The sequence below is a fragment of the Patiria miniata genome, unplaced genomic scaffold, assembly GCF_015706575.1.
Source record: "Patiria miniata isolate m_02_andy unplaced genomic scaffold, ASM1570657v1 HiC_scaffold_8, whole genome shotgun sequence".
Lineage (NCBI taxonomy): Eukaryota > Metazoa > Echinodermata > Asteroidea > Valvatida > Asterinidae > Patiria > Patiria miniata.
Window position 1 is genome coordinate 13,621,990 of NW_024037075.1, and position 72,089 is coordinate 13,694,078.

At 40.3% G+C, this 72,089-nt stretch overlaps 3 protein-coding genes across 4 annotated transcripts; all 3 read left to right on the plus strand.

The window, feature by feature from the left end:
* The first annotated feature begins 17,943 nt into the window (after positions 1-17,943).
* Positions 17,944-19,930, plus strand: LOC119719763 (bifunctional coenzyme A synthase-like). Its single transcript, XM_038189252.1, has 3 exons — positions 17,944-18,014; positions 18,157-18,377; positions 19,718-19,930. The coding sequence occupies exons 1-3, from the start codon at positions 18,005-18,007 to the stop codon at positions 19,928-19,930; spliced, it is 444 nt and encodes a 147-aa protein (XP_038045180.1). The 5' UTR covers positions 17,944-18,004.
* Positions 19,931-28,548: 8,618 nt separating this feature from the next.
* Positions 28,549-52,846, plus strand: LOC119719562 (piwi-like protein 1). Of its 2 annotated transcripts, XM_038189035.1 has the most exons (17): positions 28,549-28,772; positions 29,378-29,592; positions 30,515-30,639; positions 31,682-31,762; positions 33,338-33,532; positions 39,188-39,362; positions 40,145-40,323; positions 41,580-41,700; positions 42,525-42,709; positions 43,523-43,598; positions 44,158-44,358; positions 48,025-48,131; positions 49,235-49,305; positions 49,686-49,839; positions 50,673-50,798; positions 51,687-51,834; positions 52,487-52,846. In XM_038189035.1, exons 2-17 carry the CDS (start codon positions 29,422-29,424, stop codon positions 52,601-52,603), a joined length of 2,232 nt encoding a protein of 743 aa, XP_038044963.1. In that variant the 5' UTR covers positions 28,549-28,772; positions 29,378-29,421; the 3' UTR covers positions 52,604-52,846. The 2 variants fall into 2 exon arrangements, with proteins under 2 accessions (XP_038044963.1, XP_038044964.1); XM_038189036.1 differs by lacking the exon at positions 33,338-33,532 and having other exon boundaries at positions 52,487-52,845.
* Positions 52,847-66,259: 13,413 nt separating this feature from the next.
* On the plus strand, positions 66,260-70,359 carry LOC119719097 (NLR family CARD domain-containing protein 4-like). Its single transcript, XM_038188412.1, has 4 exons — positions 66,260-66,381; positions 66,848-66,972; positions 67,711-67,827; positions 68,790-70,359. The coding sequence occupies exons 2-4, from the start codon at positions 66,882-66,884 to the stop codon at positions 69,722-69,724; spliced, it is 1,143 nt and encodes a 380-aa protein (XP_038044340.1). The 5' UTR covers positions 66,260-66,381; positions 66,848-66,881; the 3' UTR covers positions 69,725-70,359.
* Positions 70,360-72,089: the final 1,730 nt, after the last annotated feature.

Sequence of the window (72,089 nt, forward strand, 5' to 3'; positions counted from 1 at the left end):
TACTTAATGTTGTCATTGATTCTTGCTTGTGTTTATCTTATTGTTTTGTGTGCATATTTGAAGTTTTACCATTTATAATCTTGTGATATTTTCTTTGCCTACTATTAATTAATAAACTAAGTTCTGTGCATGCAAAATCTTTAAATGTAAATCAGTGTATTCTTTCAGAGGGAGTCGATACTTGAAATTGGTTCCTGCTTGATGAAGGTGAACCACGGGTTACATTTTGGGGGCTTGTCCGGGAAACTTTAATTAACGACACTGATTCTGATGAGTCAATTTTGTATTGACTGGTAGGGAATTTGTATGCATGAAACTTTGTTTATTATCGATTTGGCATTATTTTTGTTGTATTTGTGTATGATGTGTCTCTCCCCATGTATTGGCTATTTGCTTTGACATGACTGATTTTCCAGGAATTGACACAAACCTGCAACAGAGAGCCAACATTCATACTAGTCCAACCCTTTAATTGCGATATTGTATATTTCTGGCAAACTGACGTGTTGTCAACATGGAGGAATCACTGAAGAAAATTGCTTTGGACTGGTGCAAAAAGGAAGAGACTAGGCCGAGTCACTCTATACTTTTGTCCATGAAGTTGGTTGCAACCCCTACCCAAACCATTGCGCTTGCACTGACAGATTGTCTCCCCAATATTGTAGGCATTTCTAGATGAGAGGACGTTCTTTCCCTCTGCCCCTCATTTCTTCCAGCACTCGGCTCCCCCAGTGCCTGCTCCCCGTCACTCAATGACGTATCCTAGACCACATGGTGAACGACGTGGGTCTGGCCAGAGGAGCTATAACGTGGGTGCTGAAGACAGGGGCACTCTTGTAAATTTCTGCTTTGGATGTGGTGAACAGGGACACATCCGTCGAAGGTGTCCAAACCCACCCAACACTGAAGTCGTCAATCAGAAGTTGATTAAGTTTATCCTTGGAGAGCGTCAGTCGGGGAAACGGTTCGGGACGGCTGCCATCGGGGAACCAGGCGTCCAACAACCAGTAAGCCCCAACCCAAGTTATGAGCTAGGAACCGACATCCCTCATGGACTAGTCGGCGATGTTATAACGACGCGGTGTTGGGTGGATGGCACTGAGACTCATTGTCTGCTAGACAGTGGGTCTCAGGTCACTTTGATTTGCCAGAGTTTGTTCACTCGCTTAAACCGTGAGCTTCACCCTTTGAAGGACCTTGTGGTCTTTCATGGGGGTGGTGGCCAAATCCCATATCTGGGGTGGAGCTATGTGTCTATGGGTTTGGACAACTCATTTGCGGGGACCGCCAATCAGTTTGAAACATTTGTCCTTGTTGTTTCAGACAGTCCCCAGTCAACTGCCCAGCCGGTGGTAGTGGGGACAAACTCTGGCTTATTTCGGAGTTGTTTCGACTCATGTCGGCAGCAAGCTGGCAAGGGTTTTGCAAACCATATCAATATCAGTGCTACCTGCCAGCAGATCTACAAGGACATTGCTGAGGAAAGGAAAATCTCCAAGGATGGCAAACTGGGTGTTGTGAGGACCAGGGCCAAGCGCACTGTCTGTCTCAGACCAGGTGAGCAAAGAAGCGTATCTGGGACCTTCAGGTGCACATTACGGAAGCCCACGCCTGCTCTCGTGGAAGCCCGTATGAGGCACCCGGTTCCATCAGGGTTGGAGGTGATGCCTTTCATCACCCAACTCTCTGGTAATTCCACCTGTACAGTCAAGCTGATGGTTACCAACCAGTCCAATCAGCCCATCACCATCCCAGGAAACTGCCCCTTGGCTGACGTTTTCCTACCTGAATGGTTTGTTGAGGCCCCGACTGAAGGCGTGAAGTCCACAGCTTTCTCTTCGTCGGCATCTGTCGGAAAAGGCCCGACACCCTTTGTTGGCAATGATTTAGAGGACCTCCCATTCAAATGGGGCCCAATCTCGCCAGAATGGAAACAAAGGATCCTAGACAAAGCAAAGTTGCGTTCTCAGGTGTTTTCCCGGCATGATTGGGATTTGGGTGTAACCAAAGAGGCTGAGCACCAAATTAAGGTTAGTGATAGCACCCCTTTTCGGGAAAGATCTAGGAGGGTAGCTCCATCCGATTTCCAAGATTTGCGTAAACACCTCCAGCAGCTCCTCGACCATAACATTATCCAAGAATCACGCAGTCCCTACGCATCACCCATTGTATTGGTGAGGAAAAAGAATGGCTCTTTGAGGATGTGCGTGGACTATAGGACCCTGAACTCCCGAACGATTCCTGACCAGTATGCAGTTCCTCTTGTTCAGGAAGCTATCGACTGTCTCAATGGCAGCTGTTGGTTTTCTGTCATTGACTTGAAGTCTGGGTTTTACCAGATTCCGATGTGCAAAGAAGACAAAGAGAAGACAGCTTTTATTTGTCCTTTTGGCTTCTACCAATTTGAACGCATGCCTCAGGGGGTGAAGGGTGCGCCAGCAACCTTCCAGAGGTTAATGGAAAAGTGCATGTCCGGACTGAACATGGTCGAGACTCTTGTATATATGGACGACCTAATCATCTTTGCCAGCGACTTAGAACAAATGGAGCAGCGTCTCATGAAGGTCCTTGACAGGCTGGCAGAATTCGGGTTGAAGGTATCCCCTGAAAAGTGCCAGCTCTGTTGTCGATCTGTTAAATACCTTGGGCATGTGGTTTCTGAAGAAGGTGTTCAAACAGACCCTGAAAAGATGTCTGCCCTGGAAGAATGGCCTCGGCCTGCCAATGTAAAACAATTTAGATCTTTTCTTGGCTTTGCCGGCTACTATAGGCGGTTCATCGAAAATTACTCAAAGATTTCCCGTCCCCTAAATGACCTGACGGCGGGTGTAGTCTATCCCAAGAAGCGAGGCCGTCCATCACTCAGGCCAATTCCGATTCTGTCACTCGTAAGGCTGATGAGCCATTTGGTGATCTGTGGACTGCAGAATGTGAGCAGGCTTTCCTCACTCTAAAGGAACGGCTTGTAACAGCACCAGTACTTGCTTTTGCAGACCTCTCAAAACAATTCGTGCTCCACATTGATGCGAGTCGAGACGGCTTAGGTGGAGTATTGTACCAGGATCAAGGCGGTAAACTCCGTCCAGTTGCATATGGCAGTCGGGGATTGTCCCCAAGTGAGAAGAACTACCCCGCACACAAGTTGGAGTTCTTAGCTCTAAAATGGGCGATTACCGATAAGTTCAAAGACTACCTGTACACGGCGAAAGGGACTAAGGTTATGACGGATAATAATCCACTCACCTATGTCTTGACCTCAGCTAAGCTGGATGCAACAGGCCACCGATGGCTTGCAGCACTCTCCTCGTTTGACTTCTCCGTCCATTACAAACCAGGAAGGACCAATGTGGATGCAGATGCGCTATCGCGTAGGCCACATGGTTTAGAATTCAGCCAGAAATATGAACACGAGCAGCAAAATAGACTAGGAATGTTGGAAGCCCGCCTGAAAGGAATTGCAGATGTCAAGGATGAGATTTGTCCCAAAGAGGCCATCTGTGCCCTCTATTCCCTAACGCATGTTCAAGTTGCAGTGCATGGTGTGGCCATATCCGCTTCACTCCCCAACTCCAGATTCTGTCCCTCTTGTCCACTCTTTCCCTGCTCATGCAAATGCCGTGCCTGACTCGTATGATCCTGAGCCCAGTTCCCAAATGGTTGATTGGGCCAAGGTGCAGCGAGATGATCCATCTATCAAACAGGTTATACTGTGTGTTGAAGGTAGAAACAAACCGGATTCGCTGGCCGAATTCCAACCTGAGGCAAAGATTATCCTGCGAGAATTTGAGAAACTGAGAGTTGCCAACCATATCCTGTACAGGTGTGTCATGAACAACCTGGGCAAGAAAGTGTACCAGCTTGTGCTCCCTACACAATATCGCATCCAGGCAATCAGGGGCCTCCATAATGAGCTGGGGCACTTAGGTGTTGAACGCACAGTGGCACTCGCTCGGGACAGGTTTTACTGGCCCCGCATGGCCACAGAAATCGACGAGTGGGTGAGGCACTGCGGTCGATGCATAGCAAGAAAGACCAACTCCAAGCCCGCTGCTCCTCTAGTGAATATTAGGACAAGTGGTCCACTGGAGCTGGTGTGCATGGATTTTCTATCCCTTGAGCCAGATAGCACAAACAAGAAGTCCATACTTGTTGTGACGGACCATTACACCAGGTATGCGCAGGCTTTTCCCACCAAAGACCAAACGGCCCGTACCGTCGCCAAGGTCCTTTGGGAAAATTTCTTTGTGCACTATGGTCTGCCCAAGCGCCTACATTCTGACCAGGGACGTGACTTTGAGAGTAAGGTCGTTAAGGAATTGACTAACTTACTTGGAATAAAAAAGTCACGCACTACCCCTAATCACCCTCAGGGAGATCCCCAGCCAGAACGGTTCAACAGAACACTCTTGAGCATGCTGGGGACTCTCGAGAGTGAGAAGAAGGCAACGTGGAGCCGCTACGTCAGTGCCCTTGTACATGCCTATAATTGTACAAAACATGACAGTACAGGTTTTTCCCCATACTTCCTTATGTTTGGCCGGGAGGCAAGGCTTCCAATTGACCTGCGGTTTGGAGTAAGCCCTGATGGTCACTCTAATGCTGACCACTCCAACTATGTCAGAGGATTAAAAGAGCAATTGTCTCGAGCATATCAGCTTGCTTCAGACAAATCTGCCAAGTCAGCCAGTGCAAACAAAGTTCGTCATGACAGGCGCGTGACAGGCTATGAACTCCGGCCAGGTGACCGGGTCTTGGTAAAGAACCTTGGATTGCAAGGCAAGCAGAAACTTGCAGATCACTGGAATCCGGCTGTTCATGTAGTCTCTGAGCGTATCAACCCTGACATGCCTGTATATAGAGTTAGGCCGGAGGCTGGTGGACGAGTCCGTACCCTACATAGAAACATCTTACTTCCCATTGACAATCTCAATGAGGAACCTTCTCAACAATGTGCTGGTAAAGCAAAGCCCAAAGGCCCAGTGACTAGAATGAAAGCCAAGACAATGGTCGCTAATGAGCAGGAGGACCCAACAGAGTCAGAGAGGGATGATACCAGTGGTGATGATGAGGAAGTCATTGTGGTCTTCCCATCGACTAGCGCATTGCCCATACCGGATACCCGATCTGAAGAAAGGGGAGGTACCAATCCCACCATGGGGTCCGATCCCGTAGTAGGCGTACTTGGATTCACCCCTGAGGAGCCTCAGGAGAATTGTGCAAGTCTTGAGGAGACTCAGGAAAACATTGAGATTCCTGAGGTATCTCAGGATAACATTGAGAGTCCTGAGGAGCCTCAGGAAAGCATTGACAGTCATCAGGAACCTCAGGAAAACATTGAGGAAATTGAAGAACCTCAGCCAGACATTGAAATTAAAGAGTTACCTTCACATTCTGTGGAAGATACATGTACTGCCAGGCGATCGTCGAGACAGTCAAGGCCACCTGAGAGAATGAAGTTTGATGTTTTAGGGAAGCCGGCATTCAGCCGACAATTTCGGACTTTTTACACCGGTGGACCTCTTTGTGGGAACAAACTGCTTTCATTTCCTGACTTTGATCTACCTTTTCCTATGCTGCTTCCGGAGGCAGCAGATTAAGAAAGGGGAGGATGTAACCCCGACCTCAATTAGGTCTGAGGTTACTGAACATATATTTGACTATATGTACATTTACTCTTTCAGTTTTCATTGTGTTCCATTTAATAGCCTAGTTAATTTTTCCTGCTCCTTTCTTTTAATTTCCTTTTCTTTTCTTTTATAATTATTCGTATAAACATTCTCCAATTTTTTATTGTTAGTATATACTCAATTTATATCGATAGTCTATTTTTCTGTTGTTGGATGTGTTCTGAGGGGCAATTGACAGCCTCAGCAGAAAATCCCCTCGAACACCATTTGTGACCTTGCCATGAGCCTGCTGGCCTGGTTTTCTCTGGGGAGTGCCACGCTGGACCAACAAAACTTGGATGGTCAGAGTGACTGCATGCATGTACATGCATATTGGCCATTTCTCTCCTTGCCACATCACCATTTAACAAGCCAGTGCCGAGCAGGTTAGACTGTGCCTCTCCATCTCCTCTCATGATTTTGTTGGAAGCCGAGATATATATTTAAATCTCGCAATTGGAGAAGTTTGCATTGTTTCATTGCAATTGGAGAAGTTTGCTTTGTTTCATCGCAATTGGAGAATTTGTTTTGTTTCATCGATACGAATGTTGGCTCTCTGTTATAGGTGAGTTCACATTTTGTTTTCTTTTAATTTTTCTAAGTGCTGTGAAGTTTGATTGATTTGTCTCATTAATTTGAAAGTTCGGTAAAATTAGGATTGATCAGAAATAAGCAGACTTTCATGAAACCACTGATCCAGTGAATTAATATTTTATGATTTCTGAGAATTTCTGAGTGAGACAATACACGAGGGGAGACGAGCAGTACACGATAATTATATTTTGAGTTTTCTTTTAAGTCTAAAGTTGTTTTATTAAGATGAACTCCCAAAGATCCTGTGTGATTGAGGTCATACATGATTTAATGATATCTTCCAGGAATTTTGAGGAAGACATGATAAGTTTAAGTTAGTTGTTCTGACTGCTTTACTTTTTCAACCGTGATATAAAACATTGGATATGTTTCGCTTCGAATTTTGGTGTGTATGATAATTGACGATTGATTAGTTCTTTATAATTATATTATTGTAGAAGTAGGGTGCATTTTTTGGCTTGTTGATTATTCTGTTTGCATCAGTATGAGTATGAGATGATCCCATGAATAAGAAAGTTATCGTCCTTGGGTAATAAGTGAGAATCATGAAAATTATTCATAAGGATTCATTTCTTTACTGAAAAGTTTATGATCAACTTTGATGCTTCAATTAATTACATGTATGTCCATTGTGTTGGATATGATCAACACTTGCAAGTATTAGCTTTGGGTTGCGATAAAGATTGAGAGTACATTTACTGTAATTTTATTAAAGATTTTGTTCCATGCTTTATTGGAGAAACAAGAACAACTTTCCTCCACCTGTAGAGTTTTGGGCAGCTTGTACGTCTCAAGCCCAAATCAATTGAAAATGGCCTTGTGCAGTGGGCCAGTAGCTGAGCCTGGTTTTATTAGTCTGCAAGGGCAGATTGTTTCTGCTTATTGACAACTGATTTATTGTAAGAAAAGAGTTTCCTGTCACCCCAGTTTATGGTAGTACTGAGGATGTTTTTAACTCCATAATCTGATTATAAGGCCCGCCAGTATGTTGGTGAATATCAATTTTGATTATGGCGTGGACCACTCTCTGTTATAGGACCAGAATTTGGCAAAGTGCTAGACTGTCCTTCATCAGCCGTCTGCTAGAATGGCCTAGTCCACTCAGTGCTACAGGAACACCGCTGTGTCCCATGGTCCTACTATGCTACCAGTAAACAAGAGGAGTACAGCCTGGATGATCAGCCAATGGAGCTGAGGACCGTGAGGGTTTTCTACCATCATCATCGTCTTCCCGAGCCTTGGAGCTTCTGTGAAGAACTTTGATATTAGATTTTGGCGCCTTTTTATATTTTTTTCTGAGCTCAGTTTGTTTTAATCTTTTACTCGCATTACTTAATTTTGCCATTGATTCTTGCTTGTGTTTATCTTATTGTTTTGTGTGCATATTTGAAGTTTTACCATTGATAATCTTGTGATATTTTCTTTGCCTACTATTAATTAATAAACTAAGTTCTGTGCATGCAAAATCTTTAAATGTAAATCAGTGTATTCTTTCAGAGGGAGTCGATACTTGAAATTGGTTCCTGCTTGATGAAGGTGAACCACGGGTTACATTTTGGGGGCTTGTCCGGGAAACTTTAATTAACGACACTGATTCTGATGAGTCAATTTTGTACTGACTGGTAGGGAATTTGTATGCATGAAACTTTGTTTATTAATTGAAATTGGTTCCTGCTTGATGAAGGTGAACCACGGGTTACACAGGTTTTGCGAGAGTGTCACCAATTCGGGCGATTCACAATGCAGTGCGCCACCAAGAGTTTGCCATGTAGAGTTAATTTTTCCCAGTGCATTGTGGGAGATGGTCGACAAATTCGCAGCACGGGACATTTGAAATTGTTATTTTTTTTTCGGTCAGTAGTTTCGTAAGCGTATGATTCGAGGATCTGTTCGCCCTTATCTTTTCTTCTTTTCAAAATGGTGTTTTTTGTAAGGCGGCAGAACGCTATGCTCCAATCTATAACATACATGTTTAAGCTCAAGTTGTTTTTTGACACTCATTCAAATGGACCGTGCTTTGTCGACCGTAAACTTGAAAAGTGGACTCTCCATGGCAAACTCTTGGTGGTGCACTGCATTGTGAATCGCCCAAATTTCTTGGCTACATTGATAAACCAGTTTATAATATGATATACAGTGCACTGCAGCGAGCTCATTAGAAGGGCGCTGTTTATAGTGGGTGAAGTCTTGTAATTTGTTCTTTATGTACCCACACCAAATGGCACCCCCTATTGTGTGTGTCACATTTGGAGAAAAAAAGTGAAAAAAGGTGAATATAACGGTAGCTTTAATTAATGAAGTTATACATTAATTTTGCATTAATATTTGAATGAATGGAATAATGAAATCACCCTTTTTTGAGGCCTACACCTGCAGTTATCAGTTTTTGTGTGAATTTATTTTTGGTTGTGTGTAAAAAAAAAAAACATGTGAAAGTACTATAAACCAATAAGACAAGTTTGTGTCCAACAGAAGTACAAAAGCCAAAACATTCTCTTTTTTTGTTTGTTTTTGCTTTTGGAAAATTTGGTACACTGCCTTACTAACGAACTGTAAATCCCAAGTCTATTTCTTTGACATGTTTGCCTCCGGAGAGGAAGACTATTTAATCGTTTCAGAAACAATGTTTAACTGAAGTAATACATGTACGTTCAATATTGGGTTTCACCCTTCACCGACATATTTTACAAACACTGTATACTCGAAGTTTTCCCGAGTGATAATGAGAAAATATCACTCGTGTGGGATGCGAACCCATGACCTCCTGCTTTAACATGTACATGTTGTTTGTTTTTACCTCAATAGGAGTACCTCCACAGAGTCAAAGACCATACCAACAATCAAGTGTGGGGGATCAAGAAGTCGGTAACAAGACCAGGGACATTTTGAGGAAATGGTACAAGACCACGGGGAGTTATGTTCAGTTGAACCCTGAGGCTCCTGATGATCAAAGACCCATTGTTGGCATTTACACTAAATTGCGGGTTAGAACAAAGAAAGGTACTGTAGAAGAAGAATACTCTGAGGAAACTGTATATTCCACAGAGTATGAGAAAATATTGAAAGATTCGCCTGAGACTGAGTTCAATCGTGTTGTTTTATTTGGCATTGGTGGTGTCGGGAAGTCAACCATTTTTGACAAGATTGCATATGACTGGGCTGATGAGGCATGTGAAATCCTGAAAAGATTCAAGCTTGTCTTTCTTTTAAAAATGTATGCCCTGTTTCAAGACTCTGATCTTGTTGATTCCATTTTTGATCAACTTTTAGGTGTAAAGTCAGGAGTAGCCAAAGATAAACTTGATCAATATATTCAGGACAACTCAAATAAGGTCTTGATACTTTTGGATGGTTTTGATGAAATGAGGACCAAAACACTTGATGCAGCCTCATTCGGGTCTATCCTAAAAGTGCTTAGTAGAACAGAACACAGGGATTGTTTCGTATTGGTATCAACTCGCCCCTCTCATCTTGAGAAACTGATGTCAAAATCACTTGTCCAAAATCCTTGCACACACGTAGAGGTTCTGGGGTTTACCAAGGAGGATGTTGATGAATACATTCGCAAATTCTATTACGAAGATCCTGATAGCGGCAAAGCACTGATCCAAAAGATTGCAAAGTCCAACACACTCTGTGATTTTGCAACAATTCCTATGATGCTCCTTCTCATGTGTTTGTTGTGGAAGAAGAATGAACAACTCCCAGAAACAACTTCACTCCTCTTCAGTGATGCAGTTGATTACATGTTCATAAGAAAAGGAATTAGCTCCGAAGATGCATCAAGAACAGTGATTGCTGTAGGAAAAACTGCACTGAGTGGATTCGTAAGTGCCGACCAGAATTTCTCATTTCAAAGAGATGAGTTTGAACAAAATGCGCTGGACCTGGCACTGAAAGCAGGCATCCTAAATCAGCAGCGCGTTATCGAAGACTTCAAATGCCACAACAACATACAATTCATGCACAAGACTATTCAGGAATGCTGTGCTGGTAAATACTTGCAAAGTGTTCATATGTCAAACCAGGGATTTGTAAAGCGTACAGTGTACAAAGTTGTTCCATTCGGAGAATTTCAAAACAATTTAAGGCAACTATGTCAGACAATTGAGGGTGTTGTTTCAAATGATTTCCTTTTGCGTTTTTGTTGTGGTGACAATGAAAAGTGTATGACTGACATCGTAAACTTGCTTGTTGGTAAGTTCAAGGAGCAAGATGAGCCCGGGTACGTGTACCGAAAAGCTGTTACACTAGCGATTAGTAGACAATGTTTTTTTGAAAGCCAATCCAAAAAGATCCCACAATGTCTAACCAGCAACTCACTCATCCCATCAAATATAAATGTGAATAACAATACTGATTTCCGCATTCTCATATACCTTCTTAAAATAATCTGTACGTCAGAAGTCCAGGTGGCTCAACTGTCACGCATTGAAACCATTAAGATTCATTCTGTGTCTTCGGTCAGTGGTTTAGCCTTCGCCCTGGGTTGCATGGAAAACCTCAGGCATCTGAGGCTCACCAGGTGTCCTTTAGTGAAGGGTGAGCTTGAGAAAATCCTGTCATCACTGACATGCAACTATCTCTTGACCAGCCTTCACATAGTTGGCTGCAATACATTGGGAAGTAGAGCTGTAGAATGGGCCCCTCATATCAAACACTTGACAAGCCTTGAGACTCTTAAATTAAGGAAGTGCAAACTTACGAGCACAGACATTGAACACATTGCCTCGGCTGTACATGACATGCACAAACTGACTATTTTGGACCTTTATGGCAACAAGACATTGGGTGGATCCGCTGGCTTGTGGGCCGAGGAATTGCCCAAAATGACTCGCTTAAATAAGCTGGACCTGAACCATTGCGATTTGACACAGTCAGACATTCCATACGTTGCCTCGGCTGTAGGTATCATGCCCAGACTGACTGAGTTGAATCTTGGTGGCAGCAAGTCATTGGGTGAATGTGCTGCGTTGTGGGCCAAGGAATTGCCAAAAATGAAGCACTTAAATAATCTGTAACTGGGCTATTGCCATTTGACACAGTCAGACATTCCACACATTGCCTCGGCTGTAGGAAACATGTCAAGCCTGACTGAGTTGAATCTTGATGGCAACGAGGCATGGCATGGATGGGATGAGTTACAGTCCTTCTACCCGTCACTTAGTGTTGAATTTTAATTCTCCCTTGCCAAACCCACTCTTGAATTACATGTACTAGGCATAACAATATCAAAATGATCACATTCTCTGTAAAAGGAAATGAAATTTACAAGAAAATCAACAAAATTAGAGGGCCTAATGTTTCAATCCTAAGCAGGACAATTCTCAAAGGCAAACCATTGTAATACATTCTCCATTAAGATCGTCAGTAGGGTCACATACTGCATGTAAGACAATTACCTGTTTACCATAAAAAAAAAAAATACTATAAAATCAGAGACTTGTGCACATTCTAAAAATAACCAAAAACAGATCATTTAAATTTGTTATTCCAGGATGGCTGTTTGCAATTTAAACAAACATCATAACACTTTCTCATGTCAGGTGGTCAGTAGTGTTGCACTGCGTGTAGGACAATTAGCTGCACACCCTCTACATATGACACTGTTAGTTTGTCATCAATGCCTGGTTATAGATATAACCCTGTATCCGGTTCAGACTGAGATTGGACCTGAGACTCTTCTGGGTCAAAATGACATTTTCTTGGTCAAATGGCCAGAAAGGTGACTCAAGAGAAGCATGATTTTGACCCTAAAAAATGTCAGGTCAAATCTGACCCGGATTTGGGTCGAATCTGACCCTGGACTTTTTAGAGTCTTTATGATTTGCTGATTTGGTTAAGGAGAATGGACAAGAAACTGTAGATTCGTGCTAAGAATGGACGGGGCGAATCTGGCACAAATCTACAGTTCCAAGTCTATTCTTCGACTTAAACTATTTGTGAATAACTGGAGATTCCACGATATTGCCCCGGAAAAATGTCAGGTCAAATCTGACCTGGGACTTTTTAGAGTGTCTATGATTTGCTTATTGGGTCAATGAGAATGGACAAGGAACTGTACATTCGTGCTAAGAATGGACGGGACGAATCTGGCACAAATCTACAGTTCCAAGTCTATTCTCTGACTTAAACTATTTCATAAAACAACAGTAGTTTATGCAAATAAGATCCCTGGTTGACCACAATCTCCACGTTTGTGTATAAGTGTAGATTCCACATCTGGAACCTTTTTGAAGTGGCAAACAAAATTACTGTAGACCTCAATCTCTTCGTGTGTGCATGGAAACATCACTAAATTTGAAAACCCAGTGGATATATGGTATTTGTTGATTTCTGAGGCTGTATGGGTGGTTTGGTCCATTTCCAAGTTGAGACTTGTTGGCCTGACAACAGTTGTATCGATGTATCACATTGAAACAATAAGAAATTCAAACAGTGAGAAGTTATGTGATTATTCCAAGATAGAAAACACATGTATATTTTGTAAATAATATTTTATTTTTGGAGACTCATTGGCCCAGGTGGCTAATTAATTGTGCCTGTATAACGGTTCCAAAACTGTATTACCCCGAGTAGTTTTGGAATTATTCCAACCACCAATTAGTGACTTTTTTGTAAATATTTTTTTTGAAGAATGTTTATGTTATATTTTGTTTTTTAGGCTGCCTGAATATTATTGTACTTATGTCAGACATTTAAAAGAGTTGTTTGGGATTATTCCAACCACAAAATACTGACTTTTCTTGAAAATAATGTTTTTAAGAATTTTTTATTTTATATTTTGTTCATGTTTGTATATGGGTCATTCCACAAAGTTGAGATACAAAGTGTGACATTGGGGTCAAATTTTCAAATTACTAGTACAAGTTTTGATTATGCATTTTTTGATAGCCCATACATTGTAGTTTAAAAATTCATTCAAATTTAAGTCACATGATTTTGGAAAGTTGGTAAATTTGTACACAGTATGTATTTACATGTAATGATTATGGAGAAGTTGTGGATGTAACCAGAGGCTACCGTCCTGTTACATCCAAACCTTGTTTTGTTCATAATACTTCAAATGCTTGAAATTCACACCGAACTTGAGTTTATCATCAAATCCATACTTATATACTTTTAAAGAATGCTAAAATTGTTATTTCCAACAATAACAACAAAAAACTAGAGTTTCGCGTTTGTTGTTACAAACGCAGAGTGGTCGGGTAGACAACTATTTTATGAAACACTGTCCAGTTAACAGGAACATGTAATAGGATTTATATGACTTAAATACATTTAAAACAGCTTTCTTGCCATGTACAATGTAACTATGAAGTTTCCGCCTCCTTTGTAGCAGTAAAAGAAAGAAATTTCAACATTTAAGCTTTGATGCTAATGAAAATGTCCATATTCATGAGCCAAAGCATGATGTCATTCAAGGCAGAGCCGTAGTGTCTCCATAGCTATGTGTATACAAATATATGTCAAAGTTTTCTTTATTTTTTTGGAGTAAATTCCACTTTTTATTGTTTATCATGTAAAACAGCTTATTTGGACAATCGTAGTGGCAAATATTTCTTCCCAAAAAAGTTTTGTGGGTAATTTGGAAGGACCAATTTTTGTACTGTTCATAACGCACCTTTGGCAAGGAGTACCTTGTGTGACAAAATAGCGCCCTCTTTTGTATTGATGAAAGGATTTACTAATAATTGAAAAACTACCACTTTCTTGTCACTTCCAGAGAAAACAAGTATTAAGATCTTGTATGTATTGTTGCAACACATAGTAATGTGCATGAAAACAAGATGAGCTGAATTTCCACTGCATGTTTCCTTTAAGTTATGAATATTTTTATGTAAGAACAAAGGATTTCGAAATAAAATCATTTCCAGTAAAATCAGTTATTTTTATCTTCAAGTAAAAAAATACATCTTTAACAGTGTGGTCAATTTTAGTAAGCATTCTATGTACACATGTATGCAAGTTATTTCTTGGTTGATTACGTCATTATTCAAAAACGGAAAGAGATGTTCATTGTAAAGTAAAATAACGTATGTATTCATAACACCCACCTTCCGGTTTGATGACGACACAGTATTTGGAAGCAAAGGTGAACATTGTAATGGATATCTTTTTTGGGCTAAGATCGACATGGATCAATTGATAGAATTACATTTAAAATATAATCGTTTTCTAATTCTCATAGAAGTAACTTCTGGTCTGATGACGTCATGAATTTGAAACGTTGCCAAGTTATATGTGGTTAATCAAAGAATATCAAGGGGCAATTTGGTAAAATTTGAACGGATGGTTTTCAAATTAAAGAAAGCTCACACTATTTTATGTGCCGCTAGGGGGCACCCTTTCGAAAGATGACGTCATCACACTGTTTTATTTGTCTGACATTCCTCACTAAACACTTTCCTAATTCGATGTGTGTAGTAAAATGCTTCCGCTTTTGAGTTATGTTCGGTTTTTATTGCACTTCCGGTAACACCGGAAGTGAAGGTCATGCGGTTTTGTGTCCGGGAACACGAAATGTTTCTCACGGCATAGTCTACAACCTCATGAAAAAAACAAACACGACACTCTATTTAGTGTAAAAGATATAACGCAAACTATTTGGTCAAAAGTTGCCCTTAAATCGCTTGTAATTTGATACCTGATGACGTCATGATGACGTAACAAAATTTACAACATCTTCGTTACATGGTACAAGTTCACGCAAGGTTTTATGATCATACCGCAAACCGTTTGGAAGAATTGTTGCTTTGTTTTGATTTCAGGCTAAAGTCTTCGTTTTGAATTGACCTAACTTTGACCTTCCGGTAGACCCAGAAGTAAAGGTCAATTAAGCGAGTTAACGTACATGACAAAAAATGTTCACCTATTAATGGTCTATCTGATTACAAGGTTGGAAAACAATTGATTGTTCTGTTCAAGAGTTATAGGTGAAAGAATATCATCATTTTTTCAACGAAAATTGCTTGTAATTTGACACCCGATGACGTCATCATGACGTCAGAGTAATATGCACCACTAGGGATGAGGGCCGATATATGTTGAAAGTTACAGTACAAGTTCATACCATATACCGTTTATGAGAAAACCCGCGGAAACGTGCCGTACGGAAAAAAAATAAAGATTAATCGTAACGATAATAGAGAGTGGTCGGGTTGTGCCCGACCACTTAATAATGGTTGTGGATGTAACATGTGGGACACCACTACATCACAATGCGGTATTCTTCACCTCGATATGAATGGAACTAAATGTTGTTTGTGTTTAGAAATGTTGTTTCCAAATCTCTGTTTCAAGGGCAATTGCAGATTGCAGGTCATGATTTTCATACTTATTTTAGGCATGACCATGTCAACCGGTTGTGGATGTAACACGGACACCATGTGCCCACAGGCATAAGATTTTCTTCATATTTGGCCAAAATATTTATTTGCTTAGACTACGATCACATTATTTTACAAATACCAGTTCAATCATGAAATATTGGGGTCAATCCGACCAAAATTGCTGCAAAAAGACAACTTTGCAAAGGCCAGTTCAGTGGATGTAACATAATATGAAACACGGGACACCATACGTTACATCCACAAGCCATTTTAAATTGTGCATGCTATTTTGGCAAAACATTTTAAAATCTGATATTTGTTTTTTTCAATAGGAAGGGTACATCTCGCTATAATTTGTGTAAATCCTCAACTCCAGTCCACTTGTTTTCTTTTCAAAATGAGTTATTTTTGAACTGTAGGTTGCTTTGTCACACTTTTTCCTAATTTTTTATGTCGGACGCCATAACATTTACAGAATTCGGGTATGAAAGTTATTTTTGAATATCATCAAGCATGGTATCATTTAAAAGCTTATCTTATAGCCTTATTGTCAAATGATATTTGTTTTAGAAATAACCATTCCATAACAAAGAAAAAACTGTTTTATAATCAGACCTCAGAAAATTATGGCCTGTTCCTCTTGAACTTCATGGAATGACCCATAAACATTGGTGCAACGGTTGGTGGGCAGATCAATTTTAAAAACTGCAAAAAGATGAAGGAATAACTGGTTGGACCCAGCATTGAAGGGGGGGGGGGTGGTTACAGAAAATGTTTTCAGAATTATATTAATTGAACATTAAAACTACATAAGGAAATATGAAACCAATGGTTGTTTTTTTTTCAAATAAAGCACGAAGAGTAACTGACTAGGTGCATTGTAATTTTTTTCATATTTTTTCATATAAATAAAAAAACAACAATATTCTGACATGTTTGGATGTTAATGAAGTGTGGTGTCAAATTCACTTTTTATGCTTTGCAGTGGCTGAAAATGGTGAAATTTTCTCTTTACATACTTTTAAATAAAAGACTTGTTTCCATTTATACCGGTATAGGCCTAGTACTCTTACAATAAACTAGAAAACTCTCCTTTTTTGCAAGTAGGGCAAGTCCAAGAAAAGGTATCCTTGTGGTCCCATGCATAGCATACCATGTCTTCTTTATCACAAAGAATAACAACAAATTCATGTGGGTACGGTATTCTCCTTTCAGATGTCTAACAGTAGAATAAAATAAAACAAAACACTGATCTAATTGCTTTTTTGAGGGTTAAGCGTTCCTGGGACGTAGCGTGTGTGAATTCTTGGACTTGCCCAGTAATAGCCTGATGGAGTAGACATATGGATTGCATTCAGGTTCCATATTAAACATTCTGTTGTATTACATTTTACCTTAAGATGAGTATGTGAGGAAGAGTGTATAGTGTGTGACTTTCTGGTTTGCTCAGAATTGAATGGTTCAAACCCACCATCATCCCTATCCTCTTTGACAGATATTCAAACACAATCCAGCCCATGTGTTTATCAGATACCTGAATACCCTATTATCCGTAGTAGGTTAGCCATTGCCTTCAACAAACTTCTGTTTTCTGTCTGCCGTATGACATACTTTTTTATTTGTACATTGGACCGAAACAGTTCAAAGAAAATGCCGTTATTGTAGATTTACGCTCAGATATTTTTGTAAACATGTTGTCCCAAAAAGTTAGGCCTAAACCACATACGACAAGTGTGAGTTCCCCACAATTACGGAACAAGATTGTGTGGAGTGCTCATCAGTGTGACGTTGATGTACAGAGGGGAACGTTACAATGCTAGTACTTTTATTACAACTTTTATAAGGTACAGGCAGGCGCGAATACTTTTGGGGGGGGGGGGGGTGCCCCTGCTCCCGGTCCCCCTGCTCACACCAAAAATATTTAAACTTATACTACATAATATTTACCCATATGTCCGCCTGGCCGCAACACTCGAACATAGAGGGGTAAAGGTTTTTTTTTTTAACACTTTTGTGCGATATAGTGTGCCTGATTGTCTGAATTGAACAGCACCCCGATTGGAAGAATGGTACCAGCCCCCGGAGTGTCCGGAGAAAAAACCTGTCCACAGGCCGCCCCCCCCCCCCCCTGCACAAGTTCGTGGATCTGCCCCTGACAGGTCTGTATTTTCATGCCCAGCCGGTGAACAATGCTACTCACAATTCAGCCTTTGTAAAACAGAACCCCAGAAGAGAAATTCTAAACTACTTTTCTTGTTTTCACTTGAGCAAGTCATTCAAAAAGAGCGATTCCTCCATGGTCAACAACATTTTATTGATGTCTGATTTATTTATTTTTTTCATTTTTATTCAGTACAGGCTTGAGCTGTGGAGCAGAAGAGAAGATTACAGTCAGGTGTGACAGACAGATCCATGCTGCAACGTAAGAACGCATCAAATCAAGTATAAAACAACCTTTATTACTTTCTTTCTCTTCATTGGCTGAGAGTAGGTCATAAATGTATAAGTGTTCAGTATTTTATATTAATATAACACCTGAATATATCCCCCTCATCTGATTGCAGGGAAAACACTACCAGAGTTGATCCAGCCAATGGATGCTCGCATCGCGTCTGTCCGTGACTTCATCCACGATATCAAACCACGCATCTTACAGTCAGACTCCATCGTGCCCATCACGGATCCTTACAGCCCCAGCGTAGTGGATCCAGACATGAGAAGCATTGTGGTCAGTGAGGAGACCAAGAAAGGTGGAGATGCTGTCAATAGGGTCAGACAGCAAAAGGTATGCGCCAGCTTGTATGTGTGTATAGGGATATAGGATCATTTGCTTTTCTTGCATTTTGTCTGTTTCCAATAATAACACCAATCAAAATCCAAAGAACTTAGAAGAATGATCAAAACCAAACCTGTTGAAGTTCCAGCTAAGTGCATATTACACTTTTTTTGGAGAAAACTGACGAAAACCATGTACAACCTTTTGATCGCAAAACGTGATTTCGTCCATGGCACTCTTATTTCCAAAATCAGTCAATTGACCGATTGTTATAAATCACCTAAATCATGTACATTTCTTGATTTCTTCTAAATGGCGCCAAGCCAGGCAGAATAATTTCAAGGGGTGTTTAGTACCAGTACAATCTTTACTTCAAGTAAGCTTTTTGATAATAATTCGGTAGCGTATACTTGTAGGATAAACGCAAGTGATCCTATCCCAAAAACAATTTATTTTTTCGTAGCCAGCCTAGTGTCTCATATTTGCCATAAGTAGGAAGCTGTCGTTCGGCTTACACTTTGAAGAAGTTATCAAACACATTGGATATTCGAAGCAGCACCACAAATGACAAAAATCTTTCAAACAATTGACTGCACACGGGAGCTATCTGCTTACACCACGGGCCACGAATGGACCGTTGTCGTAAGCAGATATATAGCTCTCATGTGCACTGGGCCTTATGAATGATCTACATCTGGCCTGTACAGGCCGGATGCATGAAATGACTATAGCTGTGAATTATGACCATTCTGAAACCATTGAATGGAAGTTTGTGCACTCTGGGACCAGACTAGGCTTGCCGGGTCTTGTTTCAGGATGTGATACATACATGTATAAAGTTCATGATGTGACATGCATAATGTACAATGTATTATTAAGTTATGGCAGTAATGGCAGCTTATTGACCTGTGTACATGTACATTGTGCATTTGTTTTTGTTTTCATAAATTGTCTACAAGCTGTGCTTTTTGTGTTGGGTTTTATTCTTGTTTGCAACTCTGTGAACTGCTGCTGTGCTGCCAATGCTTATTCCTCCTAAAGTTTTATTTCGAGATGCCTTTTTGAATGGTTATAGTGCGATGTCAGTGTTAATTGTCCACAAAATTAGACAACAAAAATGTAATGTTAACATTACATTTTTTAATCCAATGTGAAGAATTCTAGTTATATTATTTGAGCAATACAAAAACGTGAAAAGAGATGAAGAAACGACCAAAACAACAAACAAAATAACAATGATGCTACCAAAGGGAAAAAAAGTCTTTTTTTGTTGTTGACTTTTTGACGTTTACTTTGTGCGTATTGAAGATTTGCGGTGTTGTTTTTCAATTTGTTCATGTTGCATTCAGGGTCTGTGTGTACTAGACGTACATGAGATATCTCTAGTAGAGGACATCAATCATGCTGCACATGAAGAAGCCAAGATAAGTTCCTCAACACAAAGGATTGGACTCCTGGGAACACTGCTCAAGCAACCCACTGTGAGTTTTGAGGCTAAAAGTGAAACCCTTTTCTGCAGAGTGTCAAGGTTTCGTTGTATGGCTATGCTAACCACAGAATAGAAGCCATTCACAAAACAGTTGCTCTGCCAGATTTCCACAAAGAGACCACTTTTTGTAGTGCATTTTATTTTCCATTCATAAATACCTCAGACAGTTTAGTCATTCCTATTGGTTGAGAGCCTGTCACGTATGGGCGGCCATTAGGGCAAAAAAGACAAAAACAAAATAAAACAAAACCACAAAATTAAACGAAAACACACAAAAATAAACGAACAACTCAGAAATAAACAAATATAACTCAGAAATAAACGAACAACTCAGAAATAAACGAACAATTCAGAAATAAACAAACAATTCAGGAATAAACAAATATAACTCAGAAACAAACGAACAACTCACAAATAAACGAACAACTCACAAATAAACGAACAACTCAAAAATAAACGTACAACTCAGAAATAAACGAACAACTCAAAAATAAACGAACAACTCAGAAATAAACGAACAACTCAAAAATAAACCATCAACGCAGAAATAAACAATCAACTCAGCGTTAAACGATCAACTCAGAAATAAACGATCAACTCAGAAATAAACGATAAACTCAGAAATATACACGAACTCAGAAATAAACGAACAACTCAGAAATGAACGAAGAACTCAGAAATAAACGAACAACATCCCCAGGGTGTCGAGCAGCAGTACGCGCCCACCATGTACCATACATTACAGAAGTGCAGACGACATAATGTTTACCGCGATGGCGGACACCTTGCATCGCTTCACGCGATAAACACGGACACATGACACATGCATGACGGGTGAAGTGGGTTTTCGTGGACGACCTCCGACGCCTAATAAAAGGAGTCTAAGCGAAAGGTAAGCCTGATTACAGTTTGATTTTTATGATGGAAAACGTCGACTTTAATCGTAAACTTTTACAATGTCAATGGCATATATCCCGCCGTCATGTCTGTACGTCATGCGTGTGGGCCGGGTTTGGCCACTGTACTGGCGCGCGGTGCGGTGGGCAGATGGTCCGTGGTAATGGACCATAAATGGTCCGTGGTACATGCATGGTCAGACCGACCATCGAGCTATATCCGAGGTGGAATGATTCCCACATCTGGCCATCACTATTTTTCCCCTTCAGTGACCTATCATGCATCAGAAAGTGATAATTTGTCCAAACAAGTAAAATTTAGCTTGGGAAAATATTGAAATATTTAGGAAACACTTGGAATAGAAATGGCCAGACCAGCTTCATACGGTTTGTGCACAGGGATGGCCAGATATGGGAATCTTCCCATCACTAATTGTTCCCTGCAGTGTTAACAGCCATCAGCTGGAGAACATATTGAAGTATTTACCGAGAAAAAAACGAGGGAGGGGAGGCAAGGGGGGGGGGGTGCCCCCCCAGAAGAGCCACACAAAAAAGGAAGAAACAAAACAAGAAAAAGGAAATTTAAGAAATAGAGGTGCAAAGTCATATTTTTGTAAATTTAATGAGTTGGGGGGGCAAAATGTCCCTGCCCCCCTCTAAAACTGATAAATTGAGAATATGTTGAAAAATACAGGATTTTGGGGGGAAAAATATGTTTTACCCCCATTAGAAAAAAATCCTGGCGACGCCTTTGTTTGTGCATAGGGTCACCATGGTCACTGTCATGGTGATTTCCAGGTATAAATCTTTTTTTCTGGATAGCTTTATGATAGGTGATTGCACTGTATTTTACTCTACACTGCCACCATCAGTCCCCTGATTACAACTTGATTAACATCTATGTAGGCCTGGTCTTAAATAGTTTGTGATGAGATTTTTGCAACTTTTCATGCTAAACCGTTTCATATATTTTGTCATTTGTCCCAACAGAGAGCAGGATATTATGAACGGTGTTCAAGCCAGCTACATCAATGATCCAGATGGAAAGCAACAGAAACTCAACTGAAAGAAAGCAACTTTAGTCTTGTCTGATAAGTGCTGCGCTCCACAGCCCATGCCAAGTATGGACTGAAATTCTGGCTTAACTACCAGATCTTAGCTCCATGATACAAGTATGTAGACAGCAGCTGGCTACTAGCTGCGGCTCACCGAGTACCTTGTAAAATGGCGAATGCACTGTTAAAGTTATAGAGATTTTTTATTATAAGACCCCCGAAAATCCACAAATACATGTATGAGAGAAAGATCACTGCAACCACTGATGCATTTATGCAGAGGATTCAATTAGTTTGGAACTTGCTGCAACCCCTGTCCAGGTTGTCATTGAGGATTCTGTCTGAAGACTTATTGAGGTGAATAGTCAGTCAAGGTTCAGAGAGGTGACACTAAAGGAAGTGATTCTAGCCAAAAAGGACTGCACAATTTTCCTCTGCAACTGAGGGAATCAAAACCCATGACGAAGGAGAAATCGAGTTTTACCAACTGCAGATGCAGATGGCAGTTGTAGTTGTGCCTTGTTGTGACCTTTGAATTTTCACCAATGCCACAGCGATGTGCTCATAGTCTTTGTACATGTTTCATTCATTGAGGCATTTTTGAAACCATTGAGGATTCTCCAATTTCATAAAGGTCAATGTTTTACCATATAGCCCAGGGTTTTCAATTTTTTTATCAAGACACCTTGCACAAATTTTATTTGGCAAAACTAGTTAATTGGTCTTGTCATAAATGTGATTGCTCTAGTTCAAAGAGTAAAAGTGCATGTACATGTACATGTTATTATTAAAATTATATTTTAGACACTATTTTTGTCAACAAATTGCAGACTTTCTAGTCATCTTTAAAAATCTATACTTTACTTTTCTATGAATAGTTAGTGCAATTTTAGGTGAAATATATATGCACCTAGGACAGTTTAAATACATTTTTCTACTAAGCAATTTGTGTTTCTACTGAGCTAAATGTGTCATTAAGAATAGGAGCAACTTAACATGTATCTGTACAAGGATTGGATGTATTTCGTCAAGATTGGTTTTGGAAACCAACTTCAGAGACTACAAGTTAACTGTTGATTTATATACGGCAGTTCACATTTTGGACAGAATTCCACATACGGACGTCACTTGAGACCCTGCATACAACTTTGAGAGTGGTCTGAACATTTCTGTTTTCTCACTAAATTCTTCAATGTTTTCCCTGCTATATTTGACTTTGTACGACATGTTATCGCTTTCTGATGGCTGGTAGGTCATTGCAAGGAAAAATTATTGACATCCGTATATGGAATTCTTTCCCACATGTTCTTGTTAATTATGTTTAGTAAAAGGATTTTTTAAACAACATTTTAAGGTTTCCTTCCACTCTTGAGCTTTAATTTATTGCATTGTACTAGACTGGGGCAAGCATTATTTGTGTGTAACTTAAAGAAACTGCCTGAAAAAAGTACAATTCACATTTCGCAAGTTAATTATTAAACCACTGCTTTAATATCTCATCCAAAAAAACCCCACATTGTAATGTTAAATTAGCAGTTATATTAATATCACTTGTGTTGTAAAAAATTTTTTTTGAGAAGTATACAATGTATACAATTGTGCTTTTCAAAATATCATGTATGTACAGTTAACCATGCTCAACCTGTAACACTATAACAGCATTTCATGAGATTACACAAACATTTGAACAAAATGAACTAAAGGTGCACCATTCTAAGTTTTGTGCAAACTATGTGGCATATGTGAACCTTGGTCACTGGTTTTCTAGTGTTTTGATGGTCCCCATGAATATCCTGATATCTGTTTGACAAAGGTGGGGGACAGGGGTGGGGTGGGGTTAGGGGTGGGATGGGGGTTGGGCTGGAGGCACTGGAGGATGGGACATTTGGTGAATTGGGTGGGGGATGGGGGGCGGAGTGTGAAGTTTAAACTTGTGATTGGCCCCTAACACAACTCTCTGTAAAATTTACATGAATCTGCCAAAGATTAAAGACGACAATGCTGTGCTGCAGATCCAGAAACTTTACTGTGTAGTACAACTTCTGCTAATACAGTTTTGTAGTGGTACATGTCAGGCACAGATTGACTACAATAAAATAGAAAATAAAATGTATGTATTTGTTACAAGAAATTACCCAGTACATGTGTATTTGTGTAACCTTATTGTAACAGAATTAGCTCATTACATATCACTTACATGTTCCAAACACATGCACACACATGTCCAAAGCAATGTTTATGTAAATACACATGTAGGCCCCTACAATGTACATGTACATGGAGTGAGTGTATCAACTATGACCTAAATCCAGTTCCAGTCCAACAATTTGCATTTATACTAGCTACTCCACATTAAAAGAATACTGATGTCTAAATGCAAGAAGGGTTTAGGTACACCCTGTATAAATCTCGACCTGCAGTACATGTGCTTTTAACAGGTTCCACAATACCGTGACTATGCAACCAACAAATGCGTTGAAAATGCAACTTATAGGCTATAAAACGGTACTAAATATCACACTAATCACTAAATAATTTATAGAAATTGTTTAACAGTAAACTGCTGTACCAACCGTTTAATAAACCTCAGCGATTATTGCTTTGGGCGAAGAATTTAACACACAAGTTGCAAACTCTGCAACGCTAAATCTATGTTGTTAAGGAGAGCTTGGTTACCATCTTTCTGGTACAGTGCCCTCACTAGGCAAAAAGAAGAAATCTGAGTTTGGCCGCTACTTTACATGTATCAAGCACTGCATGTATCTATTTAAATTTAATAATTTTTACAAATATCTGCAGAAAAAAATGTAGCACCTCTTTTAGTTTCTGTGTGCAGAAGCTGTACAGTTACAATTTACATGTACATGTAGAACTGCAAATGTGACATGGATTAGACTTTGAGTGACAACAAAGACTTAAGTAGGGCCAACATGTACATGTACATGTAGGCTACACAGAAAAAAAAAACTAGGCCTACTTCATTTAGTGAGGGCCAAATATTGTAGCATAGCAGCGCACTTTTTGAATGCTTCCTGTAGGTTAGGGGTATCTTCTCTCCAAGGAAATGTCACTGTTTTCCCATTTGCCGTTGAACGGTCGCACATGCTACTGCAACAGACTCAACCAGCTGATGAGGCTGCAATGGTCTGCTCCAATGAGAAAATGAGGCATATTAAAGTTGTACTTTCCGCTTCATGATTACTTCTCGGAAGGATCTTGTTTCATCACAGGCTTCCCTTCCATGTTACTAGAATCGTCCTGAAACCAAAATTTGAGAGTTACAAATTAATCATCATGTTGACATCCTGTTCGGATTACTACCATTACCCTTGTACCCTGTGCAACCAGTGGAACCAAAGAGAACTGATATGAACTGCTGATTTTGTTTAAGTAAATCCAATTCATTTTTTTCTTCATTTTCACTGCTTCCAAACACACAATGCATGATATTTTCTGTGGGTCACCAAAATAATGCAATATGCACACAGCAGTTCCCAGTTTATTTGGGGTTCACTGAGTATTTCAGGCTAAACAGTTAACTAACCACGTCAATGGCGTATTTGAGAAGCGGTTCGACTGGTGGCAGCGCAATCGACAGATAGCATCACGATCAACCGATCGCGGTCAACATTAATACTAGTGCTAAGGGGCCTTTTGCGTTTGTAAAAATTGTTGCGTAAAGATACTAAAGAAAATTCAACTCGAACTGAAAAATAATGGGTAAAAAGTCTCTTTTATTAGAATTATGAATACAATTTTAGAGTCGCGGAAGTCGTTTGATCTTTAAAGCGGCAAAATGCTCAAAAAATAAACAAGACATATAGACCATACCCGTCCGGGGAAAGAATCCCATAGTCTACCTCCTAGATGGAGGTTACTTCACACCCTGTTACCATGGTGTTACAAACAAGTCTAATGAGACTGGTCTGAAAAATTATGTTTTCTCACTAAATATTTCAATATTTTCCCAGTAAATATCACTTTTTAGGACATGTTACCGCTTCTGGTGGCTACTACTAGTATAGTCATTGCAGGGAAAAACTAGTGGCGTACGTGTATGGAATTCCCATTCTTTCCAGTCTGACCAACCATGGAGGAATTCCTCCATGGACCAACGTAGTCATGCATGGCGCAGTGCCGTACGCCGCGCCATCCCAGCCCAGTACATGTGGCCAAACCCGGCCGGCATTGGCATACCGTTCGTACACATGACGTACAGACTAGACATGACGGAATGCCATGGTAAACGTTTACAAAGTCAACGTTTTTCATCATAAAAATTAAACTGCATCCCAGGCTTACCTTTCGCATAGACTTCTTTCTGGCTTCGGAGGTCGTCGACGAAAAAACACTACGTTTTTACCCTCCGTTTTTTCTACGTGTTCATCGCGTGAAGCGGTGCAAGGTGTCCGCCATTTTGAATGCCGCGGTAAACATTATGTCGTCTGCACTTCTGTAATGTATGGTACATGGTGGGCGCGTACTGCTACTCGACACCCTGGGGATGTTGTTCGTTTATTTCTGAGTTCTTCGTTTATTTCTGAGTTGTTCGTTTATTTCTGAGTTCGTGTATATTTCTGAGTTGATCGTTTATTTCTGAGTTGATCGTTTATTTCTGAGTTGATCGTTTAACGCTGAGTTGATTGTTTATTTCTGCGTTGATGGTTTATTTTTGAGTTGTTCGTTTATTTCTGAGTTGTTCGTTTATTTTTGAGTTGTTCGTTTATTTCTGAGTTGTACGTTTATTTTTGAGTTGTTCGTTTATTTGTGAGTTGTTCGTTTATTTGTGAGTTGCTCGTTTGTTTCTGAGTTATATTTGTTTATTCCTGAATTGTTTGTTTATTTCTGAATTGTTCGTTTATTTCTGAGTTGCTCATTTATTTATGAGTTATATTCGTTTATTTCTGAGTTGTTCGTTTATTTCTGAATTATATTCGTTTATTTCTGAGTTGTTCGTTTATTTCTGAGTTGTTCGTTTATTTTTGTGGTGTTTGTTTAATTTTGTGGTTTTGTTTTATTTTAGTTTTTTGTCTTTTTTGCCCTAATGGCCGCCCATAGTCACGTAGCCGGTCTTAAACGGATGATAAAGACATGGCTAGCTGATCTTAAACACTTTTCCAGTGTCACATGAAATGCAGACTTCTATGAAATCCGGTGCCTTTTGCCGTTTTATTGGTTGAACGTTCACAGTCCTCATGTAGGCAGGCGCAACACTACCAGTGAGTCAGAATTTTATAGTTCTTTTTTCCTTTTAACAATTTTTGAGTAGTCTGGCTCCCTGACTCCACTAAAGATGAAATGGATCAATTTATAGATGCCGGAAAACTAGGAAACAAGACTAGCTGGCCTGCACCCGTTCATGAACATGTAACCAAGAGCACAACAAATTTGGACTGAAACATGTTTTTCCAACAGTGTTGGAAAAACCACTGTTGGAAATTTATACAAAATTACAACTTTCTTGAAAATGACTTCACATCAGGTTCCATAATTTTACAGGATGCTTCAGACTGTCATTTACCAACATCCTAGTAAGGTATTTCATAAAAAATTTGTAATTTTGTTTTACAATGTTTGCAAATGTTGTATATTCCCTTTAAGATGGACAAATACTCTTTTTTGGTCTATTGTAAACACTTTCAACCCTCTGAAAATATGAAGCCAGAACTCATTAAGTTCGCCATTCAGGCCGCTTAAATTTTTAGATTTGTATATTTCAGGTCAATCTAGTTAAAGTGTTTGCAGCAGTTTTATGCATTTTTATTTTATTCATTTTCTCTGAAAAAAATACAATGTTTGCTTTTATTTTGGTTGTTTTGTGCCCATAATGTATGAAATACATGCCTGAATTATTGTCAGCCGCAAACAATCTTAGAGTTGTAAACTAATTAACCCTCCTATGCAAGCAGCAAGTGTGCAAACATACAACCTGAAACAAGTTGTCCTTTCAGTCAAAGCCAACCAATTGACTGTTTTCAACAGTTCAGGGCTTCCAGCCTACCGGTACATAAAGCAGCATTGACTGGCTGTGACTGTTTACTTGATCCAGCTATGCTTTGACTGTAGGTGATTGATAAGCCAGCTGTGCCAGACACTTGCCTGCTTTTGTCGGTTGACTGAATTTGACTAGTCACAGTGCTTGCTTGAAATATGGTCTAACTGTTGGTGACTAGCCTGTATAAAAGGCATGACAGGGGAAGAGGATTGATTTGTTTGACTGTCTGTGACTGTTCAGATAGCAGGAGGGTTAATAAGCATGGATGGAATTTTTTTGCGCGATGTCTCATACAAAAGTGATAACTTTTGGTGATGAAAGTGATTATCTTTTGTATTGCTAAAAAAATTGCAATTTAAAAACAAAATCTATTTTTTGGAGGTTGAAACTTAACACAAAAAACTTCGAGCAAATTTACATATACATGTACATGCTCTATATTCAAATCAAGATGTCAGATGTAACAGGGACAGGAAAAAAGTGGACCCCAAATTTATAGATTGACCCTATAGATACAGTATGAGTAAAAAAAACTATACACTTTTATAATTGGCCATAGTTTCATTCTGTAGCAATATATATATTTTCATATGTTGTTTTTAGAGTAACTCTTCCTGCCTCTTTTGGTGACATTTTCACCAGATTAGTTTTCATGCATGACTGCACAGGAGACAATTAAAGGGGTCGGGTGAAATCTGACTTGCGCCAACTGGTTTATACTCGCACTGTTTAAACTACTTTCTTTGTTACACAGCTGCTATAAGCATGGAGCAAAGAGCGGCCATGGCCGAGAGTTACCATCCTCATGCCCCGAGACCAATGCCAGCTGAAGCGCCCCCTACAGCTCAGATGGCAGCGTTGAGCGTGGGCGGGGCCCAGGGTGCTGAGGGAGGGGAGTCAGTGGCCGCGGCAGACAGACAGAGCTCCGCTACGCTGAACAAAAAGCAGCCAGACCCATTGATAAGAGAGGTAGGTCTGGTGCCCTGTAATCCCTGATTGATGTGCCAATAACAAGGGTGTGAAATCTCAGCTTTAAAGCTGATTTCAGCTATTTTTATTAGTTTTGGATTCAGCCTTTTTCAGCTTTTTCCCTCACTTGCTGTGTAAAAAAGTATAGGAGATTTCCAAAGTTCAGCTTTTTTACACCTTTTTCAGATGTTTTCAGCTTTTTTTATCAGTGGTCACTCACACCCCTACAATAAATATTCCATTTTCTCATCTAAAAGCTGTCTTTAAAGGTAGGGTAGATCATTTGTCATTAGTGCAGTTTTTCCCACGGCGCCATGAAAATACGCCTTGGGCCTTAGCTCACTGTGTTGGTTGGTAGGTAAGTTTGTTTCTGCATTCAATAAGGGACAATAGCCTAGTCATGTTTTAAATTGCGCCCTAAATCAGCGTCTGGGACAAGAGAATGATTCAGTATCCAGCATTGCCTTTGCACAGGCACCTACCACACAGCAACAACAGCATTTGAGTTTGAAGTCATATCTCTCTGTCACAATTGAGTGAGAACACGTGCACAAACTCCATTGTACATTAAAAAAAAAACACTCATTTTTCTCATAATCCTCCAGGCAAGAAAGGAAAGCCAGTGGAGGTCTTGACCAACTGTTTCCGCATGAAGGCTGCTGATCAGTGGCTTCTGCACCAGTACAGCGTGGACTTCAGCCCCGTTGTGGACAACCCTAGGGCACGTCATGCCCTGCTACGGGCTCACTCTGAGATCCTAGGCACCTCCATGGCCTTTGATGGGATGATGTTGTTCCTGCTCCGAAGGCTTGATGAGCCGGTGAGTAGATGTAAAATGTCTTTTTAACCCCAACCTTCCCAAATCTTTCAAAATCCTCTCTGCAAAAAATGGAGGATTTTGCAAGGCTATATGGCAAAAGTATGTCACTGATTTTGAAAAGAAATATTCTTAATATGAGATAAATGCCATATTTCTAGGAACCTCCCTCAATCTTCTAAAATCCTCAGCTGTATAGGAAATCAAAGTTGCATTCTTTGTTCCTGCCCCATGTTGATTTTAGCTGGGCTCTATACCTTCCTCAAAACTAAGGATCTGAGAGTGACAGGGCTTTCACTACAGGGTAGTAAAACAAAAACCAAACCAAAATGTCGGGACTATTGTTTAAGTGAAGTTCTGCATGTAGCACTTTCAAAATCTAGGATATGAAAGCCCAATACATAAGCTTTCATTTAGTAAAAGAACCATTCAAATCACTCAGTGTAATTTTGAAGTTACAGAATTTTTATCACAACCACCGTTCTAAAGTTCTGTCCACAGATAACAAAAAGGTAAATGTTTTTTAAGCAAAACGAAAACAAATCACATAGGGATGTGTGTGAATTGTTTTCGTTTTACTGAAAGAACGCACACCTTTTTTTGTGATCCGTGAACAGAACTTTAAAACGGTGGTTGAGTTTAAAATTCTGTAACTTGAAAAGTACATGAGTGATTTGAATGATTCTTGTACTAAGAGAAAGCTTATGAATTGGCTTTTATATCTTAGATTTTGAAAGTGCTACATGCAGATCTTTACTGAAACAATAATCCCGACATTTGGGTTTCATTTGTTTTGTACTCACACTGTAGAGTTGTATTTTTCAGAAACAATCAATCTCCACACAAGATGCAAAGTTGTAAAGATGTTTTCATGAGATGTACATATATTTTCTATACTTATTTTTGTCTGTTTTGCAAACTCTAGGTGACCAGGTTTCAAACCAAACGCCGTGACTCTGATGACATCATCACCATTACTGTGACTCTCAAGAATGCGCTGCCTCCTACCTCACCAACCTGCATGCAGGTTTACAACATCATCTTCCGCAAGTAGGTTTGCTCTTTTTTTCATCGTTGCTAAAATTAACCCTAAACCCCCGAGGGTCTTTTTGCTGGGAACCATCCTCAATCCTCCAAAATGCTGCACTTATGTTCAAATGTAGGTTACCCTGCGCCTCAATCCTTCAAAATTGTCAGACAAAAAAATGCATTCATCCTCAATCCTCCAAAATCCTCCTCCAAACACCATTCATCCTCAATCCTCCAAAATCTTCATGTTTCTCAAACACCATTCATCCTCAAATTATAGGTTTTGCCCTTCACCGACGTTTAAACACTGTATACTCAGTGTGTAACCTCCAGAGTGAAAGATGGAAAAAATCACTTGGGTGAGACTCGAACCCACGACCTCCTGCTTTCTAGTGCAGACGTCTGAGGTCGTGGGTTCGAGTCCCACCCGAGTGATTTTTTCCAACTTTCACTCGGGAGGTAACACACTGAGTATACAGTGTTTAAACGTCGGTGAAGGGCAAAACCTATAAGTTAATTTATCACCCTGACGCAAAAATTCCACCATTCATCCTCAATCCTCCAAAAACCATCCAGAGGATTTTGGAGGATTAGGGTTAAAGAACACGTAAGACCCAGGGTTTTTATTTAATGGCATACTAAATAATGACCATCCGTGAAAAGCTGAAACAATCAGTCAGAATTGACTTAGAAATCAATCAGAAATGATTATTTGTATTCTCCTTTGTGAAAAATGACAAATTTGATTGACAAATCTCCAAAACTTTGAAGAAAGTTGAGTCTGTGTGGAAAAGTAGGAAAGTAATTAGTTTGCTGTCATTTTATTTCTGTTTTATGGAAATAATACTTTATTTTGAAAATTATCAACAAGTTGTTAACAGTGACAAAGATGCACCTTTACAATGCCTTCTAAGCTATTTGCACAAAATGTTCAAGTGTAAATTTCAGTTCATGGCCTCTTAAAAACAAAGATACAATTTTGAAGTATATTTTTTTAAGGAATTCAGTGAAGCGTAATTCGTGCTCGCAATTTTTTATCACATTGTTACTTTCACTGTTTTAGGATTCTTGGATTGGTTGGCTTTGAGCAGATTGGCCGGAACTATTTCAACCCCAACGCCAAAAGGGAAATCCAGCAACACAAGTAAGTGAAACCATTTAGCTCATGTCGTAAGTTGAACGTAGATGTGAAATATCTGTAGCCATAGGTCAGCTTGGCTTTGAGTTTCTTTAAAAATTGTTTGAAGTAGCGGAGATTGTATATAGTAATAGACAGAGCCATGAAGCAGAAATATGGATTGCCATTAAATATGAGAGCCTTTTGTGTGGATTTTGCAAAACATCTTTCATTTTTGCAGGTTTGGTAGTAAAGTGAGGAAATTTGACACTGCACATGTTGGCCTATGTAGACTTGCTATATGTCACCTGCCATATCATAATGAGGAATAAACCCCCCCCCCCCCCCTTTGACTTTTCAAGTTACATACATCATGTTAAAGCGTAAATCATTAGCGTTCAAATGATACCAAATTTGTTTCTGTAGCTTAATGTACTCCCAAGATATGCCGCAGGAACTTCATCAGTGTCCCACCAAATTTTACCAACCTCATTTCGAGAAAAACGGCTTTGAAGAAAGAAATGCACATTGCGCTGCAAACGGCAGTGGAAAACGTTCTTCAGTTTCCAACTTTTGGGGATATTTGTTCCCAACAAAAAGGCAAAGTGTGAATCTTGGATAACTTGGCTTTTCAAAAATAAAAAAAAACCAACATTGATTTCAGGAGTTGATTACATTGTTTTGGGGGACATTCCTCATTTTGCCACAGTAGGTCACATATTGTTGCTTTGCTCACGAAGTGACAAAAACTTTAAAAATCGACAAAAGTTCATCCAGAAACAATCGCATTTGAAGTTATTTATTTTTTCAAAAGACATTTTCGACTACTTCGCAGTAAAAGAATTTGGAAATGTTTGCATTGTCCCATAGCTTATGATTTGCTCTTTGCTAATTCATAGTTGTTTGTTACAAATAAATAATTAAATTAAACAGTAATTCATTAATAAAACTTGTTTACGCTTTGTGAAAACATCAATACTTTGGGTCCCATATTTTCCCCATTACTTTGCACACAGTTTTTGTCACTTCGTGGGAACATGAATCGCGGAGGCTTTACTTATTTGTACTTTAGTCGATGCAACAAACTTGCAACTTTTACGCGTCATACGACAGTTGAGTGCACGCGCGTCTGTCCTTTTTCAACAACGTTCGCGCGCACGTGTATGCTCCCATCCTGACGCGTGAAGACCAATGTGTAGTTCCTCCGGCCCTGCCCACGAGGTGACTTTCTGTCACTTCGTGAAAACATTTTACACTTTTTACACTTCGTAAAAACAAAAACACGGATTTCAGGCTTTTTGTCAAATTTTGTTTACAATAAGTAAGAAAGTAAACAATTTTTCGCTTTGAAACTTGGTCAAATTGTTCCTTGAGACAACTATAATAAAAAGGCTAGTAAAACTCAAAATCGAACAGTTATCGATTTTCGAGGTTTTTGTCACTTTGTGAGTAAAGCGACAATATGGCAGATCAAATGTTTACAATGGCAGAAACAAATTAAATTATGCTTACACAGTTTTTAAGACTGTTTTTTATTGTGTTGATTGTTCCACTTTCCTTGATGCTCCTTTCTCTCCGTCATTTCTCCCCTCATCCCTCCAGGATCCAGCTCCTGCCTGGTTTCATCACCTCCATCTTGCAGTATGAGCAGGAGGTCCTCCTGATGGCGGACGTCTCTCACAAGATCCTGAGGACGGAGACAGTCTTGGACATGCTGGCTGAGATTGAGCAGACCAAGGGAGCAGGCTGGAGGGATGTGGCCAAGAGAGTACTGGCAGGAGAAATTGTCCTGACCAAGTGAGGAAACAGCATTGTTTGGTTAAGTTTGTTTCAGATCAGGTCTGTTTGGTTGGATTGAGTTAGTTAGGTGTGGTCAATTTCAGATCCATCAGTTCAATTGGGTTAAGTTTGGTACATACAGGGTGAGTCAAAAAAAAGTAAACACCCAAATGTTGGGACTGTTGTTTTCATGAAGTTCTGCATGTAGTACTTTCTAAATCTAGGATATCAAAGCCGAATTCATAAGCTTTCTTTTAGTACAAGAATAATTCAAATTGCTCTCGTACTTTTCAAGTTGCAGATTTTTAAACACAACCAACGCTTTAAAGTTCTGTCCACGGATCACAAACAAGGTGTGCGTTCTTTCACATCCCTATATGTGATTCAGTTTCGTTTTGCTGAAAGAACGCTTACCTTTTTGTGATCCATGGACAGAACTTTAAAACAGTGGTTGTGTTTAAATTTCCCTAACTTGAAAATTGCATGAGTGATTTGAACGATTCTTGTACTCAAAAGAAAGCTTTATATGAATTGGGCTTTCATATCCTAGATTTTGAAAGTGCTACATGCAGAACTTCACTAAAACAATTATCCCGACATTTGGGTTTCTTTTTCTTTTGACTCACCTTGTATATCAGTTCAGTTCACTTGAGTTTGGTTTTTTTTAGTCCGATGTATTCGGTTCTGTTCGGTTCCGTTCTAATCACTTTGGTATGGTTGAGATCGGAATGGTTTGGTTCGGTTCAGTTCGTATCAACTCAGTTGTGTTTGATTTGGTTTGCATTGATTCAGTTCAATTTTGTTTGTTAGAGTATGACCTGGTTGACTTTAGATCATTTCGGTTTAGTTCTGTTTAGTTGAATTGGCTTTGGCTTGATTTGGTTTGGTAGGGTTGGGTCGGCCTAGGTTGGGATCAGTTGGGTTGAGATTATCAGTGAATGGATGGTGTTTGGGTTTAGATTAGTTTTGGGTGATATAAGCAATGACTAAAGGGGGGTGTGGGGGGGGGGGGGCACCCACCCCCCCCATAAAAAAAACACAGAAAATTTGGCATCCGGAGAAAGCACAGCCATATGAGTTACCACGATTAGCTGAAAGAACATAAATTCCCTTTTTTCTGTGAAACTTTCAAAAGCAAAACTTTTTTTTTTGCGAGTGGCTGTTTATTGTAAACGTCCCTTAGAAGCGAATAGCGGTAGTTATTGTCTAATGTAGCCATGATATACATTTTGAACGCCCCCCCCCCCCCCATGGGAAGATAGTGTCACTCCTCCCCCCCCCACACTATTTGGTTGTACAGAGGGCGGGTGTCCAGTGGAAAAACCTTGTCTACCTTTGTAACCTCAAGACCCACCCCACATGCCCCCCCCCCCTCCCCACCCTAGGATGAGAACCCTGGCTACGGCATTGGATATTAGTGGATTGAGATCAGTTGGGTTGTGATCAGTGGATTGAGAGAAGTTGGGTTTGGATCAAATAGGTCAAGGTCAGGTGGGTTAAGAGCAGTTTGGTTGAGATCAGTTGGGTTGTGATCGGTCAATTGAGATCAGTTGGGTTGAGATCAGTTGAGTTTGGATCAGTTGGGTTTGGATCAGTTGGGTTTGGATCAGTTGGTTTGGATCAGTTGGGTTGAGATCAGTTGGTTTGGATCAGTTGGGTTTGGATCAGTTGGGTTGGGATCAGTTGGGTTGAGATCAGTTGAGTTGAGATCAGTTGGGTTGAGAGAAGTTGGGTTTGGATCGGTTGGGTTTGGATCAGTTGGGTTTGGATCAGTTGGGTTGTGATCGGTCAATTGAGATCAGTTGGGTTGAGATCACTTGGGTTTGGATCAGTTGGGTTTGGATCAGTTGGGTTTGGATCAGTTGGTTTGGATCAGTTGGGTTGAGATCAGTTGGTTTGGATCAGTTGGGTTTGGATCAGTTGGGTTTGGATCAGTTGGGTTGAGATCAGTTGAGTTGAGATCAGTTGGGTTGAGAGAAGTTGGGTTTGGATCAGTTGGTTGAGATCAGTTGGGTTTGGATCCGTTGGTTTGGATCAGTTGGGTTGAGATCAGTTGGTTTGGATCAGTTGGGTTTGGATCAGTTGGGTTTGGATCAAATAGGTCAAGGTCAGGTGGGTTAAGAGCAGTTTGGTTGAGATCAGTTGGGTTGTGATCGGTCAATTGAGATCAGTTGGGTTGAGATCAGTTGAGTTTGGATCAGTTGGGTTTGGATCAGTTGGGTTTGGATCAGTTGGTTTGGATCAGTTGGGTTTGGATCAGTTGGTTTGGATCAGTTGGGTTTGGATCAGTTGGTTTGGATCAGTTGGGTTTGGATCAGTTGGGTTTGGATCAGTTGGGTTGAGATCAGTTGGATTTGGTTCAGTTGGTTTGGATCAGTTGGGTTTGGATCAGTTGGTTTGGATCAGTTGGGTTGAGATCAGTTGGTTTGGATCAGTTGGGTTTGGATCAGTTGGGTTTGGATCAGTTGGGTTGAGATCAGTTGAGTTGAGATCAGTTGGGTTGAGATCAGTTGGGTTTGGATCAGTTGGGTTGAGATCAGTTGGGTTTGGATCAGTTGGGTTTGGATCAGTTGGGTTTGGATCAGTTGGGTTTGGATCAGTTGGGATTGGATCAGTTGGGTTTGGATCAGTCGGTTTGGATCAGTTGGGTTTGGATCAGTTGGTTTGGATCAGTTGGGTTTGGATCAGTTGGTTTGGATCAGTTGGGTTTGGATCAGTTGGGTTGAGATCAGTTGGGTTGAGATCAGTTGGGTTTGGATAAGTTGGTTTGGATCAGTTGGGTTTGGATCAGTTGGGTTTGGATCAGTTGGGTTTGGATCAGTTGGGTTTGGATCAGTTGGGTTTGGATCAGTTGGGTTGGATCAGTTGGGTTTGGATCAGTTGGGTTTGGATCAGTTGGGTTTGGATCAGTTGGTTTGGATCAGTTGGGTTTGGATCAGTTGGGTTTGGATCAGTTGGTTTGGATTAGTTGGGTTTGGATCAGTTGGTTTGGATCAGTTGGGTTTGGATCAGTTGGGTTGGATCAGTTGGGTTTGGATCAGTTGGGTTTGGATCAGTTGGGTTGAGATCAGTTGGGTTTGGATTAGTTGGTTTGGATCAGTTGGGTTTGGATCAGTTGGGTTTGGATCAGTTGGTTTGGATCAGTTGGGTTTGGATCAGTTGGGTTTGGATCAGTTGGGTTTGGATCAGTTGGGTTTGGATCAGTTGGTTTGGATCAGTTGGGTTTGGATCAGTTGGTTTGGATCAGTTGGGTTTGGATCAGTTGGTTTGGATCAGTTGGGTTTGGATCAGTTGGGTTTCGGATCAGTTGGGTTGGATCAGTTGGGTTGAGATCAGTTGGGTTTGGACCAGTTGGGTTTGGATCAGTTGGTTTGGATCAGTTGGGTTTGGATCAGTTGGGTTTGGATCAGTTGGTTTAGATTAGTTGGGTTTGGATCAGTTGGTTTGGATCAGTTGGGTTTGGATCAGTTGGGTTGGATCAGTTGGGTTTGGATCAGTTGGGCTTGGATCAGTTGGGTTGAGATCAGTTGGGTTTGGATTAGTTGGTTTGGATCAGTTGGGTTTGGATCAGTTGGGTTTGGATCAGTTGGTTTGGATCAGTTGGGTTTGGATCAGTTGGGTTTGGATCAGTTGGGTTTGGATCAGTTGGGTTTGGATCAGTTGGGTTTGGATCAGTTGGGTTTGGATCAGTTGGGTTTGGATCAGTTGGGTTTGGATCAGTTGGGTTTGGATCAGTTGGTTTGGATCAGTTGGGTTGGATCAGTTGGTTTGGATCAGTTGGTTTGGATCAGTTGGTTTGGATCAGTTGGTTTGGATCAGTTGGTTTGGATCAGTTGGGTTTGGATCAGTTGGGTTGAGATCAATTGGGTTGAGATCAGTTGGGTTTGGATCAGTTGGTTGAGATCAGTTGGGTTTGGATCCGTTGGTTTGGATCAGTTGGGTTGAGATCAGTTGGTTTGGATCAGTTGGGTTTGGATCAGTTGGGTTTGGATCAGTTGGGTTTGGATCAGTTGGTTTGGATCAGTTGGGTTGAGATCAGTTGGGTTGAGATCAGTTGGGTTGAGATCAGTTGGGTTTGGATCAGTTGGGTTTGGATCAGTTGGGTTTGGATCAGTTGGGTTTGGATCAGTTGGGTTTGGATCAGTTGGGTTTGGATCAGTTGGGTTTGGATCAGTTGGTTTGGATCAGTTGGGTTTGGATCAGTTGGGTTTGGATCAGTTGGGTTTGGATCAGTTGGTTTGGATCAGTTGGGTGTGGATCAGTTGGTTTGGATCAGTTGGGTTTGGATCAGTTGGTTTGGATCAGTTGGGTTTGGATCAGTTGGGTTTGGATCAGTTGGGTTGAGATCAGTTGGGTTTGGATCAGTTGGTTTGGATCAGTTGGGTTTGGATCAGTTGTTTGGATCAGTTGGGTTTGGATCAGTTGGGTTGGATCAGTTGGGTTTGGATCAGTTGGGTTTGGATCAGTTGGGTTTGGATCATTTGGTTTGGATCAGTTGGGTTTGGATCAGTTGGGTTTGGATCAGTTGGTTTGGATTAGTTGGGTTTGGATCAGTTGGTTTGGATCAGTTGGGTTTGGATCAGTTAGGTTGGATCAGTTGGGTTTGGATCAGTTGGGTTTGGATCAGTTGGGTTGAGATCAGTTGGGTTTGGATTAGTTGGTTTGGATCAGTTTGGTTTGGATCAGTTGGTTTGGATCAGTTGGGTTTGGATCAGTTGGGTTTGGATCAGTTGGGTTTGGATCAGTTGGGTTTGGATCAGTTGGTTTGGATCAGTTGGGTTTGGATCAGTTGGTTTGGATCAGTTGGGTTTGGATCAGTTGGTTTGGATCAGTTGGGTTTGGATCAGTTGGGTTTCGGATCAGTTGGGTTGGATCAGTTGGGTTGAGATCAGTTGGGTTTGGATCAGTTGGGTTTGGATCAGTTGGTTTGGATCAGTTGGGTTTGGATCAGTTGGGTTTGGATCAGTTGGGTTTGGATCAGTTGGTTTAGATTAGTTGGGTTTGGATCAGTTGGTTTGGATCAGTTGGGTTTGGATCAGTTGGGTTGGATCAGTTGGGTTTGGATCAGTTGGGTTGAGATCAGTTGGGTTGAGATCAGTTGGGTTGAGATCAGTTGGGTTTGGATCAGTTGGGTTTGGATCAGTTGGGTTTGGATCAGTTGGGTTTGGATCAGTTGGGTTTGGATCAGTTGGGTTTGGATCAGTTGGGTTTGGATCAGTTGGTTTGGATCAGTTGAGTTTGGATCAGTTGGGTTTGGATCAGTTGGGTTTGGATCAGTTGGTTTGGATCAGTTGGGTTTGGATCAGTTGGTTTGGATCAGTTGGGTTTGGTTCAGTTGGTTTGGATCAGTTGGGTTTGGATCAGTTGGGTTTGGATCAGTTGGGTTGAGATCAGTTGGGTTTGGATCAGTTGGTTTGGATCAGTTGGGTTTGGATCAGTTGTTTGGATCAGTTAGGTTGAGATCAGTTGATCAGGCATGCAACTTCTCTTCGGATCAGCTGATTTCCTCTTTTTTTCACTAGAAAAACACTGTTCAAAGTCTTGGAAAGATTTCAATTTCCTCTTTTTTTGTGACTTCCCAGTTGCATGCCTGGTTGATAAGATCAGTGGACTGAGAGAGGTTGGGGTTGGATAAAAAAGTAACCAAATAAATTCTGCATGGCTGTCATTCAGGTACAACAACAAGACCTACCGAGTGGACGACATCGACTTTAATATCGATCCCATGAACACATTCGACAAGTTGGACGGCACTAAAATAACCTACGCCCAGTACTACCGGGACGCGTACGGGCTAAATATCAGTGATCTAGGACAGCCACTGCTGGTCAGCAATCCAAAGAAAAGGGTAAGTTATTTCAGATCTTATTGAAATGGCATTATATAACACCCAAGTAAATCCTTGTCATTTGATTGGAGGATTGTAGGTTAAGGGGCATTCAATAAACAAACCATTGCACGGCCTATGTCATAACCATTCATTTTTGTTTCCATTCACCCTGCATTTTTGTCCCATCCCTTTCGATCTATTGCACGCCGCGCGCACTCTACGACGCGCAGCGGCCTAACGCTATACAATCTTTGCGCTATTTAAACCATTATCATGCATAAAGGCAGTACAAAACTTGCCTTTGAAGTTGATGCAGTTGCAAAGATGGGGTTTTTTTTGCATTGGATTAAGAAATTACAGTGTTGATTTTCATTATGGTCAATGATTTGACTTTTAAACCTCTGTTAGCCTTGACCAAGCTGAAAAAAGTAGTGGATATGGTGCACTTTTGTGAGTTTTGTTTGTTCTTCAAGTCTTATCCTCCAATCAAATGACGAAGATCTAATTGGTTGTTATACAAAACAAATAATGAATATCTTGCATTCGTGCTATTGTGAGAATATTTTCATTCGTTGAAAGATGGAGTGTTCCATTCAACTCAGCTTCGCCTCGTTGAATAGAACATTAAATCTGTCACTGTCCTAATTATCTTCACTATTAGGCATGCGTAATACAACTAATGTATCTGTATTTCATAGAGTCCAAATTTCACACAACACTCGCCCGTCAACCACAAAGTAAGGACCAGGAGCCAGTCCATAATCACAGGCAGATTTATTTGTGTTTTTTTATTGTAATAGGATCAGCGCCGGGGAATGATTGATCACATCCACCTGATCCCTGAGCTGTGTACCCTGACGGGGCTCAGCGAAGCTATGCGCAGTGATTTCCACGTCATGAAGGACCTGTCTGTGTACACACGCATCACGCCCAACGTCCGCATGAAAGAGCTGACCAACTTCATCGGCAGCTTTCCCAGGTCAGTAAGGTTTATTTTTCCTTACATCCGGAAAAATTTTGTTAAATAACAATTGATGGTAATCTACATTCAGCAAAACTTTTGTGCGCCATTTTAACAGTAAGCCAGCACTTTACACAAAAATAACCTGCCCAGCGTGTGAGTGTATTTATTTTGACTCAGTGACATCCAGTGATGTAGAACTGGAGCCCAGGACTCGTATTCAAGTCTGTCTCAAGTCGCAATTTTGTTGACTCTGACTCGACTCGAGTCACATAGGCAAAAGACTTGGGCTTGGATTCAGACTCGGCCATCATGACTCCGATTTGACACTAATGACTCAGGACACGTGAGCAGTGAATCATATATTTATTTACACCAAAAACAAACCATTTAAGCATATTTCTTTTTTCCCCCAGAAGTAACATTTCAGTAACACTAAAGAACGTTAAGCACATGAAATGTACCACACCTCACTCCAGGTGGTGTTGTAAATGATGACAGTTTGTCATTAAATGCACCCCTCCCTATATCCTGCGACATCTCATATATTACATATCACTTTAAGTGAGTCCATCCTGATTCACATCCATCCATCATCCATCTGTTTATAGTCCGCCCCCCAACTCGAGGGTTGGACTCCATGGTGATCATGTCTACTTGACCCAATCGCTTTCTTCAAATCCATTGATCCATAGATATTTCATCCATTTTATATAAATGTTACTCGGACTCAAACTAGAATCAAATGACTCGTCGCTTGGACTTGGATTTGGACTCAGCCACGACCCAATGGACCGATCCAGTAAGCCCCTCCCACTGCGCACGTGGGCAAATTAACACGTGCTCCTCTCCAATGCCACACTGCATTTTCCTGCCGCGCACATCATACACGCGTGCACGCATTTCGGACTTTTGTGCACGCACGTCGGACATAAATCACGGCTGTGATTGGTCAGAATACAATGGGGCGGTGCTTACTGGATCGGTCCATTGACTTGAGACTCCGACTCGGACTCGACCCTGAAGTGACTCAACCACAATACTGGTGACATGAAATATAATAATGTGTATGCTTTACAGAGTGGACTTTTAATATTAGGTTTTGCCCTTCACAGATGTATAAACACTGTATACTCAGTGCATAGACTGGACCTTTGCTGGTAATTGAAAACATAGCTTGTCAATGGCAAAAATGAATGCCAAAATCGCAAAAATATTTGATTCGGGCCCAGAAAAATAATGATTTGTGACCTGTGTTCTTAACCTTCTTTCAGGAATCAAGAGGCGAGTACTTACCTGCAAAAGTGGCAGGTGAGCTTTGAAGCTCAGCCAGTCAGGATCAACGCTCGCATCATGGATCGGGAGAAAATCCTCACCGGTCACCAGGGAAAGAATGTGAGTCTGACAAAGAGATTGGGAAGTTGAGCTGAAGACCAGTTTATAAGTTACATGTAGTTTTTGTGAATGCGAAGTGAATTTGACAACACGAAACATTTGTGGTGAAATCGGCTAGAAAAGTTTGTTGGATACTTTCTATTTCCTTTTTTTTTTTGGAGCAACAAAAGTGTTCATATTAAAGAAGGGTGCCTAAAAACTAACCTTTTGAAGTTTCAGCTTAGCATTTGAGTTGGAATAATTTCTCAGGATAGTTGATACCAGTCCTTTCTTTACTTTGAGCAAGGTTTATACTGACATTGAATCATTAGAAACTTTTCTGGGTAATTGATAACAATCCTCAAAGTATTTGAAAAGAAAAAGAACAGGCATTGGAATAATGAGATTTGTGAAATCAGTACTATGTTTCGTTTGCTTATAAATGATCGTTGTCAGCGCTTCTTAAAGGCATAGAGGATTATTTGCATTTGTCTCAAAAGTAACCTGAATTATTATTAAGATGCTTACTTGGATTAAAGATTGTACTGGTACTAAACAATCTGTAAAATTGTTTTGTCTGGCTTGCTGTCATTTAGAAGAAATCAAGAAATGTAGGTGATATCCAACGATCAGTCAATTGACTAATTTTTCGGAAAATAAAGAGATCTGTAGACAAAATAATGTTTCATTATCAAAAGGTTGTGCATGGTTTTTCACTCTTTTCTCGCAAAGTGTAATATCCACAGCTGAAACTTCAACAGCTTAAATTTTGGATATTCTTCTCTGGAATGTTGAACAAAATGCATGGAAAGAAAATAATCCTATATGCCTGTAAACACCAACAGGAGATTTCCTTGGGTGAGAATGCAGAGTGGAGCAGAGATCTGCGGAAGGATCTGCTGAGCTGTATTGGTCTGCACAACTGGCTGCTGATCTACACAGCGCGTGATAGCAAGAACGCCATGGAATTCCTGAACGCCTTCAACACCGTGGCGCCACGTTTGGGAATGGAAACCAGACCACCCTTAATGTAAGACTGCTTACAAGATAGTTAGTTGGGTTATTTGAGTTGAGTCCAACTCCAGGTGTTGAGGCAATTGAGTTGAGTCTGAGTCTAAGTTTAAAAGCAATTGGGTCGAGTCTGAGTCCAAGTTTGGAAGCAATTGGGTCGAGTTTGAGTCCATGTGTGGAAGTAATTGGGTCGAGTCTGAGTCCAAGTTTGGAAGCAATAGGGTCGAGTATGAGTCCAAGTTTGGAAGCAATTGGGTCGAGTCTGAGTCCAAATTTGGAAGCAGTTAGGTCGAGTCCGAGTCCAAGTTTTGAAGTGATGGGGTCGAGTCTGGAGTCCAAGCTGGAAGCAACTGGGTCGAGTCTGAGTCAAGGTTTGGAAGCAGTTGGGTCGAGTCTGAGTCCAAGTTTGGAAGCAGTTGGGTCAAGACTGAGTCCAGGTTTGGAAGCAAATGGGTCGAGTCTGAGTCCAAGTTTGTAAGCAATTGGAACGAGTCTGAGTCCAAGTTTGGAAGCAATTGGGTCGAGTCTGAGTCCAGGTTTGAAAGCAATTTGGTCGAGTCCGAGTCTGAGTCTCAAGTTGCAAAAAACTGCACTGTGGAGAGCAGTGAAGCATGACTGAATCTGCCTGCTTGCCATGAGCTTAATGACACCGAAACATTGTGCAGGGATTTGAAGTGTTTCCGTACTCCACAGAAGATTGCCTCAAAATATTTTGAAGTGTGGATGCCAACTCGATTGGCTAAAGTGGTTTTGCCAATCTTGAAGGGCTTTAAAGTGCAGAATTGATTGCTATCCTTCTTCTCTCTCTCATTATTTGTTTGGTGTTCTTTAGATGTGAGTTACGTGAAGACCGAACCGAAAGCTTCATTCGTGCTATCCGACAGAACTTGAGTCCCCAGACACAGATGGTGAGTGTGATTAAAGGCTGCCTTCTCAATTTTGACTTGAAAGCCTGTACTCCCATGGCCTTGACCAAGTCTGTCTACTTGTTCCCTGAGAGAAGACTGTTTACCATAGCCCGAACTACTTATCATGGTGAGCATATACTTTGCGTCAATTAAAAGGCTGTCTTTCACCTCAACTGTTGGGGAAAGGTTAGATAATGTGTGTGGGGCGTAATTAAGCGTGCAGATAAGCAAGGGGATCGTTGAGGCTACTGTGCACGGCGCAGTGTTGTGGCAATTCACATGTACAGTGGCAATTCACATGTAGCCTGATTTGCGTACCCGTTGCAACGGGTACGCAAATCAGGCTAATATGTAGCGGCCGCTTGTTATGGGAACAAGTAGACAGACTTGGTCATGACCAAGGCTAGTATTCCCATCAAATGTCATTGGAAGCTGTTGTTTTTTTGAAGTGAACTTGCATGCTCAGTCGCCTAATTGCCTTATTTTCTCAAAGCCTAATAAGCACTTTGACCAGTAGTATTCAGAATTTTGTTTACTTTTTTGTTCCACCGTTACCCAGGTTGTGTGTATCCTACCAACTATTCGTAAGGATCGCTACGACGCCATCAAGAAGTTCTGCTGTCTAGAGGCGCCGGTACCCAGCCAGTGCATTGTGGGTCGCACTATCAACAAGAAACAGACCGTCATGTCTGTAGCTACCAAGATTGCTATGCAAATTAACTGCAAGATGGGCGGAGAGCTGTGGACAGTTTTAATTCCAGTAAGTTGTGCAATGCTATTCAATCTCATGTATATGTATGAGCAGTGCACTTGTTATTTTTTCATTTTTTTAAAATCATGTCCAGAAAATTGATAGTTTTTAACTTGAAATTCCAAACAAGGTTGTTTCCCAAAGACGTCAATGTTGGCAGTTGTTTTTGTTGTATCCAAATGAGAATTTTTGGCTAACGTTGGCAAACATGTTTTATTGTTCGTGGCAGGCTCAATCATGAGTCAATACCACCTTAAGCCATTAGTCCAAGTACCACCCCAAAGTACCCTGCCTGTTACTCCTTGTACCGCCCCAGTACTTAACAGTTTTAAGGCTTCAACAAGGAGTATTACTATTGGGTGCATTCGATTAGCTCCCCCGGGTTGACTCGGGTTATAGCCCCGTGCCGTTCGATTAGCTCTGATATCATTCTCAGGCCTTACCCGGGTCAGCCACCACGGACCCTGCTCGTGGAGTGGAGTCAGTGGTGGAAATATGTCACACGCATGGGCGGAAATCCCGGGGGGGACACGTCCCCCCCATGAATTTGGTAAGGGGGGACACAATGTCGAATGTCCCCTCCATGTTTTCATGTGTAGGTATGGGTGGGTGACCAACCATGGCAGAGTCTTAGGGAAAAGCCTCTTTGATATGTCGCTTTGTGGCTGAGAACCAATTTGGTTTTCTTGTCGGTTCGACCACGGCTCTTGTACGCCTAGCCTACCCACATACATGTACTGTACGTGCGTGTTGGTTCATGCGGTATACGTTATACACAATGTTGCCTGCGTACGTCATATAATTTGCTACTCCTATACCAAATTCGGCCCCACTCCGGCCCGCAATCGCTATGGTAGACTTGATGACAAGTCGTTAGCCTATAGTGGTTTATGTCCGTCATCGATCAGCGCCAAAATCTGCATACCACCGCCGTTCATGCATCGTCAGCGCTACAACCATTCATGCAAAAGTCATGTACATGTACTAACGCTCGGCATGGTCAGTCTGTGTCTAACGACTTGACTAAGACGTTTTCAAGCGAATATTCATATATGCAGCCACTGCAATGCATATGCATGATGTTTCCATAGCGAGGGCCAATAGTAGCCCATCTGCCTTACGAAGAAACACCATTATAAATATGGGGGTAATTATTACACGATCATTTTCAAGTTTCCATTTTATTTGGCAGTCCTGTTTTTAAAATTACAGTAAAAAAGCGTATAACATTGTAGATAATATTAGTACTTTGGCAACTGTTTTTGAATAAAAGGAGTAATATTTAAGTAATTATGGAAGTTGAAACTGTTACGAATAATTGTAAATCCCCTTCAAAAAATGAAGTGCGCGCCGACTGTAAACGTAAGCTCCTTTTGGCCCATGTGGTTTGTTGTAGTTTAACTAGTCACCCTGAAAACGAACTCGATCGCGGTTTTTGCCCATTTTTAAGGTTACAGAACCGCAATGACAAAATGCCCGATGCACACAATGAGGTTTAGAAATATATTGTTGCATTATCAAGGGGGCCATGACCCCCCCCCCCCAAAAAAAAAACGAAACCAATTTTTTTTTTATGTGACATCGCAATAAAGGCAGGCAATGAGTTCACCCCCATCTTTTCCTCAAAAAAACATTGGTAAAAGTGGTCAGAAATTGCCTCAGATCGCATCACAGAGCATCTAGAATCCAAAAATTTTTCGGGTCCCTTAAGCGGGCCCCGAAACCCCACGCCGTAATTTTTTGGACCCACTTTTTTGGGGGACCAAACTTTTTTTTGGCCCCCCCCTAAAAAAATTGTGTTCTGGATCCGCCCTTGCGGCGGACGCGATTAAAACCACTCATTACAGACTTGATTTCAAGTCTGTCGCTATGGCTGCCATACCCCATGGCAATATTACAAGTGAAAAGTTGTCCGTTCAGCCTGTGACTTTTTGTGAGTAATATAATTTCGGGGAGAAAAAAAAAACCCTGTCCCCCCCACGTTCAAGGAGCGATTTCCGCCCTTGGTCACACGCATGCGTTGTTCAATCCTAGACATGGACAAATAAGGCAGCCGGACAGCCATAAAGATGGACCCTGAAATCAACTTTATTTGAAGTCTGAACATAATCATTTTATTTGAGTTCAGTGCAACTTTAGAGGCCGCTAATTCCAGCCTGATTTTGTTACTTTTTGCAATTGACGGAAAAGCGTAAATCTCAAAGTAAGGCCATGTGGAAAGGAATGGTAAGACTCAGTCTGAAAAGGGCGTTTTGTCAATGGCTACGGCCACAGCTACAGACGTCACATGAGGATCGTGATGGCTCGCGTTTGAGCGTTCGATTAGCCCTGCTTTCATGGCTAACCTGTGTGACTTTACCCGAGTCGATCTGGGCGAGCTGCTCGAATACACACACAGCTTTACAATGTACATGTAATACATGTGCTACTTTAAGTTCAAGTTCAAAAGATGATTTTTGAGTCATATTCCCAGACTACGGCCTTGCTATCATTACATAAAAGTAATCAGTGGCCAGTCTAATTTCTGTGACACACTAGGATGTGTGTACTCTGGAAAAACAAACCAACTGAGATCAAGTCACGAGGCCATCTATGACATTTGCAAGACACAGCCTTTATCAGAGTTTGTCCAGGGTCTTCAAGTGAAGTACATGGCACACTTAGTCCGCACAAAAATGGCTGTTGCTCACTGATGACAAGTACAAAAAATGGGATTGTCGGGCTTCACAACAGCAAGTTCTCTCACAGACGGGCTTGACCCTAGACAAGTTCTGCCAAGCAGACATCCAGCGCAAGGATTTTCTGACGACCTCAAAATCGTCCTGCTAAAACGTTGTATCGAAGGGAGAAAAACTCTTATTTTCTCTACTGCAGTAAAAGTGATGAATGAATGAAAACATTGAGTTTCTCCCTGGTTCTTTTCAGAACCTCACAAACTCGTAAAAGAGATTTGTCACATACATATAGTGCTACCGTAAATCTTTATCTTATTGTGAGCATTTGTCCATCTACACAGCCAAATAAAGAGTTGGAGAATTCCTTTACATTTTATGTAAATGTTTCACTTTTTGTAAGTTAGTTGCTTTGGGCAGATAGTTTTACATGTGTGACAGCAAAGATTCTTTTCTAGAGGTTGGATGTAATTTATTAACTCCTAATTTACACCACAAAAAAAAGGGTTGGTATTAGCACAAATCTTCAACAACAAGGATTCTTCTAGCCTCAGAACTTTGGGTTAAACGAGCATGTAACAAGAGTGATAAAATGACTGTGTGTGGACTGCCTTGCATCAACTGAAGGAATGGCTAGATAAGCCACATGTCTCAGAAGTGGGTACCACAGGAAGTGCTTTGTGGTCTACCTAATGAATTATTCATGATCCACACTTAAAGAAGAAACAGCTATTTCAGTGCTCAATGAAGCAAGTTAAAGAATAAGAAATTACACAATTAAGAAACTGCTTTAAACATAAAAGAAATAGCCAGATAGTAAAAACATAAAAAAAATCCTGTCACACATGTACCCTATTACAGTTTTTGAGTTTATTCACAAGTTCCAGTGAATTCATGTATCGATGCATGCTTGCAATACAATGAATTGGTGTTCTACAAAAGTTAAATAGCTTTGTCTTTGGCTCATTCTGTCTCCGTTTGTCTTTCCATTTATTACCTTCAGTCCAAAATGTTAATGATGGTGGTTGGAATCGACTCTTATCATGACTCCGCCACTAGAGGGCGCTCTGTCGGTGGCTTTGTCGCTTCCATGAATCATGACCTTAGTAGGTGAGTACACTATTTGGTCATTGTTTCACAGTGTTACTTTTCATGTTACGGGCATTGGATTCGTGGTCTGTGGGTAAAGCTGCAGGCCGTGGGTTCGAGTCCAGCCTGGGGTCATGGTGCATGTGCCCTTGGGCAAGGCACTTTGTCACTCATTGCTTCTCTCCACCCAGGAGTAAGTGGGTACCTGTGAGGCCAGAGATGGTTATTGTGGTTGAATTAGCTTCCTTGCGCCTAACAGGCTGCATGGATCTGTATACTCCCCAGAGAGCTGTTATGGTATTTGGAATGTTTAATTGGCCCAATGAGCAGGGGTAATAATGATGTAGCACCATGAGCGCTGGTACCTGGAAGGTACGTGCGCTTTGTAAACACCCACTATTGGTATCATTCTTGGATAAGCTTGATACAATCCAAAATCACATCACAGATGTCATGCGCTGAACCAACTTAAATAATAGCAACCTTGCAGACGTCGCCTGTGCGTCATGTCAACGCTTGCGCGAACCCATTCATGGATTCGCCAAATTACAAACCAACTACTAACGGAATATTCCCAAAATGCGTCACTTGACGCATCTTTGGAAATGGCCTTCTTTTAGTGTTTTCTTCCAAATGACAGCATGCCAGAAAGAATAATTTCACAGGGAGTCTAGTGCCATTACTATCTCTTTAAACAATGTGAGCTTTTCAATAATAATTTCATCAGTTACTTTTTGGATAGCTGCAAATGATCTACTCTACCTTCTACTGACAAAATCCTTGTTCAATGTGGAGATCGGACTCGTACCAAAAACCCTGTGAAATAATTCCGCATGAAATTTTGTCATTCTGAGAAAAAAAAAGTTTTTGAAGGGGATTTAAAAAAGTGTTTTAAAGTGTGTTTCATTACGGAATCTAGTAACTAGACCCCAACAAATTGTGCATGCATTTTCTCTGTTTTCTCAAAATGTAGAGTATCCACTTCAAGAAGTTTAGTTGTTATGCACCTTTCTTAAAGATTTTAAGCAATTTTTTTTCTTCAAACGGAAAAAATTGCACACAAAAGTGATCCTATGGACCTTATAGAATATCCACTGTCGCTCGCCATGTTATTGTGTTTACAGGTACTTTTCACGATGTACATTCCAGCACACAGGACAGGAGCTCATTGATGGTCTCAAAGTCTGCATGACAAGTAAGTATCTGACAGGTCAAATTAAACATTCTGCGAGGGACAGTGAGTGTGAAATGGCTGATTTTTTTCCGTCCCGATTTTGCTTCTATCAGTGTCTCAATTTTGCTTCAAATCTCCATGCTATATACACCATTATCATGTCGCGGCTATCTTGAATGTTTTTCCCATTCAAATCAACGCAACCAAAGCGAGGCTAGAAGGAAAAATAGTCTGGTTCCTTTTTGCACAAAAACATTATCATTCAGTACTGTTATTGGATACAGGGAAGATGACCGAAATGGCGGCAGCATGATAAAGGTCTATTGCAATCTGCTACTCTGCTCCTCCTCTAGTTACGCTGCTGATCATGAGTTTTGCCGCATGTATATTTTTTCATTTAGGTGCATTGAGGAAGTTTAAAGAAATCAACGGTAAGTTGCCCGAGAGAGTCATCATCTATCGCGATGGCGTCGGTGATGGGCAACTGCCGGCTGTGGTGGAGTATGAACTACCGCAAGTGATTGATACCTTCAGGATGATAGGAACAGACTATAGGTAGGTTGAGCACTCTCACTAGTGTCATAGTTGAGTCTGTCACCAGCCCATCACACATGTCCAGTCGTAGGCGACAGCATAAATAGTGATATTGGAATTTTTTCGTAGAGTTCGTTTGAATAGCTTATGACATGGCTTGTGATGGACTTGTGATGGACTAAACTACAGTGTGTCCCAAAATGCCCGCAACCTATTTTTGCGAGGCTCTAGCGTCACTGTGGAAACACGTACCGCAATAATTTGTGCATAATTTTAAAGCTTGGAATCCTAAGTTTATCCCTGGTAAGTATTGGTTTGATTTTCAAAAAAGTTTTGAAATGATTTGTGTTCAAATAAAGGCCTATCAAAAACAAATTTAACTGATTTCAAGGAAAATCAATCATGCACATTTTTTTTAATGTGGAAATGGTTCATCATGTTCATGATGCGACGATCTTGTTGCCTTTTACTTTCTGTGTTTTCTATTCTTTTTGATCCACGTAGACTACACCTTAAAAGAGTTCAGATTATTGTTCTTCGTTTCAAGTTTCATTTTGAAATTTTCAACCTAATGACTCGACTCGACTCGAGTCACTTCTTTAAAATTACTAGACTCAACTCAAGTCACTACTTTGAAATAACTCGACTCAGCTCAAATCACAAAATTAGGACTCGATACAACTCTGCCAAAAAAATATGTTACATGGTATATCTGTGTTGTTGCCTCAAATTATATTTTTGTTTTGAATCTTTCACATTTTGCTTTTTGACATAGAAGTGTCGTTTACTAGTGTCTCATGTCATGATAGACAAGACTGTGCCAATAAATCTTGTCTTTGATTGTTTGTGTACAGCCCTAAGTGCGCTGTGGTCGTCGTTAAGAAGCGAATCAACAATAGATTTTGCTCCTTGAACCAAGGAAATCTCGTCAACCCATCCCCAGGAACGGTGATCGACTCGGTGGTCACCAAACCAGACTTGTAAGTAAACAACTCACTGGAAAAAACATCAAACAAGAAAACAAATTATTATCCCTGTACACTGTAACTAACCAAAATATATATACTTATGAAAATCATAAGTTTGTTCTGTTATTATTATACAAATAATGAATGTTCCATTCCACCTGTCACCTCATGAAATTATTCTTACCATTGCATGAACGTGAAACATTCATTATTTGTTTTATATAACACACGTATAAATCCTTGTCATCTGATTGGTTGACTTTTAATAGCCAATTTATTCAGGTTGAAAACTGTTTAAAAGTTTGACAAGTTCATCATATTTATATTAATGCCAACTATTCGACAGGTTGAGAACAATCATATTCAATTTATCAATTGATCTCGATTTAAAACAGCGCCACCACCAGCAGCAGTGACAGCGTACAATGGAAGTTCTATATTCACAGTGCAATAGAACTTCCATTGCACTGTGCGCTGCGCGCCACGCGTGCCGTGCGTTGGTACGAATAATTCAATGACATGTGATCAACGATCCTCCAATCAGGTGACAGGGATTTATTCAGGTGTTGTATAAAGACTACTAGTGCAGTGCGTGTTCAAAATGTGCCTGTTTGAAACAGGCACATTAATTAGCCTCCGGCAGACCTGCAAACGTGGTGGTATAGAGTGCAGTGCCCGTAGAACAGCGCGCCATAACTACGCCTCACCGTTGCGGGGTCCTCCCCTTCAAAAAAATGGTCAAGTCTGTGCAGCCAACCCTAACCCTGCTCCGAGTATTTTTATGACCCTGCTGGATCCAACAATCACCAATAGATACTGAAGTATAAAGCCTGCTGAAACTATTAACATTTATTTTGACTGTATGTATCACTCTGACTGGTCTCCATTTTGTGTCCACAGATACGACTTCTTCCTTGTCAGTCAGTCTGTACGCCAGGGCACGGTCACTCCAACCAGTTACAATGTGATCTGGGACAACTCGGGTCTGGCACCAGACAGCATGCAAAGCCTGACCTACAAGCTCACCCATCTGTACTTCAATTGGCCGGTAAGGAGCGGGGCAAGTTATGAACGGCATTCCAAAGCACTGTAACTATCCTGTATATATGGGGGGCTAATCGTCCTTACTCGCAGCATGAGCTGAATTGCAAAGGACGTAGCTACAATGTGGTCGAGTCATAGGCATGTAAAGGCGCCTTAGGCTGCCGCCATACGACCCATGTCTGACCACGGAGCACAGCCAGAGATTAGATCCAAAGTGTCAATTTTTGCTTAGGGAGGGAAACCGAAGAGCCCGAAGAAAAACCCTCGTGGCAGAAGAGAGAATCAATGAACAATTGTACTCACATAATCACCCGAGCTGGGAATCGAACCCGGGCCACAGTGGTGAAAGTTGAGTGCTTTATACACTTGCCAGCCTTGCCACCCAATCATAACCCAAAGTAGGCTTGGCAAAATTTGGCAGGAGTCAAATGTGTTCAATTTTTTCAAATTTCACAGCAACTTATTTGCCATAGAGGTGATCAGTTTACTTTGACGTGGCACTTGCACAGATATCCCATGTCTCTTGCACAGACATGTCATGAGAGAACGGCTGCTTCAGTATGTACTGTCATACATGTAAGCAACAGTACAGCAATTATAGAGTTCAGTGATCTAGTTCCATACTCATCTTGTCTGTTTCTTCTGTTGTTTTGCAGGGAACCATTCGTGTACCAGCCCCCTGCCTCTACGCTCACAAGCTGTCTTTCCTTGTTGGCCAAAGCCTCCACAAAGAGCCGCGGATTGAGTTGGCTGACCGGCTGTTCTTCCTATAGACAGACCAGGGGTGATACACGAACAGTACCAAATTTTGGTAATTCCATTTTAGCCTAAACAAAATGACTATGCAAAGATTTAAAGTTAATGTGAATGCCGATGCAAAACCGTGATGAATAATTATTTACGTCTCTTTTAGTTTATCATCGGGGACAAAAACGTGGCATATACCTCAAGATGAGGTTTTTGAGGTCACAAGAATTTGGGTCAATCCATGTGTTGGATGGTCAGCATCTCAGATTTGTGTGTGTATTTCTATGAGATCCAATTATTTTAATCTTCCAAGCTCCAATTGTTGCTTTCTTCATAAGATCCAATTGTTTCAATCTTCCATAAGATCCAATTGTTGTGATCCTCCATAAGATCCAATTGTTGCAATCTTCCATAAGATCCAATTGTTGCGATCTTCCATAAGATCCAATAGTTGCAATCTTCCATAAGATTCAATTGTTGCAATCTTCCATAAGATCCAATTGTTGCGATCTTCCATAAGATCCAATTGTTGCAATCTGCTTCCATAAGATCCTGTTGTTGCAATCTTCCATAAGATCTAATTGTTGCAATCTGCTTCCATAAGATCCAATTGTTGCGATCTTCCATAAGATCCAATAGTTGCAATCTTCCATAAGATTCAATTGTTGCAATCTTCCATAAGATCCAATTGTTGCGATCTTCCATAAGATCCAATTGTTGCAATGTGCTTCCATAAGATCCGGTCTGCCGAAACAAGGTGATGACATAAGCTCCCAAGTTTCGGTACGGAATCTTGAAGTATGGTACAGTGCCAGCGCGTGGTTGGTTCAGGCAGCATGGACGCGAGAATGGAAGTGGGTTTTTTTTCAGCCCAATTCACTCCTTACTGATTTTGGCCACCTGGCATCAAATCAGCAGAATAGGGGCTTTTCGTAAACCAAAGATATTATTTGCAAGTGATGGTGGTTTTGTCTTGAAGCGAAAACCAAGATTACTGGTTGTATGTATTTTACGCCATATACTTTTTTAGGAAAAAAATAAATTATAGTTGATAAAGTGTAGATCAAAGTATACTCAGAAGATTTGCATCTTAAATATTTTGGGGTTGAATCCTTCAGCAAGATTCCTATTTGCCTTACATCAAACGAAACACAGCAGGTTTCAATATATTATTGCATGAAGTTGTCAAAAATACATACATGTACATGGACCCATGGCTATGATCTCTCCCTAGCTAGCTACATGTAGCCACTGCGTTCCCGGCCATATTGTATGTGAACATAATATCATACCACCCTCGTACAATGCTGACATGTGCAAGTGTAGCACCTACTAAACGCATGTGTCAGATCACAAGATCACGTGACTGCATGCATGGTTGTGATTGGTCAAAACAGAGGGTAGGGCTCAGTTGAGATTGCTCTATTGTGCGGATCCACTGACCACACCCAACTTTTGCGCAGTACGTGTATTATTTTTGAAATGTCTACATTTTCTGTGTGCTTTTCCAGTCTTAGCAATGAGACTGAAATTTTAAAATGTGATATACTTATTTGTTAGAAGTCACACAGTTTCAAAAACAACAATTTTCTGAAGTTTCTACAAGTCTTTTCAAAGTGCATAGCATTTACAATTTAGAAAATCCATGATGTGGTTTGTAATTTGACTGAAACACGATAGCAGTGTTTTATTTGTGATTTGTTTTAGATGTACATCTTACATCCTGCCAAAATGCCTTTGAACAAAATAATGACTGTAAATCTTTAAAATGAACTTTTTATACTTACAATTTTCCCTGTTCAAGAAAATGTGAATAAAAATTTAGGTTAAATTTTGTTCTAAGAAATGTTAGCAATTGCAGATTGAAGTCTAGCAGTGATGTATAGTCAAAGGGGCTTTGAATGAGACTTTAAACATGGACACGTCACTTTGCCCATATGCAGGCTTACAATGTTGCCAAATTTCTGATTGGTATTCTTAATCCAGCCTAGTGTTTGCATGGTGCTTGTGTTCTTGAGCAAGCCACTTTACCTTGACTTTACACTCTCAAAACAGTGCACCGAGAAACCCCAATCTTAACACAGTGCAACCACACAGCACAAGAAAACAGACTTTTGCTTGAAGTGAGTCCAACACATAGACCTCGTGCATCACAGGCATCTCAGAGGCTGTTCGTTGTTATTTTAATCTAGTAACAATGAATACACAAAAGGTAGACTCATGCCTACCCAAGCAATACCAAACCATTGCCCTCTAACTCCACCCTAATGCATAAGGTCTATTAGAACTGGTCTGTAACATGTTTCAAATCTTGTCATAGGTTTCTCCGTAAACTCTTTTCACAGCCTTGCATCCAGTCTGCTAAAACTGTCCATGTTTTCAAGTTGGACAGACATGCACATAGATAGATAGTAATTCTTATTTAGTGCTCTCCATGGTATAACAATCTCAAAGCACCCCTTTCATCAGGCCACGTGGCAGCCAGTATATCAGCACACATTCGGTCTTCTACCCTCACAGTATACTGATTTGTACTCCTAGGTGGAGAGAGGCAATTGTAGGAAAGTGTCCTGCCCAAGGACACAAACACCATGTTCCTGGCAGGGTTCAAACACCGTAACCACAGGACCATGGCATTCTTTAGCCAATCTACTCTTAAAATGTTAAAATTGGTCATTATTCAAAATCAATGGCAATAGTTGATAAGATAGAGGAAACTTCTGGGTTTTTCTTTTTATTTGAATGAAGACATTAATTATACTTGAATCTCATATTTACCTTATTAAAAAATTGGCAAAGTTGTCTATAGGTTTTCCGGGCTATTTTAAAATGTTTATCATTCGAAATCACCGTTTCTAATATTCAAATTCGTCAATCAACATCGATTTAGTGCACTTCCAGTGTTTAATATCGTCTTTTGTCAAACAATTTTAAATTCAGTTCAAACAAGAGCACACGTTCGATTTCGTCTCGTCCACGCCAAACCTTGTTATTCAGAATTCAAATTCGTCTAATTGATTTATATCAGACGAATTCGATCTCTGAATGCTGCCATTCGGCAACGGCTTATGCGAATTTGATGTGTAATGACAAATATTCTCGACCCGGTGACCAAAGAGGGTGACTAAACTTTGAAATTGAATGGTAAATGACTTCATTGGTTTTGTTAAAAGCGTGTGAATTTTTTCTCGGACGAAATTGAATGATAAAGTTGGTGAATTTGTGTAAATAATGTTTTAAAATAGCTGTGAAAACCTATATTAAAATACGAATGTGGTACATTCAGGATTTTGTTTTATCTTAACCAGTAATTAATAATGTGCTTTCATTTCAGTCTTGTTAATTACCAATTATTACTAATTCTTAATTAATTGTATCTTATTAATGAGTTAGTTCTTAGAGTTCTTTATTTGATTGCCTATTATGTTTTAATTTATGTTCATTTGTACGCTTGTTTTGTTTTCAGTGGTTCTATTTAGTTAATCCTGCAATATTTTTGAATCCAGAAAGGTATCTAAATATTTATTAATCCCAAGTGTTTACGTTTTTATGTTTTCTCATGTAATTTCACTTTGTACCTTTATGTTGTTTGGGTTGAATAAATGATAATAATATTAATTTTGTCTGTTTTTTTTTATGTTGATCTTGTACCTTTGAAGTAGTAACAATTGGAAGTATAATCACATCTACAATTTCCCCTATTTTATTGAAGTTATAGTGTCATGCACAGTCGCAAGCAGATCAAGGGGCACAGGAAGACCGGCACTAGAGGGAAAATTCTAAATGTGCAAAAGAACTTTCACTAAATTGTGGAAGGGAATCCTTACGTGAAGAAAGACGTCAAAAACCCTTGAGAAAAAAAAAGAATATGTAGGCAGCTGTGAGGGGGGATCCAGAAGATTCTTTATCTTTTAGGAAAATGTGTTGTCCCTGAAAAGGACCGCTTGGGTTTAAACAAATGTATGCAGTTAATGTAACTGAATAAACTGATACAGTGGTAAAGGCAGCTCTATTTTTGTCAGTCTTGGGTGACCTTCGTTGCTCCTGTGTGAGGAACTCTAATGTTTCCTTCACTGTCAGCTGCACGGTGATCATGCCTCGGCCGCCAATCCTTGGGACGAAACGAGATGCATGTTTTCCTTTTCTTTAAATGTTTTTTTTTTCCTCTTGAGATACAAAGGCATCATTTGCATTTATCCCAAAGTACCCTACCGAATTGCTATCAAAAAGCTTATTTGAATCGCGGGCGACAATCGATGCCCCCCCCCCCCCCCCCCCCCCCCCCACTTTTTAAAGTGGGAATATCATATCGTTTGTCCGGTCCCCAAAATGTAGCCTACATAATTATGATTCTATAGCTCAGAAATATTGATTCAACGACTCCAAACTCGAAAAGGATGTTAAAAGGGTGATCTTTTGCTTGAAACAAAAATGGTTAAAGTGGTAAGAAATTGCCTCCGATCGCACACAGAACATCTAGATTCCACTACCCCACGCCGTAAGGGTTTGGGGATAAACGTTTCTATTGAAATCGTCTTTCGTGATCAAAAGGGTCCAGTTATGCATTTTAATTCCCCCCACTGTTTTCTCGAAAAGTATATAGGCCTAAATGTCCACTGAGCTGAAACTTCAACAGGTTAGGTTTTGAACTTTATTCTTTGGAGTTTGGGAGTTATTATTGGAAACGAACAAACTAAGGGCAAAAACTAAACGCTCCTATATACGATCCTATGATGTCTTTGATTTTAAAGGGAATGTACATCATTGGCTTTTGCTGTAATTTTCAGAAATGAACTATTTGAGGGGTTAGTATAATAGATCAAATATTGTTACGCTGACATTTTTGAAGTTTTGTATTCGAAAAGGTTGGGGGAAAAATGTTCAAGTAGTCTGGTTCCCTGACTCCACAAAAGATAAAATGGATCAATTTATAGAGGATGGAAAATTGTAAGGCAAGGGAACCAGTCTAGCTGGCCTGCACCACCAATAGCAAACAAAATTTGGACTGAAAAAATGGTAAACTTGGAGCAATAGTTGAAAAATAGTTAGGTTTTTCCAACGCTGGTCGGCCGACCATGTATACAAAAATACCATTTTGTTGAAAATGACTTCACACCAGGTGCCATAAATTTACAAGATGCTTGAGACTGTCATTTACCAACATCCTAGTATGGTATTTCGTAAAAACTTTGTAGTTTTATGTTTCGATGTTTGCAAATGTTGTATATTCCCTTTAAGTAAATGTCGGAGAACATTTCAAAATATTTTTGGGGTTAAAATTCTACGATGAAGAAAACGATACGGGCGAATCTTTACAAATCTACATTTCATGATAAAATGTCTTTGTTTCTCCTGCGAGTTCTGCTAGTCTATTTTGCTCGTGTTTGTTTTTGTTTTTGTTTGTTTTTTTACAAAAGTATGGCTACACCTATCGAAGTTTTTAAATGTTGAACCCCCGATTTATCACTCGAAAGGTAACACACTGAGTAAACAGTGTTTATACGTCCGTGAAGGGCAAAACCTAATATTGATTTACATCACCCCGACTCAAAAATCCATCTTATGAATGATTCTAGCACTGTCCAATCAGATCGAGACGGCGCCTTTCACTTCTTGGGCTTGACTTTTATCAAAGAAATTTTCAAGAGCTTGTTTACCTCCAATTTACGCAACCATTAAGCAGATCAGCTGAGGAACTCTCCACCTGTTAATTGTTTAATGAACTTTCGCTCCCTTTTAATATTTCGTCTCATCATCATACCCACTATTGTTGGTTGAGGGGTACTATTACTTATACAATCATGGCTTATTGCATTTAAATAAGGTCAATATATTCTTTTTAGCAATTCAGGTAAATGATTGTTTTGTTTGTTTTTGGCTGTTCAGACCAAACGCAATACGAATTAAATGTAATCTTCTGCCTTTCTGTTTTCTGAAACCTGAAAATATATTTCAACTTTCCCCATTTTGTTGAAATCCTCGATTTTTGGGAGGAGTAGGCCTACTTGTAGCTACTTTATCTTCCAGAAAACCTAAACCTCCACCGTGATGAGGGTAGTATTGATTTGTTGGCATGCAAACGGTGAAGTTTCCCAATTTTGTTCTTAAATTCCAGTCTCTCTTCGGGGACGAATAAATTGGCGTACGTAATGCTGTTTGTGTGAACTGGTGGATTTGCAGCGTGTTTGATGGCAATAATTGCCTTGTTTGGATCTAATATTGAATTTACATCACCCAGACGCAAATTAATTGTTTGGATCTAATTTTCTGCTGCTCTGACAAAAGAAAAGCGGATGTCCACTTTTGGTCTGCCCAGCCATTACAGAAAAACATAACTTGTATCTCTGGTAACAGAAAACCAAAAAGCTAAAAAATTGAACCTTCAAAAACTGTTAAACTGCTGTCTGCTATTTTGCACGTGACGTTCGCTTTCCATCGCTCAGTTTTCTTATAGCAGCGCCCTCTTGCGCCAAATGGTAAAAACAAAAACACATACATGTGCTCAATTCATTTGCAATTGCAATACATAATGCCTACTCCTAGAACTATGAGGCTGCATAGTTCTAGGAGTACATAATGCCATGAACTGATGAAGTACCCTGGACTTCATGGACTTTGGAGGTAGGAAAACTGCTCTTTTGATATTCCCGTAAGTATTTCTTGAAGAATAACCATTGAATTAGCCCCATAAATGTGGCCAATTTACTGGACTACCTCCGTAAATAAAGGCCATACTTCCACCATGTACAAAAACCTGTCGAACTTTGTCAAATTTTGATTTCACATTTAGGCGAATTAGGTTAAGTTAGCTTGAGTAACTCCAACTGACATGTTCCATATTCAAATAAGTTAAGTTGTAGGTTTTTTTGCTTTAGAAGCATGTCGAGCGCAAGTCCGAGTAACTTGGACCCAACTCATCGGACCCCTTTTTAATATGTCCGAATGTTACAAAGGCGATAAGTTGGAGTCCAAGTTACTCGGACTAGTCGAGCGCAATTTCAGTCCCCCGCGCAAGTTTAAACTTGCGCGAGGGACTCCCGAAGCACGCAAATTACACTGCGCCATTTTAATTTGTGTGCGCACGTTACAACTTGTGTAAAGGCGATCGCAATTTGAGAACCTTGCGGGCGGGATTTTCATTGATGAAGAAAAGCAATGTTAGTTGTTACATGGAGAAATAAATTATTAAAAATAATGAAATAAATCAATGAACAAAGACATAAATAAAAAGGGGAATTCAATTAGCGTCAATGAAAAGAAACATTCAGATTTAGAAGTGCTTATCAGAGAAGTTTTTTAGGGGGCGGGGGCAGGGAGGGGACCGGGCAAGCAATCAATAAGCACAGCAGCGATTGCTTCGAAAGTGTACTGAAGTTGTTCTTTTTAGTAATGGAGACCAGCTTCAAGTTTTTTGCCTTGTATTCTTAAATGTAAATAAATCACAATTTTCTGGGGTATCCCGTGGTTAACGTCAAAAAAGAATGATTATGATCCCTTCAATTTATTGTTCATGTTTTGACGTAATAGTAATCATTTACATTATTTTTTAAATGCTTTGAATTACATTACATGTACCAGAGTTGTAACGAGTCACTGAGTTTTGTGACTCGAGTCAAGTCGAGTCATTTTAAAGAAGTGACTCGAGTCGAGTCGAGTCATTAGGTCAAGACGGTCGAGTTGAGTTGACTCAGTCGAGTCGAGTCACTGTGTGTAGTCAAGTCGAGTCGAGTCGAGTCGAGCAAGTATTTAGCTCAGTCAATTCGAGTCACCACATTTGGCTCTTAATGAAAATAAAAAGGGGGTGCCAGCTGATCGTCATTCAACTAATGGGGACACTGATCAAACCACGTATGTACGGTATATTGTATACATTATTTGCGAACATTCTAACGTGACGTGAACCAAAACTGGCACCGGCGTAAGTCATTGCAAATATTTTTCACTGAGTCGAGTCGAGTCATTCTGATGAGGGACTTGAGTCGTGTCGAGTCATTTGCTCGCAGTGACTTGAGTCGAGTCATTTGCCCTTAGGGACTCGAGTCGAATCGAGTCACCAAAAGTTGTGACTCGAGTCGGACTTAAAAATGAATGAACTCATTACTAATTTAATGAATTAATTTAATTTGTTTCTTTAACAATTATTTTATTTGCAAGCTCAACAACTCATATTTAATGTTTACATGTTTTAACTTAAAAATGCTATGCATATAAAATGGTCATTATTTTAAAAAGTAAATAAATTTTTTAATGATTTAATTGAATAATTGAATTTATTAATTTAATTAATTAATTCAACTTAACCCTTACCCTACTTGACCCTCCAACGCATGCCAATTGTGCCTCAAGAAAATCTCCTATGTTTTTTGCATGGCCCTCCAATATCTGCCATGTCATTTCAAGGGTAACTGGACAGGCACTCCAATACATGCCACAGAGAACAATGAGAGTCCTCTGATAACAAAGTGAGTGCCCCCAGCTGGTCAGTATCAGGCACCCTCCAGGGCCTCCAACTCCTGCCAATTGGAGCCTTCACTGTTAAGACTTGTTATCTGCCAAATAACTGCAGCTGGAGGGCATTGGCATAACCAACTGACATGCAGTAAACTACCCTCAGAGAGTAAGGGTTAATGAATAAATATGTTGTTTATTGTTTATTAAACAAAATCCTAATGAGCCATAAACAATAATACACATCATGATGCAAAGTGCATAAATTGTTTGCATTACCACCTCTTATCTCTGAACCTCTACACAGTCAACCTTATTAGCATAATATGTTTCAAAAAGGCATTAATTTAGGCATTGTCTCACAAAGCACAGTGGTGCTATTATTAATCGGAGAAAAATATGCTTTAAAAATAATGTTACATATCTGCATGAGTTTACCAGGAAAAATATTAGTTCAACGGCTTTGCATGCATGGGGAAAATCTATGTAGCGCGCAAGTTTAAACTTGCATGCGCAATTTGTAGCAAGGAAATTAATGCACGCGCAAGTTTAAACTTGGGTGCGCGCTGGTTTAAACTTGCTCGCGCAAGTTTAAACTTGCGCGGGGGACTCAAATTGCGCTCGACAAGCATACTCACCCTCTTTATAGGCTAATCAGAAAGTGCTGCCTTTTTCTAATTTTCCTGAAATTTCATATTGAAATTTTGATACGCAAACGGTTGTAAACGAATCTGGAAATTTCACGAAAAATAAACATCTGAATAAGGCTGCACTTTTTGATTAGCCTATAAAGGGGGCGAAAATGCTTCTAAAGCCAAAAAACCTACAAACTAAATGTGAAAATCAAAATTTGACAAAGTTCGACATGTTTTTGTACATGGTGGAAGTGTGGCCTTTATTTACGGAGGTAGTCCAGTAAATTGGCCACATTTATGGGGCTACCATTGAATGAAACTCGAATGTTAGTACGGTCTGACTGAACTGACGAATGATCGACCTCTCTACTGATTTTCTTGTAAAAAGTGAGAGGAACAGTGGTGTTGTTGATAATCAACAGTGGGAGTCGAGTGCACGCAACGCCAGCAAATGGCAATGCCAGCAGCATATAGCCAGCAAACAAAAAAAATTGATACATATTTTAATCTACACACACGTCCATTGTTGGGGGGGGGGGGGGAGTTGGGGGAGGGGGGAGTGGGGGGGAGAGGGAGCATGATGCTACATTGGTAGACCCTTCAAAACTACGCGATCTTACTTCTACATAGCCCCATAAATGTGGGGCACTGAGCCAATCTCGCAAAGATTATGATCGATCGATGAATTTTGGTTTGCTCGATCGGAGCGCGCCGTGGGGGTACGGTACTTGCACTTGTAGCATGCCCATACTACTATCATTTCGCATGTATCGTACCCCCCGCGGCGCGCTCCGAGCCAACCGAAAATCATCGATCGATCATAATCTCTGCGTGCACGTTTTAAGTGTCAGATTGGCTCAGTGCGGAAAGGGCATATTTTTCATCATTTTGGCCTAAAAACCGACAGAATCCAGCGATGTTTGTTAGGCGCACATAACGTGAGTATGTCATTAGGTATTGTACGAAGTTTAGGGGCAAACTGTGCTGCAGTTCCGTGGGAAACGTCTCTGTTTTTATGGACATTTTTGCACTTCATTGGTGTTTTGTGCTGCAAACAATTTTGCGGGGTTCTGTGTCTATGAGGCTCCGTTCACGCGGAGCATCATAGTTCTAGGAGTAATCACAGGGCACTTGATTGGTCACCGTGGAGACGCTCAATCGAGATGCCATGATATTGGCCCATTGAGGCGACCAATTGAGGTGACCAATCAAAGTGCCCTGTGGATGGTCTGTCTGATGCTGGGGGGGGGGGGGGCAGTCCTGGATGCAACAGTGGTGGTGCTCAATCTCTGTAGCGTCCATGGGTGTCAGTTGGTTAGGGACGGGGGGTGGGGGGAGGGGGGCAGTCCAACTTTTTTAGCCCCGAAAAAAACACTCTGACCACGGTTCTATGGTGCAACAAATTTATTGAAATCACGTACTGATGTGAAGCAGTGTAATAACAAATAAAAACCTAGTCATGGTGACTGACTCACTTGAAGTTATTGACACATTTAAAAAAGGCAAAATCAATTCCGTGTGAGCCACTTCAATGAAAATGGCATAACTCCTCACCGCGCCACTAATATGAAAAATTAAAAATTTCTGTGGAAGATAATGTGATGACCTTTTATATACATGTAACACGCTCATTTTTTTTCTCAATATACTCTTTTTGCTACAAAAAAAATGGTGAACTTGGATCCAGATCATTCTGTACAGTTCCGGATCATCGACAGTTCCAGATCATTTGATTAAATAAAATTAATTAAATTGTAACCAAATTTTTTTGTGAGATTTTTTTCCCCGAATTTAAAGGTCTATCATTTTGCAATTGGCAGGGAATTTTTTTTTTTAAACATAATTACCCACGATCCAGTTCGGCAAAATGTCCGCTTGTTTTGTAACTGGCCTGTGAAAGGAAGCGCGCGTAAAGGCAAAATTCTGGTTTCCTCTGGAACGTATCGGTAGCCAACATTCATCGTTTTTTCGTTACTGTATTAGGTTTTCTTGTAAGGAAATAATCTCAAGCATCACTGAGTAATAGTGATTTTGGCATTTGAATTAAATTAATTGCCGTATTTGCCGAAAGATTTTTATCCCCACGAGCGACAGTTGTGGATCACCCATGCACACGATGCAGTATTGTGTGCAGTTTAGATGATGAAGGCGTAACACTCGATGCTTGCGCACTGAGCGCGCTGTGAAAGATGAATTTGTACATGTACCAGGTAGCACAGCGTGCATGATCAGGAACTGTCAAAAGTGATCCGCAACTGTCGGGATCAGTCCTGTACAAAAGCCATGATTTATTTCCCTTTAAGTTGAGTCTGTGTGAACATATTTGGTTTTAACTTGAAGACGAGGAATTTACGAAATGATGTCACTCGGAAACTCTGAACGTGGGCGGGTGTAAGCGGTTTGTATAAAAAAAGTGATCCAGAATTGTCACACTGATAGTATTTTGCTCAAAGAAATTGCCTCTGATTGCACCACAGGGTGTCTAGAATTCAAACATTTTCGGGGCCCTTAATCGGACCCCGCACCCCACGTCTTTAGGGCTTCGCGCTTTGTGCTCGCATTACCTTTGATCAAGGTATGTCCCCCATCCCCCCCCCCCCCACTTTTGAGAAGTGATTGGTGCCCTTGGTAGCATCCATGCTGAGTAGACAGGTTTATTTTCACTGCAGTGGATATCGTTACAACGGCATGTACTGATGCTGTACGGGCCCCTCTTTTAGTTTTGATCAAATTAGAGTGTGTTTTATCATTCAAAAATGTCCTTTTCAACCTCAAGCAGACTTCTCAGTTCTCTCAACTCTAATGACATATTTTTTGTAATTTAAAAAAAAAAATCAATTCCGTGTGAGCCACTTCAATGAAAATGGCATAACTCCTCACCATGCCACTAATATGAAAAATTCAAAATTCCTGTGAAAGACAAGGTGATGACCTTTCATATGACACGCTTTTGTTTTCTCAATATACTCTATTTGCCACAAAAAAATGGTGAACTTGGATCCAGATCATTCTGACTCACCCTGTACAGTTCCAGATCATCAACAGTTCCAGATCATTTGATTAAATAAAAAATTAATTGAATTATAACGAAATTTTTTGTGAGATTTTGGCAGGGATTTTTTTTTAAACAGAATTACCCACGATCCAGTTGGGCAAAATGTCCGCTTGTTTTGTAACTGGCCTGTGTAAGCGCGTAAAGGCAAAATTCTGGTTTCCTGTGGAACGTATCGGTAGCCAACATTCATCGTTTTTTCGTTACTGTATTAGGTTTTCTTGTAAGGAAATAATCTCAAGCATCACTGAGTAATAATGATTTTGGCATTTTAATTAAATTAATTGCTGTATTCGCAGCAATTTTGGGTAGAAATAATATTTTTTTTACGCGGTTTAGGTAGAAATTATAGTGATTTTTGTACGCGATTCAGCTTTCCTGATGGACATCAGCAATCATCCAGATGACATTTCAGGCTTGCAGTTTGCAGTCATTGAACCCTAATATCTTAGTTTATTCGTAAGGAGCCTTTCTGATTTCTTAAAACCTGGCTCTGAGCAGGAAACCAAAAGACACAATTCACAAAAGGCCCATTGTCCTCTACCTTTCTCAATCCTTAAAGAAAAAATCCTCCCAAACTGTCAGTGACATACAGAACTCTAAAAAAAAACAACCTTGGCAAGGTTATTAGAGTGGGACTCGAACCCATGACCTCCTGCTATTTAACCGCTGGATTATCCAACTTGAGGCTTTGAAATCTGTTCTAAAATGTTTTTCTTTAATTTGCGGCTGGATTTGTTGGTGAAAGCATCAGGGCTTTGTGCAGGAACTGACAGGTTGAAGATGAAATTTCAGGTATGTACTTTTTTCAACATACCGGTATTTGGAACAATTTTATTGGACCGTTACATTGGCTATTAAATAAAATGGTTCCTAGGCTTGATGCCTTTGTAGAGTTGGTCCAGACATTAGTGCCAGTTTTAAAATGTAGGCCTACTTCCAAATAATCATTCCAGCAGTTTTTAGTTGCATTTTTTATTATAATTTTTCTTAATGCCAATATTACAATATGTCAGTAGATATATTTGCTGTATCATGTATGTTTAATTGTTCATATCATTCCAAGCTATGCAGGCCTATACATGTGTTGACTTAAGGCTCAAAGGTGAATTAATTTGCATTGAATTGATGCTGAGCTTAAAATAACACTTCTGAACACATGATGAAATCACGCCATTTGATAAGGAATGTCACCCATTGATTCGTCAACTTTGTAGATCTTTCCATGACAACAGACCAAACAAAACACTTCAGCATGGACTTCAGTGTTGACTTAGAACAATTTGGGAAAACCCAGATGTATGTCTGTAGGCCTACTGGGACAAATGTAGTTTATATAATATCAATACGCGATTTGCTAGGATTTAAAAACAGCCTTTTATTGATGTTCCAAGATATATTTAGAACAAAAATAGACTTATTGTGACAAGATATAAGTGCCTGTTTTGTTTCATTGGGTACAGCCTGCTTGCATGTGACAGAATATCAAAGTCATCTGTGAATCATTAACTTGTAAAGTTTGAGTCGGTGCCATATATGGACACTTATCTAGAGATTAATTTGCATAATGTAGTTCCGTCAAGTGGGTCATGAGATCGGTGGGCGTAGCAGCTGCAGTGCTTTAGTGTCGTCTTGGATGTCTCTGAATCAACCCGCTTCAAACCTAACTGTAAGTTTTGCCACAGCGATGGTTCAGTGCTTTTTTTTTTTTGGTTCTTAATTTGTTGGTTTCATGGATGCTAATAAACGTCGGGGGGAACCTACTGGTATTGAGACGCTTGGCAGTCACATTTTGCCGATCTCACTGACTGACGGTCAACTGTGCGTTAGTCTGGTGCAGTTTCTACCAGTGACTCGAGACCTCTTTTTCTTGAGACCAATTTTTTTGTAGGCGCTGGGCACAGTGCCTACTATGCCTATTGGGTAATCCGGGCCTGGTTTTACTCCTGAGACCTTTGAGACCACAACAAAATGCCCCATGGCTTTATTCATTTGCAAGTTGAATTACATACAAGTCTAGTCTTTATGCCAAATGTAAACGACATTGGAAGTGCAAGTTTTCATGCTAAAGAAAGAGATTGAAGCTGGAATGAAGACCAGTGTGTTACAGCTTTTCATTTATCATTGTCAAACAGGACTTCCATTTGTGGCTGGGTGATCCAAAGTACCATGGCTGCTCAATCTGAAGCAGCCTGCCAGACTGATGTCCCTACCATGATGCAACAGGAGGCACAGGTACCCACCCCCTCAGCTGCAACAGGTGAGTACATTTAGTAGCTAGACCATTTGCATGGGGTCAATGAGGGAGGGAGGAGTATTAACTCCCCCTCTTTACTCAACTCACACATTCACACACTCCCCAAGATTTTTTTTGAAGTTGCAGGTTTCAACTTTGGACAATCAGATTTCTCTATATACATGGATCTTCTTTAAAGGTAGAGTAGATCATTTGCAGCTATCCAAAAAGTAACTGACCAAATTATTTTTGAAAGCTTACTTTGGTTTAAAGATAGTAATTGGACAAAGAAGACATTAAAAGAAGTCATTACCAAAGATTGGGAATTGAACAATTTTTGGAAATTTCCATTAGTAGTTGGTTTGTAATTGGGTGAATCTGTGAATGGGTGCGCGTGAGCATTGACACGATGCACATGCGTGTGTGGTTGCTATTATTTGTTTGGTCAGTGCGTGACATAGCATCGTTGCAATCGGCTGCAATCAATTTAAAACAAGGCTCTGCAACTTTGATTTGAAATCGAGATCCTGAAAAATGATTTTCTCGGAATATACAGCATTCACTGAGCTGAAAGTTTAGCAGGTTAGTTGTTGAGCACCCATCTTTAGATTTTGAGGACTTTTTTTACTTCAAAAGAAACAAATGCAAATATGACAAATGATCTACTCTACCTTCCAAAAACGGACAACTGGAGATGTACTAAAGTACATGAATCATTTTGTTGGTATTCTTTAAAGGATGTTTGAATTCTTCTGATTTTAGAATCCCCACAACGAACTGGAGCCATCGGAAACATGGGCACAGTCAGCGGTAGAAACAATCCTACCATTGTTGGTTCAAATGTAGTCAACTTCTACAGCTCGGCGTCGGATGGAGCAGGTAAATATGATCTTGTTTGTTACACTACTATTATTGTATATTTTGTAGGGGAGGGGGATGGAAATGATATACTACACAAACATGGACACAAAAGACGGATTGCCAATTCCACGAAAGAGCCTACATTTTTTGTTGCTACGATATAAACCAGTTTGTAATAAGATATGGTGACGACATTAGGAGTCTTGTGTGTTCTTTATACATGTATACCCTCACCAAATGGCACCCCGTATTGCGTGTGTCACCTGTGGGAAAAAAAAGAAAGTGGGAAAAATGGAATCAAGTTTTGGAGGCTGCCAAATACAGTTACCAATTTTTTTGTCTGAATTTATTGTTGTCAGTGTAAAAAAACAATGTGTAAATAATATTAAACAACATCGGACAAGTTTGTGTCCAACAGATGGTACAAAAGCCAAAATATTCATTTGATTATTTTTTGGGGAGGGGGGCAAATTTATTTTTTACACTGCCTTACTAACGAACTGTAAATCTCAAGTCACCATTTCTTTTATATGTTTGCCTCAGTGGAGGAAGACTATTCAATCGTTTTAGAAACAATGTTAAACTGAAATAATACATGTACATTCAATATTGGGTTTTGCCCTCCACCGACATACATGTATTGTATAAACACTGTAAAGACAAATCTGGTGGCAGCCATTTACTGCAGTGTCAAAAAAGGCTCGCGCGAGTTGTGCTCAGGTATGTATACCCACACTTCGGGCTCCTTCGACCAATTGGAATACCAAAATGCGCGCATGCCTCGTCTTTAAGAACGCGAGCAGCATGCGCGTGAGCGTGACTCCACCGCAGTAAAAGCTTCTGATTCTAATCACTGGATTCCACTATACTTAGTGTTGTCTCGAGTGTTCATGAGAAAAAATCACTTTGGTAGGACTCGAACCCATGCATGACCTCCTGCTTACTATAACATGTACTTGTTGCTTGTTTGACCTCAACAGGAGTAAATCCACAGAGTCAGAAACCAGACCAAGTATCGAGAGTGGGGGATCTCAACCAAGAAGTCGGTAACAAGACCAGGGACATTTTGAGGACATGTTACAAGACAACGGGTAGCTATGTTCAGTTGAACCCTGGGGCTCCTGACGATCAAAGACCCATTGTTGGCATTTACACTAAATTGAGTGTTAGAACAAAGAAAGGTACTGTAGAAGAAGAATACTCTGACGAAACTGTATATTCCACAGAGTATGAGAAAATATTGAAAGATTGGCCTGAGACTGAGTTCAATCGTGCTATTTTATTTGGCATTGGTGGTGTCGGGAAGTCAACCATTTTTGACAAGATTGCATATGACTGGGCTGATGAGGCATGTGAAATCCTGAAAAGATTCAAGCTTGTCTTTCTTTTAAAAATGTATGCCCTGTTTCAAGAATCTGATCTTGTTGATTCCATTTTTGATCAACTTTTAGGCGTAAAGTCAGGAGTAGCCAAAGTTGAACTTGATAAATTCATTCAGGACAACTCAAATAAGGTCTTGATACTTTTGGATGGTTTTGATGAAATGAGGACCAAAACACTTGATGCAGCCTCATTCGGGTCTACCCTAAAAGCGCTTAGTAGAACAGAATACAGGGATTGTTTCATTATTGTGTCAACGCGCCCCTCTCATCTTGAGACACTGATGTCAAAATCACTTGTCCAAAATCCTTGCACACATGTAGAGGTTCTGGGGTTTACCAAAGAGGATGTTAATGAATACATTCTGAAATTCTATTGCGAAGATCCTGATAGTGGCAGTGCACTGATCCAAAACATTGAAAAATCCAACACGCTGCTCGATTTCTACACGAATCCAATGCTTCTCCTTCTCATGTGTTTGTTGTGGAGGGAGAAAAAAACAACTCCCCGAAACAACTTCACGCCTATTCACTGAGGCAGTTGATTACATGTTCACAAGAAAAGGATATAGCTCCGAAGATGCATCAAAAACAGTGATTGCTATAGGAAAAACTGCACTGAGTGGATTCGTAAGTGCCGACCAGAATTTCTCATTTCAAAAAGATGAGTTTGAACAAAATGCGCTGGACCTGGCACTGAAAGCAGGCATCCTAACCCAGCAGAGAGTTATCAAAAACCTCAAATGTCACAACAACATACAATTCATGCACAAGACTATTCAGGAATACTGTGCTGGGAAATACTTGCAAAGTGTACATATGTCGAACCCAGGATTTGTAAAGCGTACGGTGTGCAAAGTTGTTCCATTTGGAGAATTTCAAAACAATTTAAGGCAACTATGTCAGACAATTGAGGGTGTCGTTTCAAATGATTTCCTTTTGCGTTTTTGTTGTGGTGACAATGAAAAGTGCATGACTGACATTGTTAGATTGCTTGACCGTAAATTCAACAAGGATCGACATAAGCCCATGTACCAATCAGACGTTATACAATTAATTAGTCAACACTGTTTTTTTGAAAGCCAATCCAAAAAGATCCCACAATGTCTAACCAGCGACTCACTCATCCCATCAGATATCTGGGTGAAAAACAATACTGATGTCCGCACTCTCATATGCCTTCTCAAAATGATCTGTAGGTCAGAAGTCCAGGTGGCACAGCTGGCACGCGTTAAAACCATTCTGGTTTCTATTCGGGTGTCTTCGGTCAGCGGTTTAGCCTTCGCCCTGGGTTACATGGAAAACCTCGGGTATCTGAGGCTCGACAGGTGTCCTTTAGTGAAGGGTGATCTTGAGAAAATCCTGTCATCACTGAAATGCAACTATCTCTTGACCTGCCTTGAAATAAATGGCTGCTATACATTGGGAGGCAGAGCTGTAGAATGGGCCCCTCATATCAAACACTTGACAAGCCTTGAGATGCTAAGATTAGAGATTTGTCAACTTCAGAGCACAGACATTGGACACATTGCCTTGGCTGTACATGACATGCACAAACTTACTGACTTGGACCTTGATGGCAACAAGACATTGGGCGGATCCGCTGACTGGTGGGCCAAGGAATTGCCCAAAATGAAGCACTTAGGCCTAAATGAGCTGTACCTGCACAGTTGCGGTTTGACACAGTCAGACATTCCACACATTGCCTCGGCTGTAGGTAACATGCCCAGACTGACTGGCTTGAATCTTGGTAGCAACAGGTCATTGGGTGGATGTGCTGCGTTGTGGGCCAAGGAATTGCCCAAAATGATGCACTTAAATAAGCTGGACCTGAACTATTGCGGTTTGACACAGTCAGACATTCCACACATTGCCTCGGCTGTAGGTAACATGCCCAGACTGACTGACTTGAAGCTTGGTAGCAACAGGTCATTGGGTGGATGTGCTGCGTTGTGGGCCAAGGAATTGGCCAAAATGAAGCACTTAAATGTGCTGGACCTGCAGTGTTGTGATTTGATACAGTCAGACATTCCACACATTGGTTGTGCTGTAGGTAACATGCCCAGCTTGACTACGTTGAACGTATTTGTCGACAAGGCATTGCGTGGATCATGGGATGAGTTACAGTCCTGCTACCCGCCACTTAGGGTTACACAAAATTATGTGTGAAAGGAAATGAAATTTACAAGAAAATCAAAATTAGAGGGCCTAATGTTTTAATCCTTAGCAGGACCATTCTCAAAGGCAAAACATGGTAAAACATTCTCCATTAAGATCGTTAGTAGGGTCACATACTGCATGTAAGACAATTACCTGTTTACAATGTGACACCAGAAAATGTGACACGACAAGGATGGTGTACATTACTGTGTCTGGTTCATTTAATGGTGAACTGCATCTTTTAAGTGAAGCAAAACAGAAACCCTGAAAAGATACAAAATAGAATTTCATTAAATACACTGCTTTAGGAAATACCAATCCAGCAAAGTACATTATAAAAAGAACAATAATAATCCTTAGAGAATCTAATGCAATCAAAAGAGATAATCAAACTCGATAACACAATTTGCCTCTAACAGTAAAGTCAAGTTAAATTCAAAAATGAATTAATACAAGGCATGTGGAATGCTTTAACTTGCAAAGACAAAATAGGAAATAACTAAAGCAAATGTGCAATGACCTCTAAATATATGACTATGGACTCAGCAAACCATAGACTTAAATCAGTCCACTCATCATTATAGCCTAAGGATCCATAAAGAAACTAACTTAGGGAAAATGAATTAATATCATAAGAGCAAGATTATAGAGAAATAACATACATGTAACTAAACATTCTGCTAAACAAATATGCAGATGGCATGCTTATCAAGTATTAAAAGGGAAATATGAGCAATATAC

Coding starts and splice junctions, on each gene's coding strand:
- LOC119719763 (XM_038189252.1), top strand. Junction 18,378..19,717: donor ATAGGGTCAGACAGCAAAAG/GTATGCGCCAGC, acceptor TGTTGCATTCAG/GGTCTGTGTGTACTAGACGT.
- LOC119719562 (XM_038189035.1), top strand. CDS start 29,422: ATGAAGGCTGCTGATCAGTGGCTTCTGCACCAGTACAGCGTGGACTTC. Junction 31,763..33,337: donor AGGGAAATCCAGCAACACAA/GTAAGTGAAACC, acceptor TCATCCCTCCAG/GATCCAGCTCCTGCCTGGTT. Junction 42,710..43,522: donor GAAACCAGACCACCCTTAAT/GTAAGACTGCTT, acceptor GGTGTTCTTTAG/ATGTGAGTTACGTGAAGACC.
- LOC119719097 (XM_038188412.1), top strand. CDS start 66,882: ATGGCTGCTCAATCTGAAGCAGCCTGCCAGACTGATGTCCCTACCATG. Junction 66,973..67,710: donor CACCCCCTCAGCTGCAACAG/GTGAGTACATTT, acceptor TTCTGATTTTAG/AATCCCCACAACGAACTGGA. Junction 67,828..68,789: donor CTCGGCGTCGGATGGAGCAG/GTAAATATGATC, acceptor TGACCTCAACAG/GAGTAAATCCACAGAGTCAG.